The sequence below is a fragment of the Anabrus simplex genome, chromosome 11 (genome assembly GCF_040414725.1).
Source record: "Anabrus simplex isolate iqAnaSimp1 chromosome 11, ASM4041472v1, whole genome shotgun sequence".
In the NCBI taxonomy this organism is placed as follows: Eukaryota; Metazoa; Arthropoda; class Insecta; order Orthoptera; family Tettigoniidae; genus Anabrus; species Anabrus simplex.
The window spans coordinates 49472727-49544815 of NC_090275.1; the positions used below are offsets into that span (position 1 = coordinate 49472727).

General features: G+C 40.5%; 2 protein-coding genes across 2 annotated transcripts in view; both read right to left on the reverse strand.

Moving 5' to 3' along the window:
* Positions 1–8339: 8339 nt before the first annotated feature.
* On the reverse strand, positions 8340–48233 carry LOC136883354 (uncharacterized). The gene is made up of 4 exons (XM_067155606.2): positions 48144–48233; positions 32196–32351; positions 14128–14292; positions 8340–8939 (listed from the first exon to the last, which is right to left on the reverse strand). Exons 1-4 carry the CDS (start codon positions 48219–48221, stop codon positions 8766–8768), a joined length of 573 nt encoding a protein of 190 aa, XP_067011707.2. The 5' UTR covers positions 48222–48233; the 3' UTR covers positions 8340–8765.
* An 18654-nt stretch (positions 48234–66887) lies between these two features.
* Positions 66888–72089, reverse strand: part of LOC136883124 (uncharacterized) — a 13545-nt gene continuing 8343 nt past the window's right edge. The window contains exons 3-4 of the mRNA XM_067155307.2: positions 70112–70276; positions 66888–67046 (exon numbers count right to left, since the gene is read on the reverse strand). Coding sequence (XP_067011408.1) covers positions 66888–67046; positions 70112–70276 — 324 coding nt within the window. The remainder of the gene's footprint in view (positions 67047–70111; positions 70277–72089) is intronic.

The window sequence follows — 72089 nt, forward strand, 5'->3', positions numbered from 1 at the left end:
ACCAAAGGCCAGCACGCTTACTGTTCATCCATGGAGCCGGACAATATTACAGTGATATTTCGTCGATACCTTCGGTCTACATAACCATTGATTTAAACTTTTTAAATTCATGACTTATTTTAATTTTAACTATAAATGTTTTTAGGTGTAAGGTGCCATTAATTCAAAGTGACATTCCTTTTATATAACAAAAGAATGTTTCACTGAGAACGGGTATAATTTGAGAGGGTGACAATATTTTTAGAGTTGAAAATCAGATAAAAATTGGGAGGCACTCTTGGCTAGTACCTAACAGATACGTGCGGCACTGAGAAGGGGATATGGAACGATGTCACTGGGGTCAGGAATGGCAGCATGTAATGTTTCCGGACGAATCCAGGTTCTGTTTGTTTGAAAATGATGGCCGCGTTTTGGTTCGGCGCAGACAGGGGTAGAGGCATTACAATGAATGCATTCGCACAAAACATACAGCGCCATCTCAAGGCCTTATGATGTGGAGTGCTATTGGGTGCAACCACAAATTACAGTTGGTGCGTGTCCAGGGCACTGTGACCAGTTTCACCTATGTGAATGACATCCTGCCATACCCTTTCTGCACGATACCCCAGACACCATGTTTCAGCAGGACAATGCGCCACCACATGTTGCTGCACGAACACGTGCCTTATTGGTGTCACCGTTTGTCAGTCTAATGTCCTGGCCCGCCCGATCACCTGACTTGTCGCCAATCGAAAATGTGTGGGATATTGTGAAACGATGGATGTGGCGCTGTGACCCATGGATGGCTATACCCGAAGACGCCATTCGCGCCTTATACGCGTCGATGCCATTACGCATGGAACAAGTTATCAGTGCCCATGGAGGACCCAGTGCATAATAGGCAACAGGACACATGCTGAAACTAGGTGACTGAAGTGCTAACCGTTTCTGAAGAACATACTAATGCACATGTCTTGTGAATATGAACTTCCTATCTCGAGTCTTTCAAGGTGCTCTCTTTTTTATGAACATGAGTGAAAAAAAACATCAGGGACATAATTTTAGAACCAACAGATCTGCTGAATCTATTTTCTAGGAAGCCTCAAAAGTTGGATTTTAGATTGTAAACTGAATATACTATTCGCTGTAAAACTGTTGACCTTGATCATATTGTTCTTATTATGTATTTTAATGGAAGATGTTGTCGTGTACTGAAATCTGAATAATCCACTTGTATCAGTGTCTTTATAATGACAAGAACAAGCACCTTCATTGTGTTTGGTCCTCATCTCGTAACTATAACCCCTCCCCCCAGTCGGCTGATCCTGTCTACGCTACTGCTCCAGTCTTTTTTAGAGTTCGGGCCGCTTAAGAAATTTATGATCGCACGATAGCAGGGGTACGAAGCCCTCTTTCAGTCATGTAGCCACCATGATGTAAGCAAATTGGTGGATTCGGGAATATTTGTTAATATTCACAAGTTTACTCAGAACATTGTCTGTGCTGAAGAAAGGACATATTTCAGAACGAACTTGAGGTTCTCTAAGAATGACAGGACTTCCAGAATGTAGATAATGCAGTACTACTATTTCGGCCGTTTACAAATAAATAATTGAAATAGCTTTAGGAGAAGCAACTCCAATGCTTACGACATTCTCTTTACGTCCAGGTACTGCGAGGGCTATTTTTTCAACCTCCGATCGGTCACGAAATTAAAACCACAGTGAGAAACCGACGAAGCTTTGTGTAGATGTGTTGCGTGGTATCTCTAGTATGGCTGTCGAACGCATAACGACACACTTGTCAGTTCTGAGCGCGGAGTGAGGGCGTAAACATGCCTAGGACAATAGTCTCTCAATCAATCAATCAATCAATCAATCAATCAATCAATCAATCAATCAATCAATCAATCAATCAATCAATCAATCAATCAATCAATCAATCAATCAATCAATCAATCAATCAATCAATCAATCAATCAATCAATCAATCAATCAATCAATCAATCAATCAATCAATCAATCAATCAATCAATCAATCAATCAATCAATCAATCAATCAATCAATCAATCAATCAATCAATCAATCAATCAATCAATCAATCAATCAATCAATCAATCAATCAATCAATCAATCAATCAATCAATCAATCAATCAATCAATCAATCAATCAATCAATCAATAATTACTGCCTTACTTCGCTCATCTTCCAATTAGCATTGATCCATTTTTGTATTATCTAATTTTGAACCTGGCCGTATATATGATGCTATTATTATATTTATGGTACTTACTCCAGGAACGGGACAGCTGTTATTGACCTTCCTGTATTTACAGGTGTACGTATTGAACTCATGGCTTATGTGATCCCTCAGGTTATCACATAATTTTTCCATATTGTAGTCATAGTAGTTCATTCCCCAGCCGCCATTACTTATCTTCTTGGCGATCTTCACTGCAAGCCGAAAACAAGGGTACAGACATGAATAGTCAAATAAACAGAAAAATCCACAGTTCTATCCCTTCAGGTAATCAACTCAATGTTGAACTCCTGCGGGACTAAATTCCAGCACCTCGGCGTCTCAGAAGACCTTAAAAAGTAGTTAGTGGGACGTAAAGCGAATATTATTATTATTATTATTATTATTATTATTATTATTATTATTATTATTATTATTATTATTATTATTATTTAATAATTCAAGTGCTCTGTTGCCTTTCTCATGTGTACATAGTACATGGGATTAAATGAACAACTTAAAAATCCAATGACTGACATGGTCATTGGAAAGAATGGATGTAAACTTAACAACAACATTACTGTTGGGCTCTTTGGACCTCATTAAGGCGAACATGTAAGATCGACGTACGTTAGCAAGAGGCAGTTGTCGAGTTGAAATAGTAAGTACTGTACTCTTTCAGTATTGGCGAACCTGAGAAAATTGAATTAATTTACATATTAACATTTAAAATCGAACAAAACTCGCTCATTTAGTTTCTTGTGTACGTCCCTTCTAATTATACCGGCCCCGCGGTGTAGGGGTAGCGTGCCTGCCTCTTGTCCGGAGGCCCCGGGTTCGATTCCCGGCCAGGTCAGGGATTTTTACTTGCATCTGAGGACTGGTTCGAGGTCCACTCAGCCTACGTGATTACAATTGAGGAGCTTTCTAACGGTGAAATAGCGGCCCCGGTCTAGAAAGCCAAGAATAACGACCCAGAGGATCCGTCGTGCTCACCACACGACACCTCGTAATCTGCAAGCCTTCGGGCTGAGCAGCGGTCGCTTGGAAGGCCATGGCTTCGTTCCCTTACATTACATATTTCCCAGTAAGGAATTCTACATTTAAACAACCAGTTTTTACAAAATTTCATTAAAAGAGGGAGATTGAAACATTCCCTTCAAATTATCTGCAGGGTCTATCATATATCTAAGTAAATTCTGCCATTACCTTGTACCGGTGGATCTGCCTCAAGCCGGGCTCGCCCCTGCTCCCCTTCAGATACGTCGCATTCCCAAGTATTGGGGAAATTCAGACAATACGGCCCTAAGGGGAAGATTCCAGAACCCTCTACTGATAGGCTGGATTCCTATACACACCCCGAGTTTTTATTGGCTAGAAAATATATTTCCAAGTTCTTAATAGGTTGATTACAGTCGAGGAGAAACCAGCGGAAATGTTGACAACTTCGGAACATTTAAAAAGTAATCCTCATAACCAGGTTTATAAAAAAAGTAGAAACACTTCTTTATGAAATAATTAGAGTTTAGCCCACTAGAGGGAGCAAATAAAACGATGGTAGAGACATCTAACAGTTGAAGATCAAAGTTTCTTGTAGTTCACAAGTTCAAGTTTGTTTACATGGCTGGCCTTAGAGAAAGTGCACAGTTTAACTAGCCGGGGGAAGGTGTACCCCTGGTATAGTTTTATTGGATTAAATTATTATAGACCGATTTTAAAAACAGAGATGATACCTGTTACTCGGTAAGTAAGTGTGTGATCGAGAGGAATAGGACAATAGTTTATGAATTTGAGAAAACAGAATATCTATATCGTTAACGGATCAGAAGATTTTTGAGGTGGACAATTTAAGTGTATCACCCTCTATATGCCTTTCATGCTTGAAGTTCCTTGCAGACTGTGTCGTGTTGTTGCTGTTAGCGAGTTACATGCAATTTATTGTAATTTACGTTCTCCTCTGGCTATTACGTATTCGGATATCTGGGAATCCTGTCGATCTCAAATTTGGAATATGACACGGAGTAGAGAAGAACAGCTACTACCAAAGGACGAAATTTATTTACGCCATTACCTTCCATCTAGTGATGGGATAATCGAATACAAAATAATCACTATTTCGATTATTTCATTTTATTCGATTATATTTCCCATTGGATTAATTTTCGATTGTTCATTCGAATGAATGAGGCAGTAGTATAGTGAATATTTTTTCCATTCGATTATTTTGGATTATCCATCCAACACATTTAAACCGAAAAGTTGATTCATGATTCATCCGAATATTATATGCGATACAACTGAAGGATATTGGAAACCCGTTCGATTATTTTATTCGATTATTTAAATAATCGGACGGAGGTTATTAGAATATTAAAAATATTCGATTATGTCATCACTACAACTGAATGATATTTGGAACTCATTCGATTATTTTATTCGGTTATTTAAATAATCGTTTGGAGGTCATTCGATTATTAAAAGTATTCGATTATGCCATCATTACAACTGAATGATATTTGTAACTCATTCGATTATTTTATCGGATTATTTAAATAATAGGATTGAGGTTTTTCGATTATTAAAATATTCGATTATCCCATCACTACAACTGAATGATATTTGTAACTCATTCGATTATTTTATTGGATTATTTAAATAATCGGATTGAGGTTATTCGATTATTAGAAGTATTCGATTATCCCATCACTACAACTGAATGATATTTGAAACTCATTCAATTATTTTATTCGGTTATTTAAATAATCGTTTGGAGGTCATTCGATTATTAAAAGTATATGTGTTTGTTTAGCCCCTTGAGTCACTGAACTCTGTAATGATTGTTCAGCGGCATTTCCCAACAAGAATTGGACTAGACCCACACTCTGATAAGTCGACTCGAAAGTGGTATGTTTGATTTGAAGCGATAGGCTGCATTTGTAAGGGAAAGTCCGCTGAAGACGTAACAGTGGAGCGTGTGCGTGACTCATTTCCAAGGAGTCCACGAAAGTCCACGCACCGTGCAAGCCGGGACTTACAAACTCCTCAGACGACAGTGTGGCTAGTCCTGGAGAAACTGCAGAAACGTCTAATCATGAAACCAAATCGATTAACAGTGGCTGCAAACTCTAAAACCACCCGACTTGCCGTTGCGAGAATCATTCACTTTGGACCTGCTACAACGCATGGGATAGGGTCATTTCACACGGAAATTAGCGTTTAGTGACAAATGGACATAACATACGGATTTAGGGCACGGAAAATCCGCGTGTACTTTGTTGAATGAGCCGGGCTGAGTGGCTCAGACGGTTGAGGCGCTGGCCTTCTGACCCCAACTTGGCAGGTAAGATCCTGGCTCAGTCTGGTGGTATTTGAAGGTGCTCAAATACGTCAGCCTCGTGAAGGTAGATTTACTGGCACGTAAAAGAACTCCTGCGGGACTTAATTCCGGCACCTCGACGTCTCCGAAAACTGTATAGTCGTTAGTGGGACGAAAAACCAATAACATTATTATTATTATTATTATTATTATTATTATTATTATTATTATTATTATTATTACTTTGTTGAATGAACCTACATCCCGTAAAAACGAATGTGTTCTGTGCCGTTGCACGTTGCAACACTTATGTGTCTTTATTTTGTAGGAAACCGCTATGACTGGTATGAGCTGTCTGGATATGGTAACAGAATGGTTTGTTCTACAGCTCGGGGAAGACATTCCAGACTTTATATTTCAGCATAATGGCGGGCCACCGCATTGCTTCTTCGGAACTGCCTGAATGCCAGTGTACCGCAACGTACAACTGAAGAAAATAACGCTCTCACGCGATGGCCAGCACGGTCGCCAGATATCATCCCATGTGATAACTTTGTGTAAGGTTTCATTCATGACCTTCGCGTATGCACCGCAACAGCATTAGCAAAGGGTAAATTTTAAATGATCATTTCACTTCATGCCGTCAGCGATGAAATGGCGGATGGCTTTTAGTGCCGGGAGTGTCCGAAGACAAGTTCGGCTCGCCAGGTGCAGGTCTTTCTATTCGACACCCGTAGGTGACCTGCGCGTCGTGATGAGGATGAAATGATGATGAAGACAGCACAGACACCCAGCCCCCGTGCCATTGGAATTAACCAATTAAGGTTAAAATCCCCGACCCGGCCGGGAATCGAACCCGGGACCCTCTGAACCGAAGGCCAGTACGCTGACCGTTCAGCCAACGAGTCGGACGCCGAAAGCGATAATTAATATCTAAATGAAAGCACACAATTATGAGAGTATAAGCGTGATCGAAGGTCGACTGAATGGAATTATGGGGAAGGTGTTCGTAGCTGTTTTGTGGCTATCTGTGGGATCGTGTTTTGCTAATAATAATAATAATAATAATAATAATAATAATAATAATAATAATAATAATAATAATAATAATAATAATAATAATAACGGAATATCTTATATCCTTTCGAGATGTGTCTTAAACACACCATTATGGACGTAAGACTAGATGGAATACGGGAAAGAAACACATGGAAGGTTCTTTAAGAATTTCATATAAGTGGAAAGTAAATAAATAACTTACCTGGGAGCTATCAATGGTTTGAAATACATAGTGGTTTTCCGTATGGCTTGGTATGGTGCCAGAATTCCGAGGAGATATTATACCTTTCGGTATGAATGAGAGATATTTTGTAATTTTCATTCCTTCTCGAACTGTTCTGGTATCACAGATAAGTTAGAGCACTGTTATATTAAAAACAAACGAAGCCTCGAACCTTATTGTTATCCAGATTTTTTTTGCTAGTGGCTTTACGTCACACCGACACAGATAGGTCTTATGGCGATCATGGGATAGGAAAGGCCTAGGAGTTGGAAGGAAGCGGCCGTGGTCTTAATTAAGGTATAGCCCCAGCATTTGCCTGGTGTGAATTTGGGAAACCACGAAAAACCATCTTCAGGGCTGCTGAGAGTGGGATTCGAACCGGATGCAAGCTCACAGCCGCGGACATCTAACTGCACGGCCAACTCGCCCTGTGGATCCAGAATTGTGGCTATAATCAGGAAGAGAATCCTTTAACAGTTTCAACTTCATCAACCATTCTCAAATAGTCGACGAACGCTCTGTCTCATCACACATGAAAATATTATTGACACATCATTTATGAGGTCTAAATGGGTCCATCATCTGTCTGTTTGTCTTGCGACGTGACCTATTTAGTTTTGATGTTTGCTATAGATTTAAAATAACTGGTTTTAATGAAACGTTGGAATGACACAAATATGTACATAATGTAAGCAGTCTGATTATGGCGAAATGAAATGGCGTATGGCTTTTAGTTGCCGGGAGTGTCCGAGGACACGTTCAGTTCGCCAGGTACAGGTCTTTCGATTTGACACCCGTACGCGACCTGCGCATCGTGATGAGGATGAAATGATGATGAAGACTACACATACACCCAGCCCCCGTGCCAGAGAAATTAACCAATTATGGTTAAAATTCCCGACTCTGCCGGGAATCGAACCCGGGACCCCTATGACCAAAGGCCAGCACGCTAACCATTTAGCCATGGTATGATTATAGTGATAATATATTACGGGATGGATAGTCATTGTCCACTGAGGAATATCTTATTATTCCGAAGATTTCGGCTGTAACTGTGGCAGACCTCTTCAGAGCCTTTGCGATCTCAGTTCAGGTTTCCATCGTGTCATTTATGTCCTATTGGATACATAACATGGTTCAAAATATTCTCCTCTCTAAGGAAATTGGTCATTGGTGGCTTCATGTCTAGAGTACTGAAGACGTCTGCTCCGTTGCAGACGAAACGTCTGGAAACTGTATTATTGGCAGTGGATCACGGCTATACAGTACGAATGGTCTTACTTCCAATAAACATTTCTTCAAAACGTGTCATGAATACCAAATTCAGTTAGGCAAATAACATTCCAGATTACAGAAAAATGGAATATATTCCCTTCTTATGAAACGGTTATTCTTTTTGAGAGGATATAAATAGTATACTTATAAGAGTGTAGTTATGTATAATTCTTTGCATGTTGATGTTTTATAATTTATTTAAAGATAATATTATTTGCATTTATATTTGAGTTCGTGGTACATGACATCGATTATTATAACACCAAAATAATAGGACTGTTGAAATACTGGATCCTCCCTAGTTCAAGAAGATACGGCGTAGTTGCTTCTTGGATGGGTAGACCGTCTGATGATGTCTGGAGAACGGGTCATCTTATCGCCTTAGGCTACGAAACTTAAATAAGGAAACTGTTTTAGCCATCACATGAAAAGAGATCAAATTGCATTAGCAACTATTGTATAGTACAGAACTGGGATAGTTCGGGAGTAATAGATCAGAATACAAATTAATTTGTCTAGTAAGACCTGTCGTAATAGGACTGGCCCCTAAAGTTTATGCAAATCTCATGGGAGAACTGATGTCCGGTCTAGGCTATATTTCAGTAGGTTTGCATTTTAACTTCTAAATGCCGGAACATCCGAGTTCTAATAATGATTATTGAAACTATATATTTTATCCGTAGTTGATTTCGGAGGCTTTCTCTTCAACATCAAGGTACAACTCTATACAACCAAGACGTTCTTCTTTGCGTAAAACAACGGCTTCAACTTTGTAAATTCCATACTCCAGCTGATCCATTGGTAGTTGCTGTATGTACACTGTCCAGTTCTCTGCCTTGTACAGTCCCTGAAAAATACGGTGCAAATTAAAATTTCCATTTTCTATTTAACTCCTGTATTTACTTTTGTGTAGTTTCAAGGGTAACGTTAGGTCTTAAAAACAAGTGCAGAGATTATATGACATGGAAATTTGCATCTCGACAACTAAAGCAATGTCAGAAGGGAAGAAATCTAAGAGCACGAAATGTCGGGTCTGGAATTCAAAATCGGAACAGGTGGATCTTTCCACGTATTCAAAATGTGTATTCTCCTAGGATGGTAGTATACTAAGTGAAAATTAATCACCGAGTAAGTGGCTATGCGGTTTGAATCACGTAGCTATCAGCTTGCATTCGGGAGATGGTGGGTTCGATCCCCACTGTCGACAGCACTGAAGATGGTTTTCCGTGGTGGTTTCCCATTTTCACACCAGGAAAATGCCGGGGCTGTACCTTAATTAAGGCCATGATCGCTTCCTTCCCCCTCTTAGCCCCTTCCTACCCCACCGTCACCGTAATCCTATTTGTGTACATGAGATTTGGAGCAAATTGTAATAATATCGATAATAATAAAACATACATACATACATACATACATACATACATACATACATACATTATCATTATAGACTGTTATGCCTTTCAGTGTTCAGTCTGCAAGTCTCTGTGAATTTACTAAACGTCGCCACAATCCTCGATTTGCAACTAGTGTTGTGGCCTCATTTAGTTCTACTACACCTCTTATCTTTAAATCGTTAGAAACCGAGTCTAACCATCGTCGTCTTGGTCTACCTCTACTTCTCTTACCCTTCATAGCAGAGTCCATTATTCTCCTAGGTAACCTATTCTCCTCCATTCGCCTCACATGAGCCCACCACCTAAGCCGGTTTATGCGTACAGCTTCATCCATCGAGTTCATTCCTAAATTAGCCTTTATCTCCTCATTCCGTGTACCCTCCTGCCATTGTTCCCACCTGTTTGTACCAGCAATCATTCTTGTTACTTTCATGTCTGTTACTTCTAACTTATGAATAAGATATCCTGAGTCCACCCAGCTTTCGCTCCCGAAAAGCAAAGTTGGTCTGAAAACAGACCGATGTAACGATCGTTTCGTCTGGGAGCTCACTTCCTTCTTACAGAATATTGTTGATCACAGCTGCGAGCTCACTGCATTAGCTTTACGACACCTTGATTCAATCTCACTTAGTATATTACCATCCTGGGAGAACACACAACCTAAATACTTGAAATTATCGACCTGTTCCAGCTTTGTATCACCAATCTGACATTCAATTCTGTTGAATTTCTTACCTACTGACATCAATTTAGTCTTCGAGAGGCTAATTTTCATACCATACTCATTGCACTTATTTTCAAGTTCCAAGGTATTAGACTGCAGGATTTCGGCACAATCTGCCATTAAGACCAAGTCGTCAGCATAGGCCAGACTGCTTACTACATTTCCACCTAAATGAATTCCTCCCTGCCATTTTATACCTTTCAGCAGATGGTCCATGTAAACTACGAACAGCAAAGGCGAAAGATTACAGCCTTGTCTAACCCTTGTAAGTACCCTGAACCAAGAACTCATTCTACCATCAATTCTCACTGAAGCCCAATAATAATAAAATAATAAAAATAATTTACTGTACTAAGGAAATAAAGTCCAGAATCGGCCAAGCCAGAAATGCATCCAATAAAATAAGGAGAGTGTTCTGTAGCAGAGACCTTAATTTACATCTAAAAATTAGACTTCTGGGATGTTACGTCTTCTCCTTCATGTTATATGTGTTGAGACCTGGATCATTAAGAAAAGAGAAATGGACAGATTAGAATTATTTTAGTTATGGACGTACAGAAGGATATTGCGATTGAGTTGGGCAGATAAGGTCACAAACGATGAGATGATGCGGCGAATGGGAAAGAGAGAGTAAATGGTAAGTACTGTCAAAATCAGAAACCTGCAGTATCTCGGTCTTGTGTTGCGAGGAGGGAAATATAATCTATTGCAGCAGGTCATTCAAGGGAAGGTACAAGGCAAAAGAAGACCAGCAAGAAGACGCATTTCTTGGATTGATAATCTGAAAACTGGGTTCAACTGTTCCACTGTTGAAATATTTCGCACTGCATCATTGAAGGCAAGAATCTCTATGATGCTAGGTAGCAGACCTGCTGAGAGGAGATAGCATTTGAAGAATAATAATAAGAAGAAAATAAGAAGGAGAAGAAGAAAATTAATCGAGATGCAGCTAAGCTAAGGCAGTGAGGTCACAGTAACGATCACCAGTATACTGTAAATTAACGTCTCTAGCTTTTATGGTATTATGTCTTGGGACGTTTTGCAAACGTACTTCATGGGAAACAGTTTTACGTTATTAATAGGAGGGTGGCAGTTGTTCGAACCACGTGGTGTGGCCCATTGCTGTCTAGAGCAGCCAGTTGTGCAGGTCTGATCAAAATATTTGAAAAAGAACTCATTCACGAAAACATCTAGCTACACTAATTTTATGTTGGGTGCTGCACGTGTTTTTATACTGTATTTGGAGGTTGTAAATTTATTATGTCAAAGCTATTCAACACATTTTGATAAAAAATTCCAGTGTTCATTCTAAGAATAGTCGCAAAAGGAAATTCCAAGAATCCGAAGCCGTATGTAAAAGCTATTTCAGAATACACTGAATCCCGCGATCAAATTATTTTTTTCTGGATGTGGTTTTTCTTTTTTTATCCAATTGCCACGGAAGGTGACATTCTACCTTACGAGTAAGATGTTTATACCCGAACCGCAGGCGAGGACGGAATTTTGAAACTTTAGGCGCTTTAGTGGCCGTTGCGTAGAATATATTATTGGATACTTTTAGGTTAAATATTTCATCATACACAGTTTTGACACGTCACCAAACAACTCATCTGTCTTTGGCTCAAGCAGTGACGTCTTCAGTGTGTGTTGCCATTCTTTTTACAATTTGCTTTACGTCGCACCGACACAGAGAGGTCTTATGGCGACGGTGGAATAGGAAAGGGCGAGGCGTGTCAAGGAAGCGGCTGTGGCCTTAATGAAGGTACAGCCTCAATATTTTCCTGTTGTGAAAATTGGAAATTGCGGAAAAATATTTCAGTGCTTCCGACATTCGGGTTCAAACCCACTATATCCCAAATGGAAGCTCACACTATAAAAATAATTGAGGTATGTTCATGGAGGTATTTAATAATAAAATACCATCAAAATTAATATTATTTGTATCAGTGAACAGTCTGATAAGCTACCAGAGTAGTAAAAATGGTCCTCCAGTCCTCGATTAATGAGCGTAGTACACGCATATACAGAAATGGTACCGCGACATGAACAATCAACACTGACCCACCCCAGTACTAAAAGGGGGGGGGGGGGGAAGGGAGTGAAAGGCTTGTACTGATGGTACAGTGTGTGTATTGTTATACACCCATCACTGTGCCCATTTCAATCACAAGAGTCTTATAGCGGACTGGCTACCTGCAGAAGTGCGTTAAGTGAGGAGGTGGGGGGACTCATGCTTTGTTTGTATAGGGCCACCATTTCCGTGCATGCGTGTTCGAACTTAGAAAATGATGAAATTTATGATTTTCGTTTTTTTTCTGATTATTCGATATTTGGAATGTCGTCTTTAATTTTTTTCAAACCTAGTAATGCTTTAAATAAACGTTTTAAGAGAAAGCTGTGTGGGCGTGGCAGTCTTCGCAGCTCTGCTTCAACCGATTGTGCACCGAACCACGGACTCTGCCCCAAAGGAACTGATATATGGTATAAGACCTACAAAGCACAAGCAGCAGGCCAATCATTTGAACACAAGGTTGGCTTACCAGATGCTGTCATACAGCAACTTATGCCTATATTCAGGGACCTATCTGATGTACAGTTACTGAAAAAGTGTTTACATGGTCATGCCCAAAATCTGAATGAGTGCATCAACGATGTTATTTGGTCAAGAATTCCAAAAACATTTTTTGATTTTCATTTTGGTGTTTACGATGCTGTAATGACTTTTAAAAATAGCATCTTGTCAAGATGTGAGGTATTGAAGAAACTTTTTATTAGCCTCTGATATCACACCATACAAGCCATGTACAAGCTTGACAAAGAAAGGGTTAGTGCTTCAGAGAAAGCATTGAGGAATGTGGAAAATAAGGGACAAGAGAATTGAGAAAAACTAAAGAGAAGGCTGGCAGAAACCTATCAGGACGATCCGTATGACTCAAGTTATAGTTCTGGAATGCATTGAAACTCTGACAGCAGTTTCGCGTAAGTTTACTCTTTGAAAGATAAGAGTGTACCATTTCTCGGAAACTACCCACTTGAACTTCCAGAAAATTTCACAGCCTTGAAAGTACGTTTCTACAAGTATTATAACACATGGATATTGTATTATACCTCATGAAGGGCCTCTCAGAGTGTGCACGGTGCAAAATACGACCTCGATTGGCTGACCAGATTGCAGACCCCCACTCCTCGATTTGCAGCAATAGTGCTGTCTCTCTCTTTCCCCACGCCTATCTCGCTCGCTCCGCCTGTCTCCCTCTTCATAATTTGCTCCGTAGCGCTCCAAATCCAAGCCGAGTTGAGCCGAGCTTAGCCGAGTAGCCCAGAGACGAAGCGTTGGTCCAAGCCGAGCCGAATAGGACCGATGCACTGTGTACAGGAACTCTGCGCCTCAATTTTCACGCGTGAGATTTTGAGTGTTTGAGAGGCCCTGCCTCATAGTGTGTGAATTATTGACTGTACAGGATCTTCAAAAGTGCAAAACAAGTTAGGAGTATTGAAAAAATAATTCTGTCAAATAAACGGTACTTTTGGAAATCCTTGTGGTAAAGTATTAGAAAACCATCATAGGTTTACCTTATTTATTTTCAGACATGTACCTTAATTAGTCGTTGAGAAAAGATGTAATGAGTTTTGTAAAAAATGCAGAGTAAAGATACACCCTAACCGAGCCCCTTTATGATATGCTGTGATAAGTCATATTCATCTGTTGGAAACGGATTAACCTGGACATGAGTCAAGATGGTCATTGCGGCAGATTACTTAATCTGGGAATACAGAGACTCCACTTTTGGTGTAGATGGGTGCAGTACCACAGTACTGAAATCATCTACTGTATCGTAAAGTGCCTTTTTCTTTACACATTTGAGATTAGAAAGAAGTGAAATTTTTTGCAGTATGGAATAAAAATATATACTTACTCCAGGAACAGGGCATTTATTTTCCACTTTCATATATTCTTCTGTATATTTTTGGAAAGAATCAGGGAAATATTTCTGTATTTCTTCACATAAATTTTCTAATTTGTAATTGTAGGTCTTGGCCCATTGACCACTTTGCATCTTCTTGTATGCGGTGCCATCCAACTGAAACACAATAAGGAAGTAAACATATGAATGAGAGTTAATTAATTAATTAATTAATCAATTAATTTTTGTGCTCGACGATGCCGAAATATTAATATTATATGTCAGAAAACTGAATTTTGATGAGGCTCATTATAGTGCTAGTTTCATTATGATACAGGTTCTCCACCAATCAGAGCTCAGATTTTCATTATGACACAGTTTCTCCACCAATCAGAGCTCAGATTTTCATTATGATACAGGTTCTCCACCAATCAGAGTTCAGATTTTCATTATGATATAACTGTTTGACCAGTTAGGTAAAGATAACATCGCACCTGCGTTCAACGCACTAGCTTCGCACTTGTTTCCAAAATCAAACATGTCGGGCACACACATTAACATCAGTGCACATTCTACTTCCAATATTCCACAACTACACGGCACATTCCCGCAAATTCATTTCACCAACTGTACAGTAAACAATTTGTGTTTGAAATAAAGCTAGGTGTTGAAAACATATGACATTGTCAAGGTCTCTGATCCACTCACGGAAAATCAATAACCCAGCGCATGCGCTCTGTTCAGTGAACGCAACTGTCAAGCGATATGTCGATAGAAATTTATGAATATTTAAAAATAGAGTTATAATTATCGTCCAGCATAAACAGTCGTATGCAGCTCGCTTATAATAGTTGTACCGGGCGGTACACCTCTACACCGTTTATTTAAAAGTTGCGCCAGTTGAAACTCCTCTTCTGGAGGAAGGTTGAACTTTATCTATTCTATTAATTCTCTGCTTTCTCAGAAGATGTCACCACGTGGAAAATTTTGAGTTTTTGAACTGTGTCACTTTTGATGTGTTTTTGTTTCGCTTGAAGTAAGAAGTGTGAACTTTCTCTTCTAGAGGACACTACTGAAGATCAACAATAGCGCACCCTAGTGCGGAGTCAAAGAACTATTTTGTTGGAGAAATTTTTATTTCAAAAGTTTGTTTCTTGTTAAATTTCTTTCTGTTATTGTTTAAGTTGGCTGTATACCCCTCTTTTTCCCCTTGTTTTAGATTTATCCAATCCCGAATTTCTTTTAGTAATTTCTGACCAATCTGGTGTATCTTCCCCCAACTTGTATCTGTTGCGGGGTCCTATCCAATAAAAACATTGTGGGCGGGTGTTTTCATTCCCCTAACGCCTAGAAACTTCCGCGAGAGTATTTAAACTGCTGATTTTGGGGTCTCCGGGCCGCTTCTGTTCCATCTTTCAGTGTATTAAGTACATAGCAGGAGGCGGGAAGCGCCTCTTTCTTCTTCAGCCGTTCAACACAAGGTAATGGCCTATTAATAACTTCCTTTCTTGCTAGGTCGGCAGTTTAACACTCGCGGCGGGTTCGAAGCATTTCCATCATGTAACCTTCTCCTAAAATGTAATTACTCTTTTCATCTTTTTCTTGTAAAGCTACATATTGGGATAGAGAGTGCTAACCCTCTCGAGCTCCCACTCACATTTGTTTTGAGGTGAACTTATTTTCTCAAACTATTCTTCGTTTATGTAATGTAAAGTGTTCTTCTCTAAGTCACCTCTATAGTATGGGATTAGCCCTTGCGTTAGTGGCCCAGAGCCAGATTAGGTTTTAAAAACAAAGTGTATTAGGAGTGCAAGTTCGCCTCCTCTCAAATTGTTATTTTAGAGGTCATGTAATCAACCTTCTTTTCATGTAATAGACCTCCGTAGGTTGGGTATTTTACCCCTGTGAATACGTCCTTAGAGGACAGCTTGAAGGTAGAGTTTGGTGTGGCCTTGTGATAGGCTTACAATTTTGAGAGCGGATCGCTCTTTGAAATTTGTTTCTGTATGCCTCGTGCAGGCTTTATGTGTAATGTTTGGAGCCAGTGCTCCTGGGCATGAATGGGGTTTTCTGCCCCTTGGCTAAAATTTTTTTTGGAGTAAGGCGGGGCTGATTGCCCAAGAGTTATGAAGTAAGGGCACTGAGCCCGAATCCAGTAATATTGTACCTACATTTTTGCTACTCTGTACCTGTTATGATTGTTATCTCTTGTTTTTGAAAAGAAAATATAACCTAGTTAAATTTTAAATTAATTTTACATTGCACGTTAATTTCGTAGCTTGAAACCCATTCACACCCGCACCTTCTTTCACCTCTACCTACCACGGATATCTCCGTAACAAGTGGTAGCAGAGCGTGGTTGAATGGGTCTCAATTTAGCCCCTTTTGACGGCTAAACATTGCTTTGATTCGAACTCTAACAATTTTCTCAGTTGCTGGAATTTTTTGAGTTTTTCAAAATTGTTCTGTCATCATGCCCGGCCCTCGCGATGTTCTCCTCCTTAACTACTTGCGCAAAGAGGAGTTGATATACGAGTTAACTATCAGAAATGTGCAATCTGGAGGCACGGTTGCAATCGACACCAACAAGCTTAGAGAGTCCCTTGATTTGCTCATTTCCATCCCCAATTTGGGAGAGAAAGAAATTGATGACTCTCTTTCCACGATCGTCGAGAATATTACTGGGCTAGCATCTGTAGTCAGCTTTTTTGATGAAAACGATCCGTCTCCTAATCAAATTAAGCGTGTGCAAGGCAGGCTGTATCACTTTGCAAATAGAGTTAATGATCTGTTGTCTCTAAAGGTGAATGACGTTCAGAGGAAGGACGCTAATACGCTCCTTGAAACTATTTCTGAATTGTCTAATAAGGTCACTCAATTGCTAACCGGCGAAGTTCCTCCCAAAACTGATCAACCCGCCACGGTGAATGTAGGTAACGAGGAAGAGTCTCCTCAGGGAGAAGTCAATAGGATAACCGTTGCTGCTCAAACTATCTCTGCCCCATCGAACAACGAATCTGAACGCCGTGCGTCATTGGGTAACATCCGCTCTGAATTAACTTCTTTGCCATTGAAACCTTTAACGACTATGTCACCTGGGTTCAGTAGCTTGCCTCATCCATTGGCAATGTTGCTTAGAGGTATCTCTAAGTTTTCCGTCAACACCACCAGTGATGTAATTTCATTTTTAAGATTTCTAGTGGAATTTCAGGATCATGCTCTTGTTTTTTCTCTTTCGCCATGTCAAATTTTGCAAATTATCTATCCGTATGCTATTGGTATTCTCTCTGATAAAATCGTAAGAGCCATTGCCGAGCAATCATCTATTGAGGATTTCCATGCCCATTTGCTAGCTAACTTCATCCCGGCTAGGGCCAGGTCCTCCCTGATTCAGAAGTACTATTACCGTGTACAGCGCTTGGATGAAAACTTGGCTGATTTCATTCAAGATATCAAATTCTACACTAGGGTGTTTGCTCTGCACTTTCCTGAAGATCAGATTGTGCAGGCTATTGTAGAAGGTATTTCGCCATCCTACAGGTCATATTTGTGTTTCGCGGCGTGTCCGCAAACCTTCTCTGAACTTGAAGCATTGGCCGTCTCAGCGGAAGGAGTTAGATACGCCGATTCTTTGCGTGTCGCGAAAGAACCCCTGCCTTCCTTTAGTAACACTCGGCCTCCACCTCGCCGACCAGTCAATCCCCGTAAATGTTATGCTTGCGGGTCGCCTGACCATCTGCGGAATAAGTGTCCTCTGATCAAGTCAAGTGGGACAAGGAATGGAGCAGGGTCATCACAAGGCTGTTTTAAGTGTGGGGCCTTCTCACATATCGCCAAGAATTGCCCAAACTCAAATAGCACCCCCTCCTGCTCAACTTCTGGTGCAAATTCCAGCTATGCCAATAATAAAAAGTGACTAGTGGCGTCGGCTGAGCCGACTAATCCATCTTCCCGAGACTTAGCCCCTAGTAAACAGGTTGTAAATGCAGAGAACGACCAGCCTTCAAATTCATCTTTTGAATGCCCTAAAGAGTGTCTTAGGATTGCGGCGGATACCCCCGCACCTGTTCCTTTTCTTAAGATTGAGGTAAATAACGAGCCTATAACAGCTCTCTTAGATTCAGGCAGTGTTTGTTCCATTATTTCGGCTGATTGGTATTCTAAATTGAAATCTGTTTGTAAACTCCCTGACTATGACTCATCTCCTGTTAAATATGTTTCGGCTAATTCATCTCCATTAGAAATTCTAGGTTCCTTACATGTCAAAATTCGGGTTTTTAAATTTACATGGAAGATCAAATTGTTTGTGGCCAAGCGTTTGTCTTGCCCCATCATATTGGGAGCGGACTTCATTTCTCACACTGGTCTTGTGCTCGATCTCCAGAGTAGGTCGTGCACATTCAAATTTGCGTCCAATTGTAGAATTCCCTTGTTAAAGTGTAATTCTGTATCATGTTCATCTATTTCGCCTACCCAGGATGAGATGTTGTTAGACCTTAGACATCTACCTGAGGAGCAGGCTGATAGTATTCGGAAACTGTGTCAGTCGTTTCCCGAGGTGTTCTCTGATACTCTTGGTGTTACTGACCTTATTGAATACAAAATTGAGGTCACGGATTCGATTCCTGTCCGTTTTCCACCGTATAGGCTATCTCCACCTAAAATGAAGGCTCTGAAAGAAATCATCGATCAGATGTTGAAGGATGGTATTATTAGGCCCTCTAAGTCAGCGTATTCTTCGCCTATTTTTCTAGTCCCGAAACCCCAAGGAGGCTTCAGGCCTGTCATTGATTACAGGGCTCTCAATCGGAAGGTGGTGTTGCAATCTGTGCCCCTTCCCGACCTTCATTCTTGTTTTTCATGGTTTCGTAAGGCCAAGTTCTTCACGATCTTGGATTTGAATCAGGCCTACAACCAAATTCCCCTTGCCGAAGAGTCTAAACATCTTACAGCGTTTGCCACGGACTGGAATTTATATGAATACAACCGCGTGCCTTTCGGGCTCCCCACGGGGGCAGCTGTGCTCACTAGGCTACTAGATAGGGTCTTTTCCGACATCAAATTTGAGTACTTATATCACTACTTGGATGATGTCGTCGTATTTTCCGAAACCTTTGAAGAACATCTAGATCATCTGCGAGAAGTTCTCAATCGCCTTCGTAAGGCTGGGTTAACTGTTAAGTTGTCCAAGGTTGCCTTTGCTAAGCCCTCTATGTCATTCCTAGGGCATATTGTGTCACCTGATGGTGTAGCAGTCGATCATTCTAGAACACAGGCCATCCGTGATTTTAAACCTCCCAAGGACATTAAAGGTATCGCCAGGTTCATTGGCATGGTGAATTTCTTCAGGAAGTTCATTCCTAATTTTGCTAATAGAGCGGCGCCCTTAAACCTTCTCCGTAGGAAAGGCATCAAATTCGAGTGGGGACCGTCTCAACAAGCCGCTTTTGAAGACCTTAAATTAGCTCTCTGTAATGCCCCTGTACTTGCTATGCCTGATTTCTCGAAGAAATTCATCGTCCAAACCGACGCGTCGTCGTCGGCGGTAGCTGCAGTCCTTCTTCAAGAGACTGAACTAGGGAGGCGCCCCATCGCCTATGCATCTAGGACTCTCTCGGCTCAAGAAGCAAAGTACTCCATATATGAGCTTGAAGGTTTGGCAGTTTTATTTGCCTTAGAAAAGTTCCGTCTCTATCTGGAACATGTCAAATTCGACTTGGAGACAGATAATCAAGCCTTAAGCTGGGTCTTGTGTAGGCCGCGTCGTACTGGTCGTATAGCCCGTTGGGCCATCCGTATTTCTGCCTTCCAATTCGATGTACGACATATCAGAGGTACTGAAAATGTTGTTGCTGATGGACTCAGCCGTATGTTTTCTAACGACGTCGAGACCCATGAAACTGTCGACAGTTCATCACCTTCCGAGTCCATACTATCTGAGGTTAATGCCATCCTAACAGATGCTCCCATGCTCTTTAGGGATATCGAGAAATACCAACGTGAAGATCCGACGCTGGGTCCGATAATGGAAACCCTTTCTTCTGGGGAACATGTCGTCCCTTATGTTCTGAGGAATGGTGTTTTATGTTGCCCATCGAGGCATGATAAGATGATGAAGGTTGTCGTGCCAGCGGTTCTTGTGCCTATGATCTTCAAGTATTATCATGAGACCCCATTAGGAGGGCATCTTGGAATCTTTAAAACCCGTGAAAAAATTCGTGAAATGTTCATTTGGAAAGGTATGGACGGTGAAATCCGTGAACTTGTAAAAGCTTGTAAATCTTGTTTGCTTAGTAAACCCACCATGTCCACCAAGGTAGGCCTTTTGTCTTCGCATCAAGCGTCGCGCCCCATGGAACGCCTGTATATCGATTATGTAGGACCCTTCCCCCAGTCAAAGGGTAATGCTAACAAGTTCATCTTTGTGTGCGTAGATGGCTTTACTAGATTTTCTTGGTTATTTCCGACTAAGCTGGCTACCGCTCAGTCCACCATTACTTGCCTAAATTCCATTTTTGCTTCTTTTGGTCCGTGCCAATACATTGTATCTGATAATGCTAAAGCTTTTACATCAAATCTGTTTCGTAAATTCTGTTTTGACTTGTCCATCTCTCATGTAACTACATCTGCTTATTACCCTCAACCATCTCTGGCTGAACGGGTTAACCGTAATCTCAGGTCCGCACTTATTGCCTATCATCATGAAGATCATTCTAGGTGGGACACGTCCCTGCATTGGATAGCTTTTGCTTTGAATTCGGCGGTTCATGAATCTCACAAGTTTACTCCAGCTTCTTTGATGTTCAAGTTTGTTCCCAACTCGCCGCTCTCTAACCTCTGGTCTTTGAATGACATTATACCCGAGACAATAGATCCGGATAACATTAAAGATCTTTGGAAGAAGGCTAAAGCCAATCTTAAAGTGTCTCATGAAAAGGTTAGGGAAAGGTATGATCGTGGACGGAGACCCACCACTTTGAAGGTAGGTGACCAGGTTATGGTCAAAAATTTTGTTCCCGCGGGCAAGCTTGCCCCCAGATTTCATGGGCCTTGTATCATTCTCGATTTTCTTACGCCGGTTACCTTATTGCTAAGTAATCCAGCCACCGAGAGGATATTTAGAGTTCACCTGTCCCAGGTGAAACCGGTGTAATTTCTGTGTTAACTTGCTTCATATTATTTTGAAAGGATATGAAGGTTATATTTTTTTTTTTGAGTTTCACTTTTAAGGCATTCTGCCCCTTCTGTAATATTTTGGTTTTAGATGTAAGCCTTGTGTAAAACCTGCCCCGACCCGTTAAACTGCCATCCTGTTCTTGCCACGGCCATTACCACGCTCCCGTCTCCTGCTCCACCTTACACTGTGGCTTCATAATAGTAAATGCCATGGATATCTACACGCCGCTGGCCCCTCAACCTCTCCACAAGCCTGTACCCTCAAAGAAGATGATAGTCCAACACAATTCTGCCGCCTAGCTTTAATGTTTCAGCGCCCCCGCAGCCGCGCAGCGCCGTGCAGCGACTGGGGAGGGGGATGGGCCCCCTCCTCTCCAGCGAGGACGACATGTGCACGGCGAGCCGGAGCTCTCCTCCCGGCCAAGGCTGATGTGCGGCGCACGACCTGCTACATGCCCGCAGCCTGTATCTGTTCACCGCGGGCGCGGCGTACTTCAACACCTCTGCTCCCCTCATAGTGCGGGCGAGCGGTATCTCAGGGTACTTGAGGGGTCCGAGCGGCCTCCGTTGGACGCAAGCTGCAACGGCCGGTCTGGCCATCCGACTCAATCTACATCAACTACATGGACAGTCACCATAAGCAATAACTACACTTGGGAATTCAACAACAATATTTGGTGGACATTGCAAAATTTTTCTTCACCTTTAAGTATTAAAAGTTTATCTTCAGAAATTCAAATTCTACAAACATAAAGACTTTCATTCACCTGCAACAACAACATTTTGAAACTGAATTAAGAAATCTTGTAAATGCTTCTGCTATCTATCTTCGTATCAACATCATTACTTGGACTTTGTTTCAAACTGATTTCATGTGTCACCCCTGGAGGAACTTTTGGGGGGGGGGGAGGTCTGTACCGGGCGGTACACCTCTACACCGTTTATTTAAAAGTTGCGCCAGTTGAAACTCCTCTTCTGGAGGAAGGTTGAACTTTATCTATTCTATTAATTCTCTGCTTTCTCAGAAGATGTCACCACGTGGAAAATTTTGAGTTTTTGAACTGTGTCACTTTTGATGTGTTTTTGTTTCGCTTGAAGTAAGAAGTGTGAACTTTCTCTTCTAGAGGACACTACTGAAGATCAACAATAGCGCACCCTAGTGCGGAGTCAAAGAACTATTTTGTTGGAGAAATTTTTATTTCAAAAGTTTGTTTCTTGTTAAATTTCTTTCTGTTATTGTTTAAGTTGGCTGTATACCCCTCTTTTTCCCCTTGTTTTAGATTTATCCAATCCCGAATTTCTTTTAGTAATTTCTGACCAATCTGGTGTATCTTCCCCCAACTTGTATCTGTTGCGGGGTCCTATCCAATAAAAACATTGTGGGCGGGTGTTTTCATTCCCCTAACGCCTAGAAACTTCCGCGAGAGTATTTAAACTGCTGATTTTGGGGTCTCCGGGCCACTTCTGTTCCATCTTTCAGTGTATTAAGTACATAGCAGGAGGCGGGAAGCGCCTCTTTCTTCTTCAGCCGTTCAACACCAGGTAATGGCCTATTAATAACTTCCTTTCTTGCTAGGTCGGCAGTTTAACACTCGCGGCGGGTTCGAAGCATTTCCATCATGTAACCTTCTCCTAAAATGTAATTACTCTTTTCATCTTTTTCTTGTAAAGCTACATATTGGGATAGAGAGTGCTAACCCTCTCGAGCTCCCACTCACATTTGTTTTGAGGTGAACTTATTTTCTCAAACTATTCTTCGTTTATGTAATGTAAAGTGTTCTTCTCTAAGTCACCTCTATAGTATGGGATTAGCCCTTGCGTTAGTGGCCCAGAGCCAGATTAGGTTTTAAAAACAAAGTGTATTAGGAGTGCAAGTTCGCCTCCTCTCAAATTGTTATTTTAGAGGTCATGTAATCAACCTTCTTTTCATGTAATAGACCTCCGTAGGTTGGGTATTTTACCCCTGTGAATACGTCCTTAGAGGACAGCTTGAAGGTAGAGTTTGGTGTGGCCTTGTGATAGGCTTACAATTTTGAGAGCGGATCGCTCTTTGAAATTTGTTTCTGTATGCCTCGTGCAGGCTTTATGTGTAATGTTTGGAGCCAGTGCTCCTGGGCATGAATGGGGTTTTCTGCCCCTTGGCTAAAATTTTTTTTGGAGTAAGGCGGGGCTGATTGCCCAAGAGTTATGAAGTAAGGGCACTGAGCCCGAATCCAGTAATATTGTACCTACATTTTTGCTACTCTGTACCTGTTATGATTGTTATCTCTTGTTTTTGAAAAGAAAATATAACCTAGTTAAATTTTAAATTAATTTTACATTGCACGTTAATTTCGTAGCTTGAAACCCATTCACACCCGCACCTTCTTTCACCTCTACCTACCACGGATATCTCCGTAACAATAGTAATTAAGACACTCGTATGGAAATTATAAAACGAGCGAAGCGTCGTGTCTTAATTATTGACATTATAGGCTTGTTAGAGGATCGAATCAAGAAGGACAAGCCCACGTGCATGGCATTCGTAGATCTAGCAAAGGCATTCGATAATGTTGATTGGACCAAGGTATTTATGATTTTGAAGATGATAGGGATCAGATACCGAGAACGAAGAATTGTCTACAATCTGTTTAAAAATCAGTCTGCACTGATAAGAATCGAGGGCTTTGAAAAAGAAGCAGCAATCCAGAAAGGAGTGAGGCAAGGCTGCAGTTTGTCCCCTCTCCTTTTCAATGTTTACATAGAACAGGCAGTAAAGGAAATCAAAGAGAAATTTTTAAAGGGAATCACAGTCCAAGGAGAGGAAATCAAAACCTTGAGATTTGCCGATGATATTGTTATTTTATCTGAGACTGCAGACGATCTCGAGAAGTTGCTGAATGGTATGGATGAAGTCTTGGGTAAGGAGTACCAGATGAAAATAAATAAGTCCAAAACAAAAGTAATGGAGTGTAGTCGAATGAAGGCAGGTGATGTAGGAAACATTAGATTAGGAAATGAAGTCTTAAAGGAAGTAGATTAATATTGTTACTTGGGTAGTAAAATAACTAACGATGGCAGAATTAAAGAGGACATAAAATGCAGACTAGCACAAGCAAGGAAGAGCTTTCTTAAGAAAAGAAATTTGCTCACTTCAAACATTGATATCGGAATCAGAAATATGTTTTTGAAGACTTTCGTGTGAAGCGTGGCATTGTATGGAAGTGAAACATGGACGATAACTAGCTCAGAAAGAAAGAGAATAGAAGCTTTTGAAATGTTGTGTTACAGAAGAATGTTAAAGGTGAGGTGGATAGATCGAATCACGAATGAAGAGACTGAATGGAATTGGTGAGAGGAGATCGATTTGGCTAAATTTGACGAGAAGAAGAGATAGAATGATAGGACACATCTTAAGACACCCAGGACTTGTTCAGTTGGTTTTTGAAGGAAGTGTAGGTGGTAAGAACGGTAGGGGTAGACCAAGGTATGAATATGACAAGCAGATTAGAGCAGATGTACGATGCAGCAGTTACGTGCAAATGAAAGGGTTAGCACAGGATAGGGTGGCATGGAGAGCTGCATCAAATGAGTCTATGGACTGATGACTCAAACAACACAGGCTTGTGGCATGGCCCAAGGAAAACATTATGTGGGTGCAGCATTATTGTGCGGTGATGAAGGAAAGAAGAATAAACGCGTATGAATGAGGGGATCTTTGAGAGATGAACCACGATCTCCTCATGTTAATCTCTTAAGAACTCTGCACGTACAAGAGCCTGGAGTCGAAACAGACTTTCAACGTACTAGGTAGTCTTACGTACATGTAGTACGTGTTGAAGAGATGTTAAGTACAGAACAAAAATGGCCAGCCGGACACCAGTGGGATCCGAACCCACAACCTCCCGATTTCGCGTCGGTTGCTCTACCAATTGAGCTATGGTGGCCTCGGCCATCTTTGTTCTGTTTGAAAGGATCTGAGCTACAGGTCTGGCACTGCTGCTAGCACACTGTAGAGTGCGTTTAAGTCGCCCGTTGTGGGGCATGTCAATGAATATTGAATTCAATATTCAAGAGCCTGGAGAATAATTCTGCGAATGGACAACAAGAGACTCACGTTGGAGATACCATCAGTGGTGAAGAAAGGTTAACTGTAACATTGCTATTTCTAGCAACAGGGAGAAGTTAAGAAGACATGATATTTTTTTAATTATTTTTTTATATATATATATTTTTTTTGCTATTTGCTTTTCGTCGCACCGACACAGATATGTCTTATGGCGACGATGGGGTAGAGAAGGCCTAGGAATTGGAAGGAAACGGCCGTGGCCTTAATCACTGCCTTCGTAATGTCCAGGCCGTACTGTACCTCTGATGACGTCACGCTTTGGGGGGGACTTGAAGGCGATACGCATACGCTCCGCTTGAATAACACACTCGTTTAAATTACTTAACGAACTGTTAACACCTTATAAAACCAAAACCTATCCTCAAATATTTGTTAATTCTGACATACAATGCATATCCTTCTCCGTAACGTTCTATTTCTCACGTATATACGTTCGTTTGCGTGAGTACAGCCTAACACTTTGAGACATATTCTTGCGATTTTATCCATTTTCTGGTCAACTGGAACATTCACATCATACACACTGACAGAAAACCTGCAGCCAATTACCATTACTATTTATTACAAATATAAATAATTTCTGTACCTCACTGTTTCCACTCCATGAACACTGCAGCTTTCCTGGACCTCTTACAGGAAGTTACACCAGTATGGAGTAGGTCTGCTCTCTTTGAAGCACTTTGTTGAATACACAAGTCGGTGTGAATTTTGGAAAAGTTATTTAAAAATATAATCACCCAAATATAAATAGGCCTACACTGTCCGGCCAGGTCTTCCAATTTCTTCCCACAGTCACAAATGACTAGGGAATCTGCCAACTGCATTGACTCCAAAGCCAGAGATTTTGTGCCACACTTGGGATCGTCAGAATTTAGAAATACCATCTTATATGTATCTGACACTAACACACAAAATACTTTGTACACCTCAATTCCAAGTTCTATAGACATGTCTGGTGGATATTTTAAGCCCCCTCGATTTAGGAAATTCAGATATCTTACTTCTGAAGGTAATTCATATATAAGATCTGAATCTGTCAGAAGATAAGATTTACATAAATCACACTGCTATTTGATGCTTTAATTTTTTTTATTTTTTTAAATTTTTTATTTTGCTATTTGCTTTTCGTCGCACCGACACAGATAGGTCTTACGGTGACGATGGGACAGGAAAGGTCTAGGAATGGGAAGGAAGCGGCCGTGGCCTTAATTAATGTAGAGCCCCAGCATTTGCCTGGCGTGAAAATGGGAAACCACGGAAAACCATCTTCAGGGCTGCCGACAGTGGGGTTCGAACACACTGTGTCCCGAATACTGGATACTGCCCGCAGTTAAGCGACTGCAGCTATCGAGCTCGGTAATACTCATAAATATGACTTGCATGTTCAAATACACCGAATTCAGATAAGCCGTGGGTCTGATTACGTAAAAATATAGGGCTTACCTAATGTTACCCATGTTTATGACATAATAAAACAAATTAACTCACCATCTGGACGGGACACTCTTATTTCTCTCAGGATGTGATTTTTCAGGAAAGTGCTTGATACACACAACTGTGTTGTGATTAACTATTAAATTCTCCCTGGGAATAGCCTTCTTCCATAACTTAACTCGTTCTTCATCAGAAGGAAACACAAATACCGTAGTGTACTCTCCTTGTTTATAATTGGTTTTGCAGCCAGGCACACAGCAACTGTTAGGCATGGTGATTTCCCTCACTGATCACCTTAATTCAAGTATATACAATTCGTGGTTAATAATAAAACACAGAATGCACTAACTCAATTAATTTTACATTATAAATATAACCTTCCACAAACAAACTACAAAATTAAAACACTGAAGAACGATCTTCTTAACCTATAGTTTCACATATATACACGCTCACACTAAGTTTTCTTCACTAATTAACGACTTTCCACTTAATAATTCCGTCGATGACGACTCATTCTCACATATATCTGAGTGAACACTCGGCCATCGTTAAAAATTTCAATAAAACTGCGAAAATCTATGTTTAACTCTACTAATTCATGTGCTAAACTTCCCCCCTAACGATCAGCTGATTGCTTTCCCGCGCTCGTTACAGTACGGCCTGGACATCACGAAGGCAGTGCCTTAATTAAGGTACAGCCCCGGCATTTGCCTGGTGTGAAAATGGGAAACCACGGAAAACCATCTTTAGGGCTGCCAACAGTGGGGCTCGAACCCACTATCTCCCGATTACTGGATACTGGCCGCACTTAAGCGACTGCAGCTATCGAGCTCGGTGACATGAAATTTAGCAGTGTAATATCTCCTCAGCTATTAGGAAACAAGGACTCGTCTGGTACATTCCAATGAACTCTTTTTAGAACTGCGTATTCTCCTAAAAAATCATATTGTTGTTCGGGGTAATTAAGTTCACAAATCAACTCACTCGGAAATACTCGAAAACTAGATGAAGCTGCAGACAAAAGCACGGCGAGCCATACACACACACTGATCGGTTGGCGAACCTGTGAATGGGCCCCTTTACACCCAGACTTCCGTAAGAGGCAATTGGGAAGGGGCAAGTGCTTGAAACTTAGGAGTATGGGTTGGCACGCCGGCATCCGCTAGCTGAGGCCGGGATTACTTCAACTTTCTTCTCACTTAGGTCTTCCCTATCAACCTTCCTTGGTCAACTCTTGCTCTCTTCCAGAAGGCTTAGCGAGACCTTCAATTTGACATACTATCTTGCCCCTTCTTTACTTCTACCGACACTTTTATTTTTCTCTTCATTTTCCTCTTCTGATTAGGAGTTGGCTGCTTGAAATCCCGTTAAATTACGAATCACCAGCAAGACCGTCACCACAAAGAGGGAAAGTCAGCTAAAATTCTCACCTCAAGGAAGCTCTAAACCGTTATTTACCGTATATGGGTAATACATACTTTTTTTTTTTTACTTTTGCGCAATGATAATGAGATCAGAATATAACGTAGTGCAGTTTTCTGCTGTAGATGTTTATCATTTCAACAAGTACTTTATGATAATAATAATAATAATAATAATAATAATAATAATAATAATAATAATAATAATAATGTTATTTGCTGTACGTCCCACTAACTACTTTCACGGTTTTCGGAGACGCCGAGGTGCCGGAATTTTGTCCCGCAGGAGTTCTTTTACGTGCCAGTAAATCTACCGACACGAGGCTGACGTATTTGAGCACCTTCAAATACCACCGGACTGAGCCAGGATCGAACCTGCCAAGTTGGGGTCAGAAGGCCAGCGCCTCAACCGTCTGAGCCACTTAGCCCGGCACTGATAAAAATTAAACCAACCTAATTTACTCAATTTATGAGTCGTGGACTGTGAAATTTTCAACTACAATTTACCACTTAACAAAACCAAATTTAAAAGTCAAGGACATATTAATAAGATACAGCACCACACAACATTCGGAGTTAATTAGTTAACTGATTGCAAAGTTATTGACAAATTATTTTTTCATGCTGAATGGAAAATACTCCATGAGGGACATTTTTCATCACTCTGGGGTATAATTTGTCAGACTGGTCATAAATATAGATTTAAGAATAACTCCGGGTTTGGCAGTAAGGTACAAACTTTTGGAGATATATTGTTCCATTTTCCATTATTCATTTAATAGACAAAAATCTAGTTTCTTGCTATTTTAGAAGCAAAAATATGAAAGTAATATTTAACTGATAATAATAAGAACTATTTTTACTTCCTGATCATATTCAAAGATTCTGTGAAAATATCAGGTGAATCTGACAGAAACTCTGTTGCAAAGAGCATTTTATGCATGGCAAAGAGCTGAAACAGTTTTAAAGTAGAAAAGAGCAATTGAAAGTTTTTTTTGCTAGGGGCTTTACGTCACACCGACACAGATAGGTCTTATGGCGACGATAGGATAGGAAAGGCCTAGGAGTTGGAAGGAAGCGGCCGTGGCCTTAATTGAGGTACAGCCCCAGAATTTGCGTGGTGTGAAAATGGGAAACCACGGAAAACCATCTTCAGGGCTGCCGATAGTGGGATTCGAACCTACTATCTCCCGGATGCAAGCTCACAGCCGCGCGCCTCTACGCGCACGGCCAACTCGCCCGGTATTGAAAGTTTTAAGAAGCACACTTGCTCTAAAACTGCCCTGGACTATAAATTACTCCTTCAGATGTTTTTTCTTATCTTAGACAAAGCGTAGGTCGACTAAAGGTAAATATATCTCAGCGACATTATTGAAATGGTAGTCCGAAAGATTTTTGAAGGTAGTTTTGTCCGACAATGTGAGAGGAAGGGGCGTGCGTGGTATTGCTCTATATACGCCGTACCTTTTAAATCCGGCATTTGGAACTGTAAAAACGGCGTTAGGGAAAAACTGATCACGGAATTTGAAGGAGGAAGATTTTGGGAAAATTTAAAAATAATGAAAATTCGATATTTTAGTCAAGTTTTGCAACATTTCAGTCATGAATATCCTTGAAATAAATCTGGAGATAGAAGACTTGGAGTGCATATGCTACATATGAGTTAATTTTGGATCTCCTCTAAACAAAGGATTGCCAAACGTACGGAGTCCTCCGTTTTCCCAACTTGCCTAGAATTATGTAGTATTTACTACTTAATTATACTCTGCGTGAGGTCGTAAATATTCTTAGTCTTCTTTCATCACTCACTCACTCACTCACTCACTCACTCACTTTCACAAATACAAACACCCTCGAATCGAAGTTGTTACCTAATGTGACACAGTCCTTGAGAAGATCGATCAGGTATGATAGCCAAAATGGTTTCGATGATAGACGGGTTTGCAAAAGGAGAAACGTATGAATCGGGACCATGAATATTTTGATTCTAACTGGTAAGACAGAAGAATTCCTAGATATGATGGAAAGGAGAAACATATAGGGTCTGAGCGAAACGAAATGGAGAGACAGGTAGCAATGTTCTCACAAAAAAAAAAAGAACAAAAACCTACAACCTGTTTTCCAGTCAGTGACCGGGTCAGGGTTGTGATGCATGAAGCAGATATAGGCTATTAGTACGGTGGGGTCGCCACTCCCAAAGTGATTTATTAATGACTGATAAATGCTATGAAATGATAATGGAGAGTGTTGCTGGAATGAAAGATGACAGGGAAAACCGGAGTACCCCGAAAAAAAACCTGTCCCGCCTCCGCTTTGTCCAGCACAAATCTCACATGGAGTGATCGAGATTTGAACCACGGTATTCAGCGGTGACAGGCCGTCTGAGCCACGGCGGCTCATGTTCTCAGAGGTGGCTGCAAATTATTGGTCTGGACTGGAAAACGAGGCCGAAAATGATGGTGTAGGATTTTTATTGGTAAAATGTATGGATGTCATATCACAAGTTTCCCGCAAGAACAAGGGGAGCATACAATTATTTACACAATTAGAGTCAACAAATTACACGATTGTACAGGTGTCCACTCCACGGAGTGTGTACAGTGTTGATGTTAAAGGAAGTTTTTTTAAAGACTTAAAAATGATGTAAACATGAAGAAAATGTTATGATAATAATAATAATAATAATAATAATAATAATAATAATAATAATAATAATAATAATAATAATAATATTGTTCTTACGTCTCTATAACTAATTTTACGGTTTTCGCAGACGCCGATTTGCCGAAGTTTTGTCCCACATGAGTTTCGAAACAACCGATTGATCTGTGTAGAATAAATTGCATGATCATCAAGAGCACCTTTAAAGAAAAGAGTGCTACAAAGTAACAAGATATGGCTGGGACGGTAAACATAAAAACCTTGATGGATTATGTCATCACAAACAAAGGTGGGAGAAATGATTGACTGATGTCAAGGACAGTTCCAGCGAAAGTATGGACAGCGACCATGCTGATCATGGACTTCAACCATTCGACAAACGTAACCCAGAAGAAAACGAAGAAGAAACGTAAAAGTAAAGACACTGAAATTAGAAAAAACCCAGTTTCGGGAAGAATATCAGATAAGAATGCAGTAAAATCTACCACAGGGAGATACAAAAACATTACAGTAGAGGAAGTGTGGATAATGTTTATAGATTAATTTGTTGGGGAAGGTAAAGAACTCTGTGGGATAACAGGATTGACTAAGAAAGAAAAAGAGACAGCCATTATGTAGATAAACCAAGCAAAATGGATGCGAGATAAAGAAAAGCAAAACACTATCCAAGTCCAAGTAAGCCTACAGGAAATTTATAAAACCAATTCATAGGTAAGAGTGTAGTAAGAGAAGGGAAAGAAAAAATACGGAATGAGTTTTTGTATAAATTGGAAATAGGCAGGAGAGGAAAAAGGAAATTATTGTACAGGTTAGGCAAAAACAGAATGTGTGAGGAAGAGGATATAAAGGCAAAGAAAGAGATAACGGAACCTTGATGCGTGAAGATGAAATCAGGAGCGAATTTAATACCTTTCTCGATAGGCTCTTAAATGGAGTAGCAAGCACTACATCAGACACTGAGGAACCCTGTATAGTAGCAACGAGAAAAGTAGAATCACCAATTACTGTACATGGCTGGAGATAGAAAAGTCCCTGAAAAGTATGAGGAAAGGAAGAGCTCTTGGAGTGGATGAGGTAAGTGCAGATATCGTTGCGAGCAGCAGGAATAAAATTCCAGCAGTCCACTGGAAAACAAATGGGTATAAAATGTTCTACAGATGTAGACCTCTTCCAGTGACATAATAATCAAATTAAATATAACTTAATCGAAATAGTTGCAAAGAAGTTGAACGTGAGCTTTCCTTATCGGAATATAGTATAAGGTACCAGCTACTTACCGCTAGGTCCAGCTGTGTGTTGTCTGGAATTTTCGCTTTGCCGTTGTAAGCATATTCGTATTTTCCGACTTTATTCATTTTTGTGTCGTAATCAAATTCTTTGGTACCTTCATCTGCACAATGTTCAATACGGCGGAAATGAAGTTCATATGGACCCTGAAATCATACACAGTACGTTAGTATTACGAAAAAACCGGGCGAGTTGGCCGTGCGGTTAGGGGCGTGCGGCTGTGAGCCTTACATCCGGAAGATCCTGCGTTCGAACACCACTGATACTGCCAATAAAAAATTAATGAAAATGTTAAATATGGGTGTATATACAACAGCAGAAGAGATAATAATAATAATAATAATAATAATAATAATAATAATAATAATAATAATAATAATAATAATAATAATAATAAATACCTACATATATACATATATACATAATTATTAGAGACTGTTATACCTTTCAGCGTTCAGTCTGCAAGCCTCTGTGAATTTACTAAACGTCGCCACAATCCTCGATTTGCAACTAATGTTGTGGCCTCATTTAGTTCTATACCTCTTATCTTTAAAACGTTAGAAACTGAGTCTAACCATCGTCGTCTTGGTCTACCTCTACTTCTCTTAACTTCCATAATAGAATCCATTATTCTACTAGGTAACCTATCCTCCTCCATTCGCCTCACATGACCCCACCACCGAAGCCGGTTTATGCGTACAGATTCACCCATCGAGTTCATTCCTAAATTAGCCTTTATCTCCTCATTACGAGTACCCTCCTGCAATTGTTCTCACCTGATTGTGCCAGCCATCATGCTTACTACTTTCATGTCCGTTATTTCTAACTTATGAATAAGATATCCTGAGTCCACCCAGTTTTCGCTCCCGTAAGGCAAAGTTGGTCTGAAAACAGACCGAGGGTGAAGATAGTTTCGTCTGGGAGCTGACTTCCTTCTTACAGAATACTGTTAATCGCAACTGCGAGCTCACTGTATTAGGTTTACGACTCCTTGATTCAATCTCACTTACTATATTACCATCCTGGGAGAACACACAACCTAAATACTTGAAATTATCGACCTGTTCTAGCTTTGTATCACCAATCTGACATTCAATTCTGTTGAATTTCTTACCTACTGACATCAATTTAGTCTAGTTTAGAGGCTAATTTTCATACCATACTCATTGCACCTATTTTCAAGTTCCAAGATATTAGACTGCAGGCTTTCGGCACAGTCTGCCATTAAGACCAAGTCGTCAGCATAGGCCAGACTGCTTACTACATTTCCACCTAACTGAATCCCTCCCTGCCATTTTATATCTTTCAGCAGATGATCCATGTAAACTACGAACAGCAAAGGTGAAAGATTACAGCCTTGTCTAACCCCTGTAAGTACCCTGAACCAAGAACTCATTCTACCATCAATTCTCACTGAAGCCCAATTGTCAACTTAAATGCCTTTGATTGACTTTAATAATCTACCTTTAATTCCATAGTCCCCCAGTATGGCGAACATCTTTTCCCTCGGTACCCTGTCATATGCTTTCTCTAGATCTACGAAACATAAACACAACTGCCTATTCCTCTCGTAGCATTTTTCAATTACCTGGCACATACTGAAAATCTGATCCTGACAGCATCTCTGTGGTCTGAAACCACACTGGTTTTCATCCAGCTTCCTCTCAACGAGTACAGAAATGCAAAGTGCAGAGAAATGAAGTGAAAAGTTTTTCAGAAATCTTGCAAAGAGATGATTCCCTTTTAATCTATTCATTAACAAATATGTACACTAGTTTTTCGGCGCAGAATTTGGTTTAGTGATATAAACACGTTACGACGAGAGATTTTGTTACCAAGTGAGGACAGTGATGAAGAATCCAACAAGAGAACGTACAAAGACAGGATTAATGTTCATAACCTCACTTCGGCGAAATTTCGCGAGTGATTTCGTATTACCTCAACACAGGCTGAATATATTCTTGAAATGATTGGTCATTTATTGAAACATGCAACAAGAAAAAGTCAATCCCTTTCCGAAAAAGAAAAATTCTTATATGCTTACACTGGTTAGTAAATGTTCCGGAAAAACTGAAAAATTAACCTAGATCATGGTGGAACAGAAAGGCTTTGCACTTTGCAAGAATTGAAAAGTGCAAAGCGCAAAGTTGAAAAGTTAAAAAGTTGAAGTTCGTTCGTGGAACAGGCCCCTGGTTTCATTGAATGAAATGTTATATCCACATACTTATTGGAAATGAAAGAGAGATATTAAGTCTACGAAACCGTCAAAACTCTGCGACCTTTACAGTAGTGACAACCTACAGCTAGTTGTGCTTTTTGTAGTACTCCTTTTTTTGACAATTTGTTTTACGTCACAACGACACAAATAGGTTTTATGGCGACGATGGGATAGGAAAAGACTAGTAGTGGGAAGGACGCGGCCGTAGACTTAATTCAGTTACAGCCCCAGAATTTGCTTTGTGTGAAAATGGGAATCCACGTAAAATCATCTTCAGGGCTGCCGACAGCAGGGATCGAACCCAACATCTCCCGGATGCAAGCTCACAGCCACGTGTCCCTAAATGCACGGCCAACTCACCTGGTAACTAAATTACTTAACATGGAAATGAAACTCTGCAATTCCCTATAGTGTTTCTGAATAGCTTAGAATTAAGTAGCTTGCCTCCTAATGCCCTTAAATTAAAACCTGGAGCAATTATAATGTTATTAAGAAAATTAAATGCTTCACAAAGCTTCTGAACGGAACAAGATTAATTGTACGAAAAATTCATGACAGTTATTTGGATCTCGAAATCATTACGGAGTTAAGTGTGCGACAGAGAATTTTCGTTCCTAGAATGGATTTAACACCATCAACACTACTGCCATTTAACTTTAAAGAAGCCAGTTTCCTATTCTCCTTGCAATTAGCATGACGATTAATAAAGCTCAAGGACAAACTTTAGATCGTGTTGGTATATTGAACCCTTGACTTACCATTCCATCGTTGGTCGGCCACAGCTGCTGCAGTAGAGCAATATTGAACTCTTAAATCTTGGGGTCGTTGCAGGAATAATTCGGTCACGATCTTAACCAAACGATGGGGTTCAGAAGAGAGCCTAAATACTTGAAATGAGGAGCAAATGTGTGCTTATTAACTTTTATTGAATCAATTAACTGCACAAATTTTTTTTATTTATATAAATCCTTGATCAAAAAAAATATTAAATGTTTCAAACGCAGTCACATTGCATGGCGTTATTTTTATTGATTACTATATCGAAGAATTTTCTTCGGAGAGAAGTAGAAATCTCACAGATTAGAAGACAGCGAAACTGAAAATGTGGAAAAAACCTGAAAATCGGGCACCTATTGATCCAAACGATAACTGAGAATTAATCCACACCATCCGTGGAAAATCTGACCTTCAACAAATAGAGTTCCAGATTTACTCTTAATTAAGGTTATCCACCAGTCAAATACCCTGTCGGATACGGAAACACCCGCCGAATTGACCCTTAATCGAACCAAATTGACTATCAGTTGCTTTGGATAGGTTGCGAGATATTATTGGAAAACATGGTGTTCACTACAAGTTAACAGCAGCATTCACAATTGAAAACAAAATTCCACCATGTATTGTCATTTCATGACACCCTTAGGTTATATAATACTCCCGATGCCGAAACGTTCATCACCCAAACAGCTGTTCAAAAGGAACCAACAACAACACGATCCGAGAGGATCTTACGTTACGTCGTTCTGAAGGAACAAAACTGCGAAATGCACGAAACACTTATTCATCACGCATTTAGAAGGAATGCCAAACACTGAAGTTAAATAAAAAGTGGTAAATCACTTGAAAAATATTATTATAAAACCAACTCTCAGGTTAGAAACGGTTACGTTACGCTTAATAAAATTACAAGTCCACATGGTAAATAAAATGAAAACCTAAGAAATCTTTCCTTTATAACAATAACTACCATCACAGGTCCATCTACTAATTGTTGTCCCAATACACTACCTACAAAGTTATCAATTGGCCACACTCAACTACGTATAAAAATGAAAGAACGACAAAATTGAAAATAAAATATATTACCGGCTGACGAATCGAACCCGCATTCGTAACTCAAGTCTCACCTGTCAACACGCACACTAGCAAAGCACTCGGACGCCAGAACGACAAAATAATTAAGTCCGTAAAATAAAATACCGGTACTGAAGTTCAATGAACTCAAACACGCATGGCGAACTGCAATAATATTCAATCACCGTTAGCTCAGTACCCAGTATTGGACAACCCTCACGTTCAGGCCATTAGTGGTTCCATAATCTTAGGTAAACACCTTCCAGCTGGTGAGGGCTGCGCGCAAGCATGGCATCAATATTACTTAGCTAACACCCTTCGCATCGCACACACTACTGAAGACACTACCATCGCTCAAGTCACTTCGCAAAAACATCTACTCCAAGACTTGAGTATATACAGCTGCCATCCTAAACCTATCGTCGGGCCTACCTAATGTCTGCAAACCCTAACACTAACCTCTATGTACATACACACACCTTCCTAAACCTATCGTTGAGCGTGAACTAGGACGTCTCATCATCAATATACTCCTAGGATAACATGTGACGTCCTAAATCTATTGTCGAGCGGAAATTGGGTCGTATGCGCTTCCTCTAGCATATCAGGCGAAATCGTAACTTCAAACACACTCTTAGATATTTCAGCTGTAAACCTTGTCGAAACTAATAGCACACAATGAAACGAATCGTCCCACAGAATGAACGCAAGTCGGGAAATGCAACTAAGTCCCTATCTTGTTACTAAAATGTGAAATTGAAAATAAATAACGCGTGGCAAGCAATCCACAACTCAAACAAGATCTCGGCATGCGCAATGAAGTTTGGAAAAATAATAATGACTTCCAACACACGTCTAATATTACGTGAATATCGCCAAAAACAGTAATCATCACCACCGCAAAAATTTACACTGTAATTTTAGGGTGAAGCCCTCAAATCTCCTATCATCTCATTATTCCAAATATCCATATCCATTAACTATCCAGTGAAGCGAAATTCAATGAATCTACACAGCCAAACATATCGTTTTAATAACGTCCAATATGTCATCCCACATTGTTTCCGATTTAATGATAAATTATCTCGTAATTTATGAACTTTACTGATTGGAAACTTGTCATTACAGTCAAATAACACCAACCGTGTATTAAGAATGCTCTTCTACCCTTGAGGTTGTATAAAATAATAGTCATTATGCTGACTTTACGTAAACTAGCCACTTGGATTTTACTATCAAGAACTACAACCTTCAACAGAAATTGTTTGTCACTTGGGATTTTAACTTGAAATCTTACTGTGCCTCTCACAATACTCATTTCGAACCAACTTTCTCCTAGTCAGCTGTTACGGATTATTAGCGGAATATACTACAGCCTGCCACATACAGCCTGTCTCAAAAGTTCTTCGCTATCAACAAATATAGCCTGTCTCAAAAATTCATTCTCATCGCCTTCTCACGGCGGCATCGCATGAAATACAGGCTTCCTCTGCCTTCAATATCTATACAACTCTTATCTCAACATAAAGCAAATTCCGACACAATCTCCTTTCTTTCTGTTCCAAGACTTTTCAAACCTCAATCCTCCCGTGACAAACAACTTTTATAAAAATTATTTTTCATTTTATTTTTACTACAACTTTCTGAGCTCAGGAATACAACAACATACCGTGATTTCCCATATCACCGACATACACGATGTCACAAAATTAAACTTCCCATGAATAAAACATAACTTTATCAGATTTCAATGGATTTGGAGACACACGCAAACCTTATTGAACAAAAGTGTTAAATACACTTTTAACATAGAAAAATTTTATCCCGCGGTAAATATTATTATTATTATTATTTCGACAAAAATTTTCTGAACTCATACGATAATCGAAATTAAGACATTCATCACGACTACATGATCGTTATCACCTTCCTAACTTTACTCAATTTGGACAATATCTCAAAGAATATTAACACAAAAGACCTGCACATGGCGAGTCTAACATGTCCTCGGACACTCCCGGCACTAAAAGCCATACGCCATTTCATTTCATTCTGTTTCATTTCATCTGACCTAAAGGAATGCTGCGGAGCAGCACGGGTCCACTAATGATGATGATGATGATGATATTAATAATAATAATAATAATAATAATATTAGACATTTTAAAATATCGTTCTGAAACATCACATAATAGGTATACAATTAATGATTTACATTACTAATCTATATTATATCCTGTAATAACAAAACTGAATTGTTGTTCATATTTTTGCAAGTTGCTTTACGTCGTACCAATACAGATGGCGATGATGGGACAGGAAAGGGCTAGGAATGGGAAGGAAGCGCCAATGGCTTTAATTAAGGTACAGCCCCAGTATTTACCTGGTGTGAAAATGGGAAACCACGGAAAACCATCTTCAGGGTTGCCGACAGTGGGGTTCGAACCCACTATCTCCCGAATACTGGATGCTGGCCGCATTTAAGCGACTGCAGCTATCGAGCTCGGTGCTCATTTTTCTGGAATGTTCTAAATACATATGGCTTTTCCTTTTGCGAACATAACCCGTCCCGCTACTTGGGCCAGGTTCAACGGCCTTAATGTCACCTGGTCGTTGGCACAACGAATTCCCCATTTCTGCTGCGCAGTACTCTCGAATGTTGCTGAACAGATATTTCGTTCTTTCTGCAGTCATGCCTTTTACTTCCAACTTCTTAAGTAAATTCTGATGAAGATTATCTGCCTCGCAAATCTTTACAATTGAAGTTGGGCAGTCCAATTTGTGTTTACATGTATTGACCCCGGGTAACTTTTTTTTCAAAGTAAAATAACTGAAAGATGAAATGTAAGGAACTCTTTTTTAATCATGTTTCCAGTTATTCATATTTATTAACAGATTTCCAGTTTCTTTGACGATGAAGACAGCTTTGTTAAGTTTTGACTCAGTGGCGTTATCTTAAATTACCAAGACAATATCTCTCACGCGGTACTTCCTTTTCATGAGACCAAAGGTCCAGTCTCATTGAGACGGCGGTGGTCCAGTCAAAAGAGGAATTCGTAGTTTTCATGAGACCAAAAGTCCAATTTCTATAAAATACTTTCCCGCCTTGTCAATACATTACATTTTATTATACTTAATTACCGTACATGTTTCGAGAGCTAACTACTCTCTTCTTCAGCGGTGCCAAAACATCAGACTAAATCTGTGGACTTGATACATTTGTACAAATATAGTTATCGACAGAACAATTATATATAAATCTTGAAATCGTTAAAATATTTATTTATGTCACAACTGTTTACTTACTTACTATATCATTTAGTAAAATCTTTAAAATAGAAGAATTTCAAATCTTAAAATGAATAAAACCTATTAAATTAGTCACTACACACTAAAATTTAAAACCAACTCTGAAATCTGCTCTAAAACGAAATAAAATGTTTCTTTGTGTATAAATTTAACCTTACTATGCCATTTAGTAAACACTTTAAAATATAATAATTCACAATTCATAAAATAAATAAAACCTAGAAATTTCTCCTTCCTTAAGTCTCCTATATTTTTGACACCCTTCACATAAATCGGAAATTTCTACTCTTCAGCCCGTCCGACCATGCGAGCTATTTTCTTCAGTTCTTCAGTTTTAGCTGGTACCAAATTTATCAAAAAATTAAAGTAACACTACACTAGTCTGAACCAAACAAACATGTCCTTGCTCCTTTGCTTGCTGTCAATGTCCTTACGAGGTAAGCTGCTACGTGTACGGTAATTAAGTATAATAAAATATAAAGTATTGACAAGGAGGGAAAGTGTTTTATAAAAACTTAATATAAGTCAATACGGACAGGATTGAACCAACATGGTTGAAATAATCAACCAAAAGTCCAGTCAAGAAAATAATTCGTGTGACCCACTGGCAGAAAGGAAATAGTCATTTCTTCATGTAAACCTGATATAACTCTCCACATGATAATGTTATTTTTATTTTGTGCGAAGCAGTTGTCAGCATCAAGAAATAAATCACAGCACAATTATCACGTATAAAAGATGAAAACTAGTAAATTTCTATGATTGTAACTGTAGGTTATCTTGATGCATCTCACTGAGGCTGGTTTTCAAAGGGGTACTAAAACATCTGCAGTCTTTGTAGATCTAAAGGCTGCATATCATACTGTGTGGAGGCAACGATTGATGTTGAAGCTGCAGCGAGTTATCCCTTGCAAAACTGTAACCACACTGGTCAACAACATGCTAACCGAAAGGCTCTTTCTTATCGTCATGTATGATGACATTAGTCGTCCTAGGAAACTAAAAAGTGGCTTTCCCCAGGGATCAGTATTGGCACCTCTTCTATTCAATCTCTACATATCGAATATTCCTGAGACAAAATCAGTAAAATTCTCTTATGCAGACGACCTAGCCACTGCCATTCAACATCCAGATTTCAGCGATGCCGAGGCCATCCTGACTTCTGACCTGAATACACTTAGCTCTTACTTCCGAAACTGGAGACTACAACCCAGCATGAATAAGACAGAATCTGCTTGCTTCCATCTCCACAACAAGTTGGCTGATACAAAACTCCAAGTATGCTTCAATATCTCAGTTCTAAAGCACAATCCTAATCCAAAGAACCTCGGGGTAACGCTTCACCAAACCCTATGTTATAGAAAGCATCTTGAAAACCTCGGATCTAAGTTGAGATCACGTAATAATGTTCTATTTAAATTGCGTGGAACTTCATGGGGTGCTTCAGCGGACATATTACGACGTACTGCGCTTGGCGTAGTGTATTCTGCAGCAGAATACTGCTCTTCAGTATGGCTTAACAGTTGCCACGTGAAAAAGGTCGATGTACAACTTAACACCACCATGCGTATCATCTCTGGTAATCTGAAGCCTACTGCAACGCACTGGCTGCCAGTCCTGTCCCACATTGCTCCACCAAGCCTGCGACGTTTAAGAGCTCTTGTTCAAGAATATGATAAGATCATGTCCAATCCAACTCTACCTATCCATAGAGATGTTGCAGATCTCTGGAGACAAAGGCTGAAATCCCGTAAGCCACCGATGAAAACAGCTAAGAATCTAATGGATGCTGGTTTCAATTTAAAAGAGGAATGGAAAGAGCAATGGTTTCGTACAGCTCCGGAGTGGCCAAATCTCTTTAATCCAAATCACGCCCCAGCTGGTTTCAGTTTGCCAAGAAGAACGTGGGCATCACTAAACAGGTTTCGCATTAATTATGGAAGATCTGCATTCTCCCTTCACCAATGGGGCTTCAGGGACTCTCCAGCGTGTGATTGTGGTGCATTGGTCCAGACCATGCATCATATAATGGACGAATGTCCTTTGCGTGCTTATGGTGGAGACCGGAAAGACTTTGCTGATGTCTCAGTGTCCCTAGTGCAGTGGATAATTAATTTAGATATCCATGTGTAATTGTTCCCTATTTAGTACCATGTATTCTTTTCAGGTTTTTCTTTTCTATAATATTGAATATACTTGTCCATTATGTAAACTCCATACTCTTAGTAATAATAATCTTGATTCACAAGATGGTTATTTCATATTTTGGTACATGAAGACAATGCAGGAACTTCATTTAAGAAACCATACCTTAAGACCTCAATGTTAAATTCCCATGGTAACTTAAGGTATGGTTTTGTTAGACCATCGCCCTCACCGAGCTCGATAGCTGCAGCCGCTTAAGTGCGGCCAGTATCCAGTATTCGGGAGATAGTAGGTTCGAACCCCACTGTCGGCAGCCCTGAAAATGGTTTTCCGTGGTTTCCCATTTTCACACCAGGCAAATGCTGGGGCTGTACCTTAATTAAGGCCACGGCCGCTTCCTTCCCACTCCTAGCCCTTCCCTGTCCCAGCGTCGCCATAAGACCTATCTGTGTTGGTGCGACGTAAAGCAACTAGCAAAAAAAAAAAAAAAAAAAAAAAAAGACCATCGCCCTCTACTGTGACTGCGCTAGTACGCCTTCCCAATACAGCAATATGAGCGATATGGCTCTAGTTCCCATTTCTATCACCGAGCGCTGCTTCGCTGGCATTGAAACACAATTGTTCATTACAGCACACGTTAAGTGTTTTGTATATTTCTGTTCAAATATAAAGCCAATCACTCAATAAACATATTTTTATCACACCTTACACCTTAATAAAGAAATTCAGAGAAGAACGTTTCCCTCCGCAGGGGAAAAATACAAAATAATGTTAACTGTAGGTAGAAAATAAATAATTTCCCACACTTTTCTGTTTAAGTGTTTCGCGTTCTCGCGTTCAGATCTTTCAAAGATCTCTGTTATTTATGTGGCTATGTTATTTAAGAATACAGGAAGAGCACACTCGCAAATAACTTCACTCAATAACTATGAATGTCCGATATTAGGACAACTGAAGTGAGGAAAATCACGAAACACAGGCACTACATTGTCACCCGTAGACGCAACAGGATTTTTATGCACAAATGTTTGTGCTTGCAATACAAAATCATGAATAACTTTCAAAATCCAAGGTGGCAAATGAGGTGGGCACTGCAGCCTGCTGTTTTCATCTCTTTTATAAATCAAGTCCATTAGCACTGTTGAACACCTTGGTCTTGTCAAAAGAATCAAGCATCTTGTCCGGCAGCAATGTTGCATCATTCGTGTAACTGACACGTATGTCGAATCAATTTTTTATCGATAACTTGTATTTGACAGCGGTACAAGCATTAAAAATCGTGCGTATCTGTATACGAATGGTCTTTTAAATATTATAGAGCTGTTATTACTTCAGTCGCGAAAATACCTTTCGCGCGCAGCGCATTTATTTTCTTAAACTTAGACGGCTCGATGTTTTTGCATGAAAGAAAAATAAACAGGTTTGACAGTTTCATTTGATTGCATCTCATACAGTTTCTTGATAAAATCACCATTTATATCCTGGGAACCATCGAACATAGATTTTTTTAAGTAAAGAATTTCTTACTTTTCAGAATGTGCCATTTGTCGAAAGCAAGAAGAGGCATTTTACTATCAACAGGATGATAGATTTTCGGTTTATGTGTTTTGAAGAAGACATTCTTATCCTGCTAACATTAGTCTTATGATTGTCACTCACAATGCGCAACACGAAAAAACCGCAAACTTCGACTTCCTTCATTGTTTTGAGTGTTAAAGTATGTAGCTCTGTACCTAAAAGCCTCTTAAAGGAGAAAAAAATGCCGCTGTAACTTTTATTTTGTAGTCACAGCAGAAATTATAAAACTAAATCTGTTATTAACTAGGGTAATTCGATTTCTACTTTCGCTTGGATGACGGTCACCTTGAGTAGTTTTTATTCGTTCAACATAGAATGAAGCGTCTTTCTGTTGAAAGAGGTGTCGAGTTTCTTGTCATATAACATCTGCTGTTCGATGGACTACCGACAATCACAATCTCTCTGCCTCATTTAGGAACTGACTTTCTGTTAAGGGGCGCTCCTTTACTAAGCGTGTTATTCCAGTCTCGCAGTGTATATCTGCTACGTAGCGTGATAGTGTAGATTTATTCGGCGTGGCAAACTTATCGTTTCGATGATCTTGAATTGAAATTCGGCGAGAAATCCTTTCTTGAAATAACATTTAGTCATTTATAACGTTGTTGCTCGTTGAGAGGAAATTCATGAAACGAAATCCCACTTCCCGATCTGCTTGCCATCTTACATTACGGCACACAGCAGTAAACAATATTATGTACATAAATTTAAAACCGTTCACGACCAAAGAAATAACCATATAAGGCAAATACAGGCTCAAATTACACCAGCACTCTTAGCAATGATCACTGAGCGTGTCTCGTCAAGCAGACCAATGCTAGCTTCTCAGCGCTTCAAGCGTCTAAACTGGTAACTACGCCGTGTTCGCTCGTTTACATGTGTGACTGGGCGAATGAGAAGGCGTATTAGCGTAGTCATAAAAGAGGGCGATGGTTAGACTACACAGCTTGTTTCCAAGTTTTTAAAAGACTTTTCCGTATGGTCACATCACGGTCACTCTTTTCATCACGTAGTTCAAGGATCAGACTAACAGATGGCACTGAAGTCTACGATTAAAAATTGATATTTCTCTCCCTCCCGCTTTTTCCCTTCGTAGTGTAAAATAGGGAACATGCATGAGCCGGGGTTTTAATTAAAAATATGCTAATCTGATTCAAAATTTCATGCAGAATTTAAAAATGTGATCAGAATGTACAAATAATAACTCCAAACATGATAAAAATCTAAATTAAAGTACGAAAATTTCACGTGACGCAAGTACGCGACCTCATTGGCCTGACGTCATCGTACAGGTTGACTGAATTAGCAGACGAAATAACACATAGTGTGCTGTGAGAAGCAAGATACACTTTGCGTATTTCTACTTTATGTTAGTGTCTGGTATAGTTAAATTCGTGGTCTGTACATTGGATAATAATCTGAGTGATATACTTTAGGCTTAATATGAATCCTGCGCAGACAGTGAGGCAGAAAACTTATAAATGGTATATAGTTCCGATGTGTAATAGCACATCGCATACCATTCCAAACAAATTGTTTATAAATGTTCCAAAGACGCTAAAACTAGGGAGAAATGGATTTTGGCGAGCCGGAGAAATGCGGGTATTATATAGAAAAAGTCTACAGTTTATTTTTTTTTAAAGATCATTTTAACGTAAGTTGAATTTGTTTGAATTTTCAATCACTTTTCCATGTCAGCTGTTCTAGTGGTAAAACTTTAAATTTTAATGTATGATGCTTTAGTTAAATGCTTCAATTACATCTTGGAATCTGAAGGTAATCAACAGTGTGTTAATTAACGCTGATTATTAAAGTATTCTCCAAACCTAACCTATGTTTTGGGTGATCCACGTCAAGATAATAAATCAAAGGGGTTATGAACCATATTGACAGCTCTAATTATACCAATTTATCTTGGCATGCAACAGTTATTTGTCTTTATTGAAGAGCTTACATTTGTAAAGAAACTTAGGCTATAGCTAAATACTCTATAATATAACAAAAAATAGGCGTGTACATCATGAAAGAAAACAACGTGAATTTAACAAATGTATATCTCTACACAAAACCAATGCTTGTCTGTTGGGGTCTTATAAGTTAACAATGCTCAATTGTAATAATTGTCATAATATTAATGAAATAAATAATATAATTGCACACAGGTGAAAATAGTGATGCTGATGTTTAAAATATTATCCAACTTAACCTAAGTTTTAGGTTATACAAGCCAAGTCAATAAACCGAAGGGTAAACATACCGGGCGAGTTGGCCGTGCGGTTAGGAGCACGCAGCTGTGAGCTCGCATCCGGGAGATAGTGGGTTCGAACCCCACTGTCGGCAGCCCTGAACTTGGTTTTCCGTGGTTTCTCATTTTCACACCAGGCAAATGCCGAGGCTGTACCTTAATTAAGACCACGGCCGCTACCTTCCCATTCCTAGGCCTTTCCTGTCCAATCGTCGCCTATCTGTGACGGTGCAACGTAAAGTGAATAGCAAAAAAGGAAAAGGGTAAAAGTCACAGCACCCAAAGACATTCCTGTATTGAACGACTAAAATGTCATCAAGACACTTTTCTTGCGTGATATGCTCAGCTTGTTAAAAGCCAAATGTAATTAATGTTATTGGCTTTACGCCACGCTAACTACTTCTACGGTTTTCGGAGACGCCGATATGCAGGAATTTAGTTCTGCAGGAGTTCTTTTACGTGCCAGTAAATCTACCGACACGAGGGTGACGTATTTGAGCATCTTCAACTACTGCCGGACTGAACCAGGATCGAACCTGCCAAGTTGGGGTCAGAAGGCCAGCACCTCAACGGTCTGAACCACTCAGCCCGACTTGTGAAAACTAGATGAAGTCATATTATCGTTATCAAGTTTAACTTTTTCCCTCCACCAAGATATTTAATGTTTCTCTTTCATGAGCCCTGGAAGTGGGTAGGCCAGTTGCCCCAACCATGAATATATCTTTTTTCGGGAATGATAGGTTATAGTACTATGATCTTTCTTTCTTTCCTTCTATCTTTCTTTCTTAATCAGTTTATCCTTCAGGGTTGGTTTTTCCCTCGTATTCAGCGAGGGATTTCACCTCTACCGCTTCAAGGGCAGTGTCCTGGAGCGTGAGACTTTGGGTGTGGTGATACAACTGGTGAGGAGGGCCATTACCTCGCCCAGGCGGCCTCAACTGCTATGCTCAACATGGGCCTTGTTGGAGGGTGGGAAGATCGGAAGGGATAGACAAGGAAGAGGGAAGGAAAAGGACGTGGCCTTAGGTCCCTGGAGGAGAAGTGGAAAAATACGAAAAACCACTTCGAGGATGGCTGAGGTGGGATTCGAAACTCATCTACTCAGTTGACCTCCCGAGGCTGAGTAGACCCCGTTCCAGCCCTCGTACTGTTTGTTTTCAACTTTCATGGCAGAGCCGGGAATCGAAACCGGGCCTCCGGGGGTGGCAGCTAATCACATTAACCACTACACCACAGAGGCAGACTAGTACTATAATGCTACCTATATGTTTATGTTACTGCTGAAATCCGATTTCTTACTTTACTAATGCTGAAAGCCCGAAAATGTAACGTTGTTTTTTAATATGGGAATCAGTCTAGAAGGGAATGCTGAAAGCGATGTGATTTCTATCCAGGTTCGTTGTTATCCTAATACTATGAGTTACAGTACATTGCACGCATATAAAAGATGCCACTTACAAACTTGCTTTTTATCCGCGAATTTCTGCGGCCACAAAAGTCACTATTTTTCAAGAATGATGACATCTACACATGGTAGATTGTCTGACTGTGCTGTTTTGAACCTTTCTTCTGTCATTTTGAAGTTATTCGCGATCACGAATAATACACAATCGGCTTTTAGTAACGGCTGATGCACAATGGCTGGTACAGCTGCATGCGGTACTGGATCGTGACGTCACAGCGCGCCGCTTACGCCAGAGGCCGTTTCACTCGCCTTGCGGAAAGGCACTTCTGAACATTTTTAAATGGTAGAAAACAAGGCAACTTACCACAATGTAATACGTTTACGTACTATTTCATTGGTGTACTTTTCAAACAAAATATTTTTGAAAATTATGCATGTTCCCTATTTTGTCATGCGATTTAAGGTATGTTTCCTTGGTGAGTGTTACAAACAATTAAACTCTTCTTCTCCAATACATAAAACAGCCATACAATAGTTCTACGCGTTATAATCATAAGAAACCTGGCTAAATGCGTGTAATCTACATTTCCTCCGTAACTGATGAATTGCATACAGACAACAGATATACACTGATGAGCAACAGAACTAGAGGTATGTGGATATTAATGTGTGTCGTTCTTCTTTTGGTCCTGATAACTTTAGCGACGCGCGTGATTTTAGTAACGCGTTCGGAACGCGTACTAATTCCTGGACGTTGCACAGCCTCCTGTTACTCATGCCCACTTGTGGGAGTAGGGTCGAAGGACCACACATCCCTCTCAACATCATCCATGAGGTACTCAATAGGATTGAAGTTGGGTGACCTTGGGGGCCATGCAGTAATCCCCATATCAGTGGAGTGTTCAACGAACCAATAGGCCACCTTTCGGGAAACATGACTCGGCAGATTATCTTGCTGCAGGTTTTCTTTAGGGTGCGAGATGTGAAGAAATGGCTGGATATGTTCAGACAAAAGGTTTTTGTATCGTTCACCGATGAGAGAGATTGGCATACGTAACAGGGGGCGTATTTCGTCTGACGTGAAATATACCCTCAATATTTCATTCTCCTGGCCTACCGCAGCCATCTCTAATTCAGATTATCAGCACTGTATAGAACATAATCTAGGACAATACAATGTTACTCACGGCTAATTTTGTTGACCCACCAGAAACAGTCGTAAAACATAACGCACTGATTGTTAGAATCAAGGCACCGAAAATCATATCGACGTTCAGTGCAAGAGTTCACCTCGCAGACTGAGAGATGAAGCGTCATTCTCTCTGATATTATACTATAGGAGATCCTATAGAATTATAGGAGAACTAACATGTTGATTAACTTCTTACCCATAAACCGTGCTAACAATGACGATTTGAAACCTTCCCGGGAGTAATACAAAAGGTTAGTAGATTGTATCAATGTGCCAATGGATAATAACTGAAGCGTGGGAATTATCTCTTGCTGTATCATCGCGTGTGTACTGCCTGAGAGAGTTAATGATACAGTTGTTATTGAATTCAACCCTGGCGTTTGAGCATATAAAATGTCATCTCTTGTTACGTAATACACTGCAACTCACTATTATTTCCCGTGTAGGAATGGAATATTTTGCCTGCGTGTTCAATATTCATATTGAGATGTGCAAGGATTGATTGTTCCTTGTCACAAGAAAAAAAAACGAATAGGAAGAAATCTCAGAATGTAACTTGTAACTTTCCCATATTAGAAGTTTAGTATTTCTATTTCACAATTCTATTTAGCTCACTGTGGAGTGTGAGCTACCAGATCCGAAATGGGAGGGTTTTAACTTTTCAGAGATAGTTCAAATTTTGAAGAGCGCAAAACCTCCATTCGGCTTTCTAAGTCATACAATTTCGAAGCGCAAAAGATCTCTGCACATACATTTTGGTGTTTACCCAAAAAATTAATTAACATTCACCCATAGATTACCCAGTAGATTCCCAGTAAAGCAGAACATCACAGGCAGGTAACCTAGGTGATGTCAAGTAAAATATTCGCATCCACGGTAGCCGAGGGCAGTCGGTTATTATTATTATTATTATTATTATTATTATTATTATTATTATTATTATTATTATTATTGTTGTTGTTGTTGTACCAGAAGGTACACCTCAACTTCGATCATTCAAAATAAGCGCCTTAATGAACTCCTCTATCGACCAAAAGGTGAAACTGATACTACATGAACTTGGAATTTTAATCAGAAGATGTCACTACTGAAATATTAAATAATTGTGTTATTGTGAAGTTTCCTAAACTGTTTGAATTTCTCCTTGTTTTGTTTTGCTATAAACAAGAAGTTTGGACATTTTTCCACAGATGTCACTACAAAAAAAGAAAACTATGATCATGCACTCGGGTGCAAGGTAAAGGAAGTTGTTATTGAAATAAAGTTTGTGTTTATAGGTTTTCGCAACTTTCATTTGTTTTTTATGTATTCTAGGTTTGCAACACTTCGGTCTCAATCCGCCAGTTTTGAATCTGGCCAATGGAAAATTTCTGTAATTAATTTTCAGCCTATCACAGGCTTCTTGAGTGTAACTTTTGAGTTTAACCAATAAAAATGAGAGGCTGTGCACGGATTAGCCCAGAATCCTTTCGAATCTTCCATGAGGATATATAAGTCAATTGATCGTCTTTCTAAGTGTGTGTGTTAAGGCAGGAGGCGGGGCGCCTCTTTCTTCGGCGTTCAGAACATCTACAAGGTAATGGCCACGTAAATTCTATCTTTCTTGCTGTCTCCGCAAATTTATCCGAGGGGAAGGTCCGACTCTTTAACTATGTAACAAACTTGTCTAAAATGTAAATCTTCTTTCGGCTAATGTAAAGTTTCATAAAGTTTTTAACTGTAAATCGGGGATAGAGAGTGAGTTACCCTCTCCAGCTCCCCTTCATCTTGGTTTGAGGTGACTACGATTTCGTAACTGTTTTTCTTCTGGAATGTATTTAAGTTATTTCCATGCGAACCACCTCAGTAGTTTGGGACTAGCCCCAGTTTCATCGGCCGAGAGCCCTGTAGGTTTTAATAATTCATTATCTAGAGCGCAGTGTTCGCCTCCATTCTGTTTGTGTTCGGGCCATTTATTCAACCTGTTATTTTTCCGCAAAGGCCCAGTTGTTTGGGTACTAGATACCCCTGTGTAAAACTATTTCAATCTGTAAATTGTGTCTTGAGAGGCGAGAGATTGTAAGATTTCGATGTAATGCTGCCTTGAGTAGGCTGGAAGAAACTGAGAGCCTGTTAGCTCTTTTCAAAGTTTTGTAATAGTGAAGAGTGCCTCTGGAAGGCTAGATATTGTAATTTTGGGAGCAAGTGCTCGTGAATTAGGGGATTTCTGCCCTTGACTAAATAATTCCTCATTTCCGATTGTAAATCTCGTAAACTTGAGCTCGTAGCTCAGATACTGTAAATCGAGGGCTTGAAGCCCAAACTTATTAAATTCCCTATTCTTGGGGTGTTCCACCCTTATTTGGCATTGTACCTGAGACGTTATTGTTATTTTCACCAAGTGAAAATTCATTAAATGAAAAGTTGTTAAGTTTATTAAGTTTGTTATTTTTGAAGAAATTCAACCTTCAGTTAAAGTTTTAAATTATTTTAGATAGACCCATTCACCCCAGCACCTACTTTAACATCTTTCTGCTCCACGGGTATCCCCGTAACAATTCTTCTTCTTCTTCTTCTTCTTCTTCTTATTGCAGGGGGCAGGATTTAGGGAAACGCCAGAGCCTCGTATTTGGTCGAAGTATTTACAAGAAGAACGAACCGTTCAATTTCGTTAATGTGTTTATGACCTATATTTCTTCTTTTTTTAGAAATATCAATTAAATATTATATAAATTATAGAAATATGAAAAATTAAGTAAAGAGGCCTCAACAATATTAGAAAAAAAAGCTTCAGAAAACTTGTTAACAGGGTTAGTGCCCTCCGAACATTGAGAGATTTCGAAGGTGAATGAGTGGGCACAGAATTGAGTTTCCAGGCGCATTTTATTAGTTAAATAAAAACTATGATTCTTTTATGTACATCACAGTGTTGCACATTCGGCAACAAAATAAGCGCGGTTGTGAGCTTGCATCCGGGAGATAGTTGGTTCGAATCCCACTGCCAGCTGCCCTGAAGATGGTTTTCCGTGGTTTCCCATTTTCAAATCGGGCAAATGCTGGGGCTGTACATTCATTAAGGCCACGGCCGCTTCCTTCCAACTCATAGGCTTTTCCTATCCCATCGTCGCCATAAGACCTATCTGTGTCGGTGCGACATAAACCCACTAGAAAAAAATTGCAAACTACATTTCGACTAGGAGAAAGCAAGCTAGAACCCGAAGCAGTTACCGAGAATTTTGGTTCTTCGAAAACCTAATGGCAGGAGGAGGAAAGACGGGTAGACACCAAAGATAAAACATCGAACTTTCTTATTACGTGCATACTTATGTTAGCCTCTCATAGTGGAATCGCATAAGAAGAAACTCCACTTACTCACGATTTGTTATCTCACAGAAATTACTTACTTGAATAAAAACCTACAACCTGTTTTCCAGTCAATGACCGGGTCAAGGATGGAATGAATGAAGCCCCCATCTTGCGGTGAGGGTAGGAATTGTGCTGGCTGCCGAAGCATTGAATGAAGCCCCCATCTTGCGGCGAGGGTAGGAACTGTGCTGGCTAACTAAGCCTTTTGCACTCCTCTTGAGCAATGATTAATGACTGACAGATGAAATGAAATGATAGTGGAGAGTGTTTCTGACTACACAGAAATCACTTATTTTACTGGAAAGGGAAACATAAGGTCCTATCTCAACAGTTACATAATAGCAATATTAAAATTTATAATGTATAAGTATCTCCCTCAAGGTAAGCCTCCGTGGCTCAGGCGGCAGCGCGCCGGCCTCTCACCACTGGGTTCTGTGCTTCAAGTCCCGGTCACTCCATGTGAGATTTGTGCTGGACCAAGCGGAGGTGGGACAGGTTTTTCTCCGGGTACTCCGGTTTTCCCTGTCATCTATCATTCCAGCAACATTCTCCAATATATTTTCATTTCATCTCTCAGTCATTAATCATTGCCCCAGAGGAGTGCGATAGGCTTAGGCAGCCGGCACAATTCCTATCCTCGCCGCTAGATGGGGGTTTCATTCATTCCATTCCTGACCCGATCGAATGACTGGAAACAGGCTGTGGATTTTATTTCAAGTATCTCCCTCAACTAGGAGAGGAGACACGTCGATCTGAGGATCTCTCTTACCTTGTCACCTGTCAGCTCCTGCGACGGGTAGGAGTTCGCTTTCACAAGCAGGGAAGAGAGACATAGAGAAACAGAACCGCCCTTTTGTTGGCAGCTGGTTGGCTTCTGATTGGACACAGCTAGTGCCATCTTAAGATGTCAAGGAGTGGTGCCAACCCCCAAAATTAAAATTTAAAAAAATTAACTGCCGGGCTGAGTGGCTCAGACGGTTAAGGCGCTGGCCTTCTGACCCCAATTTGGCAGGTTCGATCCTGGCTCAGTCCGGTGGTATTTGAACGTGCTGAAATACGACAGCCTCGTGTCGGTACATTTACTGGCACGTAAAAAAACTCCTGCGGGACTAAATTACGGCACCTCGGCGTCTCCGAAGACCGTAAAAGTAGTTAGGGGGACGTAAAACAAATAACATTATTATTATTAAAAATTAACTTGCCATTGCTGCATAAGGTGTCAAGAGGTTGCACGGGACGACCCGCATAATAGGAGTAAGAAGGGTAAACTAACTGCAACCGAGCTCGATAGCTGCAGTCGCTGAAGTGCGGCCAGTACCCAGTATTCGGGAGACCGTTGGTTCGAACCCCACTGTCGGCAGCCCTGAAGATGGTTTTCCGTGGTTTCCTATTTTCACACCCGGCAAATGCTGGGGCTGTACCTTATTTAAGGCCACGGCCGCTTCCTTCACACTCGCCTCATCGTCGCCATAAGACCTATCTGTGTCGGTGCGACGTAAAGCAAAAAAAAAAAACTAACTGCAGGGAGGGCCGCACATCGTATCATAATCACAGCTCCACCATGTTCTTGGAGTTACTGCTAAAGTGCATGCAGGATAAAAGTAAGAAAGGAAGGGTAGACTAAAAGCGGGGGGAAGCATTTTCATGTCACAATTGAAGAGTCCGGCGCAAGAATCAGATAGCTCTACTTTTTTTTGTCAATTTCCTTTTTTTTTTTTTTTTGCTGTACATTGTCATAAGAAAGTTCTGCCTGCTTGTGCAAGAACTATACTTCTACGCTGATTTGGTGCGTTGTAGGAGTGTAAAAGAGCTGTCGGGGTTGTTTTAACTGCTTCTGCCGGTGCATGAACCCAAAAAGCTCCTGCAGCGGCTATAGTTCAGTCTTCGAGTGGAGACATCTATAATTATAAAAGGAAGTGTTTGTCTGTGTGTCTGTGCGCGATGACCAGCAAAATCTACAGCACGCAGAGATCTGAAATTTTGAACATAGGTAGATGGAAAGGGGTCCGAATGCACCTCGAAGGCGGAATTTTCATTTTCGCTTTCGTTGGTGAGTTGTGAACGAAAAACCATCGAAAAACGTGCATTGGGATATGACAATCCAACGTGCTCTGTGTTACTCCACTGCAGAGTACGCTTGCCCTGTTTGGTATAGATCAAGTCATGCTAAACAAGTTGACATTTCTCTAAATGAAACATGTCGACTCATTACTGGCTGCTTGAGACCAACTCCACGAGATAGAATCTACTGTTTGGCTGGAATCGCCCCACCAGATATTAGAAGAGAAGTTGCATCCATGAATGAGAGAACTAAAGCACTTGCCTCATGTGCACACCCATTGTATGGATATGAACATGCCCACCGAAGATTGAGGTCTAGGAGGAGTTTCCTGAATACAACCGAAGATTTAAACGAATCTGCTCAATCCACAAGGTTGAGATTATGGAGAACTAGAAATCCTCAACTTGCTGATTGGATGCTACCAATTGAACATCTCTCGCCAGGACACGAGGAACATTGGTCTACGTGGAAATCGTTGAACAGGCTTCGCACTGGGGTTGGTAGATCAAGAACCAATATGGTAAAGTGGGGCTTTCCTGGCACATCCAGGCAATGCGAATGTGGTGAAGACCAAACCACAGTCCATTTCATGAAATGTAGTAAATGTCCTTTAAGTTGCACAATAGGGGACTTGATGGCTGCGACACCTAATGCCCGTGATTTGGCAAAATTCTGGGCAGACACTATTTGATATGTATGTCATTAAGTACCATTGTATGCTTCTGATACGAATAAATAAATAAATCCAACATGCTGTCACCAAGATTAAATGCATAGAGTCGCTGTCGCTAGGCAACGTACATAAGATAGGTAGAGAACACAATATTCAAGGAGCCATTTTACGTCCAGAGCGTAGGAAACCGTTTTTGGTCTTATATGGTGTGAGGGCATACGACGCTGTTGATGCTCTGCGATGAACACAGCACTAAAACTGATGACGAATATTATTGAAGCCACCATCATGACTGAGCATGCCGTGGGCGAAGTAGTATTCCTCGGACTGTAAGTCCATTGAGTAGGAGGCCATTTTCGATCCACGACACGAGGAGCCATCAGCCTGTAATATTCGGAAGTGTTTGGGTGTATGTGTGCAAAGCCCAGTCAAATCTACGGCACACAGAGATCTGAAATTTTGACATAGGACAATCGCTTAAAGTTGTAGGACTCCATCTTAGGAAACGATGCTTTTGCCATTGTCAACTGTACGTGGATTGTTCAAGAGTTCGAAAGGTAAACACAATACAGTATACATCTTACCTCCAAATGGAAGGACATTAATATAGTTTATTCCGAAGCTCTAAGGTAACAATATATTTTGTATTATATAACAACGTCTTTTACATGGTTTTAATGTTATTTGCGTCTGACTCGTTGGCTGAATGGTCAGCGTACTGGCCTTCGGTTCAGAGGGTCCCGGGTTCGATTCCCGGCCGGGTCGGAGATTTTAGCCTTCATTGGTTAATTCCAATGGCTCGGGGGCTGGGTGTTTGTGCTGTCCCCAACATCCTTGCAACTCCCACACCACACGTAACACTATCCTCCACCACAATAACACGCAGTTACCTACACATGGCAGATGCCGCCCACCCTCATCGGGGGGTCTGCTTTACAAGGGCTGCACTCGGCTAGAAATAGCCACACGAAATTAATTATTATTATAATGTTATTTGTACCATCCATGAACCCGGTATCTCAAGCATTGATAGTAATAATATAATAAAAATAAAATAATGTATTTCATGCAATTTACGTCAAAACGGTGTGAGTTAATAGATATAAAGTTTTAATTTGCTTTTAAATAAATAGTTTTAAAACATCTAAGGGTCGAATTAATAAACGCGGGCAAAGCCGTGGGCACATGCTAGTATTTTATAAAAGGCGGTTGTCATAGTATAACTTTTGTATACACTCCTGAAAGACAGGCAAATCATTCTGTTATATCTACGATGAAACTATTGGTAGAAACGATCAAAATTAGTTTTTTTTTCGTTTGGCTGTTTCTTGCCGAGCACAGCCCTTCTAAGGTAGACCCTCCGATGAGGGTGGGCGGCATCTGCCATGTGTAGGTAACTGCGTGTTATTGTGGTGGAGGATAATGTTATTTGTTGTGTGTGGGTTGTAGGGATGTTGGGGACAGCACAAACACCCAACCCCTGGGCTATTGGAATTAACCAGCCCGGAACCCTCTGAACTGAAAGCCAGTACGCTGACCATTTAGCCAACGAGTCGGACAATATGAGGTGATTAGCATGCTTAATAATTTCTTACAAAGCGAGATAAGTGACGACATCACAGTTCTCGGCACAGAATAAGAACGTCGGTATTTTTCATTTTCTATATACACTTGTCAAGGGACTCGGCAGATTTGAGAAAATAATACAACGGTATCCAGTGTCCGAGCACAGCTTCTTTCCCTGCGACTGGATCTCCGGTGCAATCGAGAAAGCGAGGGGCAGTATATTTGCCACAAAAGTATCGTGCCCTGGTACAGAACGCTGTTTGCAAGTCCATTGTTCATGGTGTAACACGGACAATGTTCTTAGACTACACAATTCGCATCAAAACCTTTCTCAAAACTTCCTGTAAACCTCATTTCCATGGTGAATATAGATCTTGTTTAATATAACGATATTTGCTCTCACAGTAAGTCTGCTGTGATGATGATGATGATGATGATGCTTGTTGTTTAGAGGGGCCTAACATCGAGGTCATCGGCCCCTAACGGTACGAAATGAGATAACAACAAAAAATGAAAACCACCCACTGACCAAAATAAAAAAAAATAAATTAAAAAATGTCATGAAGAATGAATGGATGGACATGAACACAACAAAAACAAAAAAAAAACACCAGTGGATCAGACTCAAAAAGTATTGTAAATAATAATATTAGTGACCAAGGAACCACTAAAAATAACTTTTAATTTCGTGTGGCTATTTCTAGCCGAGTGCAGCCCTTGTAAGGCTGACCCTCCGATGAGGGTGGGCGGCATCTGCCATGTGTAGGTAACTGCGTGTTATTGTGGTGGAGGATAGTGTTATGTGTGGTATGTGAGTTGCAGGGATGTTGGGGACAGCACAAACATCCATCCCCCGGGCCATTGGAATTAACCAATGAAGGTTAAAATCCCCGACCCGGCCGGGAATCAAACCCGGGACCCTCTGAACCAGTACGCTGACCATTCAGCCAACGAGTCGGACAAGGGACTACTTATAAAGCACAATGATGCTAATGGCACTTATCGGTAGTAAAGGAGAACCATGATATGTCTCAAGCTGCGGTACTAATCAAAGGTAGCGTAAACTCACGGTGTTCCAAACATTAAGGTACTACTCACAAGTATTGTACGTCGTAAAGGTAACGCAGACCTATGGTGTTTCTCACACAATGGCGCCACTCATAGCCAACGCAAACCGATGAGGTTCCTCACCTAGGTGTACTGGGCACGGGCGCCCGTATTCCCGTGGTGTTCCTACAGAGTGGGTACTAATCACTGGCAACGCAGACCCACGGTGTCGCTCGTATAGTGGTACAACTCACAGGCTACGCCCAGACGCGTGGTGTCGCTCACACGGGTACAACTCACAGGCAACGCCCAGACCTGTGGTGTTACACACATGGGCACGACTCACGGGTACTGGAAACCCACACTGAACCCCACTCGAGTGCTACGAATCACAAAACTATAGAGTACCTAACAGAGTGGCACTACTCGCATGTAAAAGCGACCGATGCTGTTCCGCGCGTGATGGTACTAATCAAAAGTAGTTTCATGGTTCTAATACAATCATTCCTTGGTCGCCCCTTTTAGTCGCCTCTCACGACAGGCAGGGGATACCGTGGGTGTATTATTCGTCAGCCTCCACCACCCACAGGGGGTGTGTGTTTGGTCCGCGAGAGGTATTTTATTTCCCTCAAGTCCGCCGGCAAGCCGGTTAGGACCCCCCTATCCGCCACCTGGGACGCGCCACGTGGGAGTATCACCTCTCACCCTGCTACGCCTGCGTAGCAGGTTCGTGGAGTCTGCTGTATGATAAATTACTTAAGTTTACATTGATAACCCACGTAAACAGTACTAGTTATTTCAGTCTCAATAGTAAACATAGCTTACCGGGGCATGAAACAAGACAGCTCCAGCGGTTGTGTGAATGAACTGATAGAGTCCAGTAACAAAACCCGCATCATTTCCACTTCAATAGGTATGTTACTACTTATTCTAGCGAGTGTACGTAGATAACCCTTACTTTTTCAACATAAAATTGTTTTATGAAGTTTTTTGTGTCTCCTGAAAATGTTCATATTTTGGTGCTGTCTGGCTCTTGTTCCATTCGTTTAGAGCAAATGCAGACCACCTTGTATAACTTAAGCACTTCTGATAGTTTTTTTTGCAACTCAGAGTAGTTGCATTCTCTTTCTTTTAGACTGCCTTCTTTACGTCTTTCCTTTGCTCTGTTTTTCTCCTTCATAGAAGCCCTTGCAGTTGTTGACCAGTAGTCTATATCAAACTTAATCTTAGACGTCTTCGCGTCTGAGAGCAAACCTGCCGAATTTCTTTCTGACCTCCTGAAACAACTTAGGTGAAACTTTGTCTGTTTTGAAGATCTGCTTTGTGAGCAACAGCTTTTCATCCGCTCTATAAATATATCCGTAGAACTTCAGCTTTGTCTCCATTAATCGTTTCTTTTCCTGATACAGTTCTTCGCTGCCTCTTATCCTACTGCATTATCGTTTAAAGGAGATACATTCGTGATACAGGTAAGTTCGTGATAATTTGTTAAATATCATGTAGACTAAGCATTTCAAATTTACTGATGAGTAGTAACCTTATGTGCGAAACACCATAGGTTTGTGTTACCTGTGAGTGGTGCCATTGTGTGTGACATACCATTGCCTTACGTTACCTGTGATAGTACCACAATGCGAGAAATACCATGAGCCTACGTTACCTGTGATTAGTACCGCTATAGGAGGAACACGACGGTTCTGCTTTACCAGTGATTAGTGCCATTATGAGGGGTCGGTGACCTGGATTTTGGACCCCTTTAGATAAGTATCATCCCAGTACTTAAGGAATTGTGAATAGGGTCTACTGATTTTTTTTCGCGATCAGTTTTTCATCGTCATTAGTTTTAGACTCTAGCCAGTGGATACATTCGGAAGTTTAAATTTTCATTTCGTTCACCTCGTACCATTAGGAGCCGATTGCCTAGCTGTTACGCCCACTTAAACAACAAACATCCTCCTTCTCCTCCTCCTCCTCCTCATCATCATCTTCATCAAATGAGGTCTCAAGCAGATGTCTAGGTACTTGACCTAACCTTCATCGCGCTGTAGCGGGCAAATGATATCATGAACTTAACCAGTTATCACCAATATAACTTCCTTTACACTATTATCCAGCTATCATCTTCAGACACTTTGGCCCAGTTTCTTCAACGAATGTTAAGTATTAACACTGCTGTTAAGGAGACTTAACACATAGTTTAACAAAATGCTAACTCTTACAAATTGTTAATACTAATTGTGTTAAATTAACGTGGCAGCAGCCCTGTGTTAAACGTCGTAACAGCTGCAAACATTTCAAAATGGAAGCATGTAGAAGACGTAAGTATGAAGACTATTTGTAAACTGAAGAAGGTAAAGGACGACCCATACTATGAAAAAACGACTTTTTTGAGCTGTCAGAAGTGTTACGGAGTTATCCCTGGTAGTTAGAGGTGAAAGAAGGTGCTGGGATGAATAGGTCTCAACTTACGAAATTAAAATTAATTTAAAATTTAACAAAGGTTATATTTTATTTTCGAGATCAAGAAATAACAAGTATAACAGGAACACAGTTGTATATCAACAAGTTAAGAAAGTACAATTACAGTTTATTAATGGATTTTGGGCTTCGAGCCCCAAATTCACAATCCCTGAGCAATGAGCTCAACTTTACTTATGAACAAGGTTCAACAAAGGGGCAGAAAACCCCAATCATGCCAAGGAGCACTAGCTCCCAATTACCAGTTAAGCCTGCTCGAGGCACACAAAAACCAAATTTAAGAAAGAGCAGCCCGCTCTCAAAGTTCAAGCCTATTCAAAGGCCACACCAAACTCCACCTTTAAGCTGCCCTCCAGGCACATAAGAACAGGGGTAATAATACCCAATCTACTGAGTCCTATTAAGTAAAGAAACAGGTCAATTACATGGCCCCAAAATACCAACTTGAGTGGAGGCGTAACTTGCACTCCTAATACACCTTTTTTAAACCCTATTTGGCTCTAGGCCGCTTACGCAAGGGCTAATCCCATACTACGGAGGTGACACGATAGGAAAACTTTATTACATTATGAAACGAAGAAAAACGGTTATGAAAACGTAGTCACCTCAGGGAGCTCGAGAGGGTTAGGCACTCTCTATCCCGATTTGTAGTTAAAGAGACGGAATTTTATACCAGGTGTCTTTTACATTTAAAGGAAGGTTACATGATAAAAGTTTCGAACCTGCCCCGAGGGTTAAACTGCTGAGCTAGCAAGCAAAGAAGTTATTAAAAGGCCATTACCTGATGGATGAACTGTCGCCTGAAGAAAGAGGCGCTTCCCGCCCCTGCTACATAATCACACTAAGAAAGATGTTACTGAAGTGGCCAGGAGACAAGAAAATCAGCAGTTTATATATCCTCGCGGAAAATTCGAGACGTTTCATGAATGAGAACCCACACCCCCCTCAACTTTATTGGCTAGGATCAAGCAACATAGCCATATCGGAGAAGACACACATTATTGGTCAAAAATTAATTAAAGAAATTCGGGATTGGCTAAATTCAAAACAAGCGGAAAGAGAAGGGTTATACTGCCAACCCACAAAATGACTGAAAGAAATTTAACAAAGAACAAACTTATGAACACAAAATTTCTCAAAAAAAACCAGTTCCTTCACTTCGCACTAAGGTGCACAATTGCAGTTCTTCAGTAGTGCCATCTAGAAGAGAATGTTCACACTTCTCACTCCAGAGAAAACAAATATAAATCGAAAAAGACACAGTTCAGAACTCTTCAAAATTTACAATAGCGACATCTTCTGAGAAACTTTAGAATTAACATGGTTGTTAAAGTTCAGGCTTCCTCCTGTAGAGGAGTTTCAACTGGCGCAATGTTTGAATTAGCGGCGCGGAGGTGTACCGCCCGGTACAAGAAGAAAGTTTTCTACAAAGATATCTAATTACCGAAGCCATAATGAACAAGGTACTAGAAGGAATTGAAAATAGGTTAGAGTTTCCAATAGACTGAATCTTATCAGTGTCTCCAGTGCAGCAGTTGCTTAGGTTATAGCTTCTACAAGTAGAGGTCAGACCCTGCGTCCTATAGATTTCAACGAGCTTAATGTACCTGTTGGGGGACACTCAACAATAACTCGTGTATACGGTTTAGGTCAATTTTTTTTCGAAAATAACGATAATTTGTGAAATTGATGAATCTCCCGATTCAAATGCAGCGCGTATATATTTGGAAAGTTGCAACACAGTCAAGCGGAGCGGTCTACGAACCACAAGGACAGGAGTTCGAGTCCCGCCGTAGCTATGTTTTTATACAAGTTACGTTATCGGGAACGTGAAGGTAAAAATCCGAATAAAAATATCAAGAAAACTGCACTGAACTTTATTTTCCACCTGAAATTAACACACGCACACACACAGTGAGAGAGAGAGAGAGAGAGAGAGAGAGAGAGAGAAAAATTCATCAGTAACTGTGAGAACGTTTAGGCTTGTAATAATTCCAGGTGGAAAATAAAGTGTACTGAAATTTGCGTAATATTTATTAATATTAATTAATTAATAATTAACAATTAATAATAATTAATAATTAATAATTAATAATATTTGTTAAGTAATATTGGTAATATTTGCATAATATTAATTTATTTTATACAATAATCATAGCTGCGACTAGACTCGAACTCACGTCTACCAGCCTCGCAGACAAATTCGGTGGCCACTAGGCCACCACTCCATTTAACTGTAATGTAACTCCAAATATATATGCGTTGCATTGGGATCGGGGATTCATCAATTTTTCAGAAATTATTAGGTTGCGGATCTGACATGTTTAAGTAAAAATTTTCCCCTTATAGTGTTCTCTCACCTCCAATTTGTCCGAAGCGGATCCTCTGTCATGACATTTGGCCTCATCTTTTTCGAAAACGAAAGCATATTGACCTAAACTCTTATACACGAGTTACTGTTGAGTGTCTCCTCACAGGTACGTTGAAACTCGTTGAAATCTGTTGACCGCAGGGTCTGGCCTTTCCTTGTTCGATATTATGCCTGAGACACTTTTCATGTAATTGTAGGCGACTATGGTCACAAGTGCAAGACAAGAGTGTGTAGAATTCTGAAAATAATTCCTGCTGTCATTGCAGCATTAACGAGGCATTGCATTATTTTCCCCGCGATAAAAAAATGCTCGAAAATCATTCAAGACATATCAATTATGTCTTAGGTTATTTCACTCATATAAGAATAGACTATATCGAATGTTGTGATATAACAGTCCGTTCTTTCATTTTTTAAGCACCCTCGCATACTTTCAAATTAAAACTATAACAACATTTTTCTCACGTTCGTTCGTTCGTTCGTTCGTTCGTAATCTGTTTACACTCCAGGGTCGGTTTTTCCCTCGGACTCAGCGAGGGCTCCCACCTCTACCGCCTCAAGGGAAGTGTCCTGGAGCTTCAGGCTCTGGGTCGGGGGATAAAACTGGGGAGGATGACCAGTACCTCGCCCAGGCGGCCTCGCCTACTATGCTGAACAGGGGCCTTGTGGTGGGATGAGAAGTTTGGAAGGGATAGACAAGGTGCCTTAAGTTAGGCGCCATCCCGGCATTTGGCTGGAGGAGAAGTGGAAAAACACGGAAACCACTTCGAGGATGGCTGTGGAGGGAATCGAACCCCCCTATACTCAGTTGACCTCTCGAGGCTGAGTAACCCCGTCCCAGCCCTCGTACCACTTTTCAAATTTCGACGTAGAGGTGGGAATCGAACCCAGGCCGCTGGGGGTGGCAGCTAATCACGCTAACCACTACACCACAGAATTTATCTCACATTAATCATAATAATCCCTTGTTGTCTCTTTCTAGACATGTTTACGTCTTAACGGGCTCCGCAGACCATAACCTATAATAATGTCAACCATGTGTGACAAAGTACTATTTCAGCACACAACTAGGATCGCTTTATGTAAAGAAACAAAAGACTCTGACTGCCAAACACGTTCAGAAATCTCACGGAAATATCTTAATTTGTCTTTAACAATTGTTTCGAAACAAATGTTGGAAATGTGTTCGTGAAACTGGGTACGTTTAATTGAAGTGTTAAATTAATAACAATTGCTAGTTAACATTTGTTAAGTAAAATTTAACACACAGTTGAAGGAAAAACGGACTTTTATCTTGCGAATGAATTTCTCGGCTCCTCTAAGCCTTAGATTTCCAGTCACTCGGGGCACTCTCATGTAAAAAGATGCTCCGTTTGGACATGCATATGATTATGGCTGCAGGTCATCTGTAATTCGCGATAACAAAATGTGTGGCGTGGTGTTACCTAGCAGTCGTGCAGGCTGTGATGTGAACAACCGTTTACAATGAAATGACACGCGACAAGTAGGGCTTTTACCCTCAGATCTAATGCGTTGGTCCAGTCTAGGGCTTCGGGTATACTAAACTAAATGTCAGCATTCGGCAACCAGTTTAACTTTTAAGGACCTTCTGGTAAAATTAAGTATGAAGAATCATTCTCTGATTGTAGATAGTCATGCATGGCTCTAATGTGATCGACTACGTGAAAAATAAAATGAGAAGAAACTCGTACAAGTATTGAACTTCCACTATGAAATTTGATTGAGCTATTTGAAGGTGCTCAAATACGTCACTCTCGTGTCTGTAGATTTACTGGCACGTGAAAGAACACCTGTAGGACAAAATTATGCACCTCGGCGTCTCCAAAAACCGTCCAAAGTAGTTAATTGGACGTAAAAAACAATAAAGTTATTATTATTAAAATTATTCTACACGAATGCGCCACTTCGCACCACGCGGATTCCGCATGTGTTGAGCTTTACTACTTGCCCAAAAGTTCTTCATTTTCATCGGTTGTTATAATTTATGTTCCTCTGAATAGGTACGTCGTACTGGTTTCTTCTCATCTTCCTCAATTCCCCTTTTGTGAAAAGTTTTCCTGATTACATTTTGTTCTGTCCTGCAGATTTGGTGATCCTTATTCAGTGAGATCCTTCTCTACTTGTCTATACGACACGATCTGGTACATTCGATTTGCAGAAACAGTTGTATTCGATAAGTAAGTCTGGTGTTATTCATTCTTTTCAAATTGATATCAAATTGTAGTTTCATAGTATCAGTAAGTTTAGACATATTTAAATATATTTTCGAGTTCGTTTTGGGGTAATGTATTCCATTTTTAGTTCTGCGGTCTAAGATTTTTCTCATGACTTCCTTTTTATTAATGTCTAAATGTTTAAATGTTTTTATGATGTAACTTCAGTGTTTGAGAAACATAAAGAGCATCATCTTATTATACCGGAGATTTCCACTGTAACTGCGGCAGACATCTTCAGGGACTTTGCGATCTCAGTTCAAGTTTCTATCGTGCGATTTATACGCCATGATCTTCGGCAGACGTGCCAATGCTGAGGCAATCTTGCAACTAAACAACCAACAAAATTAGAGAGTAACCATTTTTAAATATCTGGGTGCCATTGTCACTGAACAACTTGATCCCGAGAAAGAAGTGATACAGGGGATAGCAATAGCACGAAAAATATTTACAAAAATGAAATCTTTCTTTAGCAATGACTACTTAAATTTAAAACTTAGACAGAGGATGGTCAAGTGCTATATATGGTCAGCCTTGCTATGTGGTTTGGAAACATGGACTCTCAAGAATATATCAGTGAAACGCTTGGAAGCCTTTGAAATGTGGATCCACCGTAGGATGCTCAGGATTTCGTGGGTTGCACGATTAACGAACCAAGAAGTACTCAGAAGGGCAAGAGCAAGTCGGGAACTTGTTCAAACAATAAAACTGCGGAAGATCTCTTACCTTGGCCACATCCTTAGAAATGACCGTTACCTCTTCTTACAGCGGATTGTACAAGGCAAAATACAGGGTCGAAGAGGTGTCGGGAGGAGGCGAACATCATGGCTTGGAAACATCAAAGAATGGACTGGAATTCACAGTGTTGAAAGACTTTTCCACCTAGCAAGAGATCGTACTGCATTCGCCACAGTGACGGCCAACGTCAGGGGGACCTGATATGGTACTATGAAGAAGAAGAAGAAGAAGAAGAAGAAGAAGAAGAAGAAAGAGCATCAGATTTGATAACTGCTAAATAATGACGTTTTATACTGTTCCAGAGCAAGCATTTTATATTACAAATATTCCTTGTGTGTTGTAAAGTAACTTCGTATTTTCGGTAATATGTGTGAGTATTATGTCAAAGAAGCCACCGATTGTACTGGATTTGCATGTATGAGATCGGATACACAAATGAAGTTTCTATTCCGTTTCGTGCAACTGATGCGTGATATATATTTTTAAATAACTGGTCTCGTCCGCCTCTGTGGTGTAGTGGTTAGTGTGATTAGCTGCCACCCCCAGAGGTCCGGGTTCGATTCCCGGCTCTGCCACGAAATTTGAAAAGTGGTATGAGGGCTGGAACGGGGTCCACTCAGCCTCGGGAGGTCAACTGAGTAGAGGGGGGTTCGATTCCCTCCTCAACCATCCTGGAAGTGGTTTTCCGTGGTTTCCCACTTCTCCTTCAGGTAAATGCCGGGATGGTACCTAACATAAGGCCACGGCCGCTTCCTTCCCTCTTCCTTGTCTATCCCTTCCAAACTTCCCATCCCCCCACAAGGCCCCTGTTCAGCATAGCAGGTGAGGCCGCCTGGGCGAGGTACTGGTCATCCTCCCCAGTTGTATCCCAGACCCAGAGTCTGAAGCTCCAGGACACTGCCCTTGAGGCGGTAGAGGTGGCATCCCTCGCAGAGTCCGAGGGAAAAACCGACCCTGGAGTGTAAGCAGATTACGATTACGAAATAACTGGTCTCATTGAAACATTGGGATAATGTTAAGTGTATGATGATGTTAGTAAACTCTTACAGGATATATAGTCATTACCCGGTGAGGAACATCTTATTATACCGGAGATTTCCACTGTAACTGCGGCAGACATCTTCAGAGACTTTGCGATCTCAGTTCAAGTTTCTATCGTGCGATTTATACGCCATTGGATATAGAGTATCGTTCAAAATATTCTCCCTTCTAAGGAAATTGATCATTGGTGGCTTCATGTCTTGAGAACTGAAGATTTTTGCTCCGTTGCAGACGAAGCGTCTGGAAATAGTATTAATGTCAGTGGATCACGGTTATACAGTACGAAAGGTCTCACTTCGAGTACAAGTTTCTTCAAATAGTGTCATGAATACCATATTCAGTCAGGTAAATAATATTCGAGATCACAGAAAAGGGAATGTAAGCTCTTCTTGGAAAAAAAGTTACTCTTTATCAGGGTATAGCCAACGGCCGTAGCCGTGTTGAAACACCGGATCCCGTGAGATCTCCGAAGTTAAGCAACATTGGGCGTGGTCAGGAGTTGGATGGGTTGCCACGCGCTGTTGGTGGGGGGGTAAGGGAATGGAGGAGCGGAAAGGAACTGGCCACCCTACCGCACGTAAACTCACCTCTGCGGAGGTTCGGACCTGCCTTCGGGCAGAACAACCCTTACAACCCGTACAATTCGTTGGATGTTGATGTTTCAATAATATTTTTAAAAATATTGTTTGCATTTATATTTATTTGAGTTCGTGGTACATTACATGAGTTATGATAACACAGTGCAATAGGAATGTTGAAATACTGGATCCTGTGAGAACTCCTAAGTTCAACAACATAGAGCGTGATCGGCTATTGGATGGGTAGTGTGAGATCTGGAGAACGAGTCACCTTATTGCCTTAGGCTACGAAACTTAAATAAGGAAAATGTTTTAGCGATCACATGAAAGGAGATAAAACTGCCATAGCAACTATTGTATAATGCAGAGCTCCGATGTTTAGGTTAGGATGCAAACTAATTTGGTTAGTAAGAAGTGTCGTTATAGGACGTACCCCTACTGTTTATGCAAATCTCATAGCAGAACTGTTGTCCAGGCTAGGCTATATTTCAGTAGGTTTGCATTCTAACCTATAAATGCCTGTACCGTGTTCTAATAATGGTTATTAAAATTGTATGTTTTATTCGTAGTTACTTTCAATTTTCTCAGGAATCAGCCCATATTGCTTTAGGAGGCTTTCTCTTCAACGTCACAATATATCTCCATACAACCAAGACGTTCCGCTCCACGTAAAACGACGGCTTCAACTTTGTAACTTCCGTATTCCAGCTGATCCATCGGTAGTTGCTGGATGTATACTGTCCAGTTCTCTGCCTTGTACAGTCCCTGAAAGAATACGATGAAAATTAAAACTTTCATTGTGTTCTGTTGAATTCCTGTATTTAGTTTTGTGTATTTTCAAAGGTAACGTTAGGGCTTGAAAAAAAGTGCGGAGGCTGGGTTGCACCATTGAGCAGGAAAGTGAATAGAATAATCCCATCTTCTGGTTCCGGCTCGCCTGAAACTAGGCAGAGAGCACTGTTTTATTGCAATTCATTAAAGTTTGATACATGCATTATATTCTCCTCTTATACTTATTTTACTATTACTAATCTAAATATAATTTATTTTTCCTAGATGTTAGCAAAAGGACTGCCTGGTCGAGGCGATAAAAGCGTGCTTGGTTCGCTCGGAAGGACGCGGGTTCGAATCCCCGTCAGGAAGTCGTAAAATTTATGATTTCCATTTTCGGAGGTGCATATGGTCCTGAGGTTCGCTCAACCTGCACCAAATATGAGTACCAGGTTAATTCCTGGGGGTAAAGGTGGCCGAGCATAGAGTTAACCACTCTAACCCATGAAGTGCCGAGGTTATGGGTAGTGGAAGCCTTTACATTTCACCTCTCCAAGGGACTTCGTGGCCTGTAGGGAGATAACTTTGCTTTGCATTTTAGAAGATAATGACACGACAATACTACGTACAATTTACATATTACTACATTTGATACTATATTTTAAGTGCGTACAGTATCCAGTATTCGGGAGATAGTAGGTTCTAACCCCACTGTCGGCAGCCCTGAAAATAGTTTTCCGTGGTTTCCCATTTTCACACCAGGCTAATGCTGGGGCTGTTCCTTAATTAAGGCCACGGCCGCTTCCTTCCCACTCCTAGCCCTTTCATGTCCCATCGTCGCCGTAAGACCTATCTGTGTCGGTGCGACGTAAAAGTAGCAAAAAAGATACTATATTTACTCTGCTAGAAATTATATTAATTATTCTAGCACACGCAAGCCTCTTATCCATCTTATCCGTAACCTTCATTATACCGTTCTGTACTTGTTTTGATTTTTTAAATTTCCTTTTTCCACATACTTCTTAAAATACGAAAAAAATTGCTATTCTTTCCGATGTAATCCAGTCTTTATTTAAGAGTTTAGCAATTGTACAGAATTCTCTCTCACTCTCAATTTTAATTAGCATTCATTACCACCGAGGTCGATAGCTGCAGTCGCTTAAGCAAATAACAAAAAAAAAAAGCATTCATTACCCAGATATTTTATTCTCATTGATTTGGTTGCCCTACAAACTCTTAATAGGAGGACTTTTTTCCATTTCTTCTGGTTCGTGTTCTTTCTCTCTGACTCTTATTTTTACACATTTCCATTAGCCACCACGTCATTCCTCTCATTCTCTGTTAGGAAGCCTTTCTCTCCTTATTGAAATATTGTGTACAATTTTACAAGATTCCAACAGTGTCCTTTTAGTTCCACATTCTACCATAATCGTCTGTTTCTTGTTGTTGCTATTTTGCTTTAAGTCGCACTGACACCGACACAGATATGTCTTATGGCGACGATGGGAGAGGAAAGGCCTAGGAAGTGGCCGTGGCCTTAATGAATTTTGTCGGGTGAACGCCAAATGTGTAACCAGAGATCTTTTACATGCCGACATCGTACGACATGGCATGTCAAATGGATTTTTTTCTGCCCTTCAAAAATCCAGCTACCTCTGCCGGGTTTGAACCCGCTATCTTGGGATTCGGAGGCCGACAGTCTACCACTGATCCAATTTAAGTTCCTTTTAATAAAGCTAAGTATTTTTTATGATTTCGGTTACTTCTTTTTTCACGTGACTTTCCGCCCCTCTTATATTTTTATTTAGCCAGTAATCGTCCTGTAAGTGTTGCATCTGTTATTATTATGTTAAATTCAGTATATCCCTTCCTTCTCACCTTATTAATCTTAACCAATATTTTATTACCTTCCTGGATATATCTGCTTGAATGCTTATATCCTCATATTGTCTTCTAACTCCACAATTACCGGGCGAGTTGGCCGTGCGTGTAGAGGCGCGCGGCTGTGAGCTTGCATCCGGGAGATAGTAGGTTAGAATCCCACTACCGGCAGCCCTGAAAATGGTTTTCCGTGGTTTCCCATTTTCACACCAGGCAAATGCTGGGGCTGTACCTTAATTAAGGCCACGGCCGTTTCCTTCCAACTCCCAGGCCTTTCCTATCCCATCGTCGCCATAAGACCTATCTGTGTCGGTGCGACGTAAAGCCCCTAGCAAAAAAAAAAACAAAAAAAAACTCCACAATTGGTCGTGCAATTGCCCAGCACAAATATCACACTGAGTGACTGAAATTTGAACCACGGAATTCAGCGGTGAGAGGCAGGCGCGCTGCCGATTAAGCGATGGATGCTCTTTATTTCATAAATATAATTAACTGAAAATAACAATTTGAATTCTTTTTAATAAAGCCAAATATTTTTCATGATTTCGGTTACTTCTTCTTTCACGTGACTTTCAGACGATAAACCATTTTGTGCTCCCCTCTTATATTTTTATTTCTTTCCGTAGATTTCGAGATTATTAGAAATTTTCATTGAATTTTTTCAATAATTCTCAACTTTAAAAAAATAGAAACCTTATTAATTCAGTTCATTTAGTGATTTTTATCCGTTAGAATGATCTAAATCAGAGTCCTGCACAACTGGCTGATATCGGGCAACATGCCAGTGTGATGTTCAGTTTGGTGCAAAGTCCAGTAAGCCAATTAATGCTTTTGTTATTCAAATGAGTTTTTCACCGAGTTCGACTTGAATAAAATTCCCATTCATGAAAGTGCAATCCAGTAGTATTTTACGAAAAAGAAATCTCTAGTTTTTGTTGTGCAGGACGTGCTGCAGACGTACTTCATGGGAAAATTTTTGCGCTATGGATAGGAAAGAGATAGTTGTTCGACTGAAGATTACTTGAGCTGCGAATGCAGACACTACATTTTTGGTGAAGATGGGTTCAAAACCACAGTGCTGAAATCGGCTAGTGTACCGTACAGTGTATTATCAGTACAACTCTGAGAGCAGAAGGAATTAAAAATCGTGACAGTATCTGAGTAAGATATACACTTACTCCAGGAACAGGGCATTTATTTTCCACTTTCATATATTCCTCTGTATATTTTTGGAAAGAATCGGGGAAATATTTCTGAATTTCTTCACACACATTTACAAATTTGTGATTGTAAGTCTTGGCCCATGTACCACTTTGCATCTTCTTGTATGCGGTAGCATCCATCTGAAACAAAATAAACAAATATATGTATGAGAATTAAGTAATATAGTATATATATACTCGAGTCGAAAACATACAAATTTACAGCTAATGTACAAGTCAGTTTGAATTATACAAAACATAACACGAGAGATCATGTTACACGTGATCAGTAGTTTGCAATTTCCAATGCACTCAGACTGCCTTGTAGGGGATCATCCTCTGTACAAGAGGTTGGACACAGAGGACACTCAAGTATGTGGATTGTTCCTGTCCACGTTCAAACATTGTATCACTCGTGATGAACCCCCATTTCTTCAAGTTATCCCTGGATATTCCCACTCCTGATCATAGCCTGCTCAGGGACTTCCACACCAGCCAGCATTCATTATATCCAGGTGGTAACTGCTCAACTGGTGGCATCAGTGGCGCCTGTTGGCATATGAAGCTGGGTGTTGCTCCAAATTTTTCAATGTCAGATTGTATATGAGAAGCTTACATAAATAACAAGAAATTATATTATCGTTAAGTAATGACCTGCATTCCTTTTAAAACTGAAATATATCTGGCAATTAAAAAGGAAATAAGAGGCTAATAATTATACGGTATAACTACTGTTATCCGTACCTCTCTTGAATTGAAAATTTGTCCTCCTGTTTTTCATTGATTGGTAATATTGTGGATGGTTCGGTGTAGCGCGCACTAGCAGCGTGGAAAAAATTACCGTTATGAGAGGAGAGAAACCAGGTATGAAGACATCTCTGACGTCACCTCCGCAGAGTGGTGCAATTTAACGGGGACATTTGGAGTTGTTACTCAGTAGGGGGTTTGCCGGTCTCGTGCAACACCCAAGGACCGATACTGGTGAGCGTGCTACCTGCTGCTACGTCTGCAGGCTTAGGCTTACCGCTTGGGAGTTGCCGTAGGAAAGCAAACCGCCTGAGTTTAATTCGAAGCCGGCAACGGTTATTGGTCCATTACGAAGTATTAGTTCATGTTAACATATTTTATAATATATGCTGTGTTCATTAAATTTAAAAAATAGGAAACACGATAGCAAATGAAGTGTAAAACTATTGAGAGTTGTGCAACACTGCAACAACACCACGTACCGCCCCTGGCTGGCATCCATCTACGGAGGTGAGGAGTCCTCTTCTTCCACAGCTCCAGTCTCGCCCTTTCTGGTGAGAGAGTAAGCATGTCAAATGTCCTCAGGAAGCTCTTCCGAGATCTCAGGCGTTGCTGAGGAGGATTGTATCCATGCAGCGGCTGGGCGCTATTCTGTTCCACTTTGAGCTTCCCCCTATAGGCGGCTATTTCTCTACGTACGCAGGGTGGCGGTATTCTAGCCACGAAATAGAACTTATCTGTCGGAGTAAGCTGTAAGGAACCTGGAATCAATCTGCAGGTTTCATTGAGGACCGTATCTGCCTGTCTGGAATGTAATGAACCAGAGAGAGAAAGCATGTTCACCAACAAAAAAACACAGTGCCATTGCTGAAGTACGTATTTTTTGGGAATAAGAGCCCTATAGTGACCCTGCTAATTAGCGAATAAGATTGCTTCATGCGAGGACCTTACGAGTATTACTATTTATATAACTTCGAGTGTTAGTCAGTTAGAGTCTTACATTCAGCGACTCACGTTATTTACCCCTGGTTTTACTTTCCCTTATTGTGACGTCACAAATCCACCCCTGTGGGTAGAGTATATATGCATCCTCGTTACGCTTTACCTTCCGTAAGTGACAACTGAAAGGGGAAACCGCCAAGTGCTCTCATCTTCGGAGCATTGGTTGGCACTCCGTTATCCCCTAGTTGAATCTAAGTTCAACTTA

Coding starts and splice junctions, on each gene's coding strand:
- LOC136883354 (XM_067155606.2), bottom strand. CDS start 48,221: ATGATTTTCGGTGCCTTGATTCTAACAATCAGTGCGTTATGTTTTACG. Junction 32,352..48,143: donor GTGGGTCAACAAAATTAGCC/GTGAGTAACATT, acceptor GTATGATTTCAG/GGTCCATATGAACTTCATTT. Junction 14,293..32,195: donor ACACACAGCTGGACCTAGCG/GTAAGTAGCTGG, acceptor ATTGTGTTTCAG/TTGGATGGCACCGCATACAA.